The following is a 72089-nucleotide window of genomic DNA, read 5'->3' as shown; positions in this document are numbered from 1 at the left end:
GCTGCTGAACGCCCCGCTTAAAGAGCTCCGCTGTTAAGGCTGGCTCCGTCGCGTGTTGCGTGCGCAGGCATGCAAGGGTGGGGACTCTCGTGGTGGATAAACGGCGAGCTGATTCCAGTGCTGCACGTCGAACGAGGGCTAACGTACAAGTTCACAGTGCACGGTGGTGACGGTCCCATGTTTGGAGCCAAGTACCATCCTTTCTATATCACCGACAGCCCGAAGGGTGGCGGCTCCAAGGTGACAAACCAATCTACGATCGGCAAACCGGTATATACTATTTTCACCTTGAATGAAGCAAAAAAAAAGAGACTTGCATAAAAAGAAATTGCACGCCTGACGCCGTTCGAAAACTTTCGGTCTTTAGGACGGATACATGGATATTGCTATTATTTTATTATTAATTTACTATAAATTGTTATTTTATTGAACACTACACGTGCCAAGGAGTGCAACAAGTGTAATTTTACGCTTCGAGCTCTTATAGAAGATAAGTTGAGAAGCTTTGAAAAATCGACTTGGATGACTGAGAAAAAGGTTGTTATTTTTATTTCAATCATTTAAAACATTTATAACTCGCAATTAGAATAGCTGTTGGAACCCTTTCGCGGTCTTTAAACGCATACAATGTTTTAGCTCAACAAAAAAAAAGAAACAGAGGGTGCCAAGTCTGGGAAAACCTTAACCGATAACTGTAAGGCTATGAGAAAAATAAACGAAACAAAGAAAATGGCAAGAACAAAACCGGATCCTACTGGTTAATTTTGTCAGGCATTCTGACGTCACTTCTCAGTCAAACGAAATGCTTTTGACAAAAACGATGAACCTTCATATCTCCATGTGTGTTGTTAAAGAAAGTACTTAAGGTTCGAGTGGAAGCCAGCCAGCAAGACGGTTTTCACAGGTAAAGGCCAGTCGCGTTTCATTTTTGTGGGCGAGGCTTGCATTTTTTTCCCCATAAATTGTGAATGACTACAGCGTTCATAAGAATTGTGCAGGCTAGGTGTATAAGGATCAATTTCTAGCTTATACAGACATCAATTTATAACTTACAGGTAGCACAGCACACAAAGACGACTTGATGTATTCCAAGCGGAGGTCATCAGCTGCAATAGATGCAGCCCTTCCATTTTTATTTTTTTTCGCCGTCTGTTTGCTTCTCGCCCTCCACGTGCGCAAGATGGCAGGGCGACGCCGAGCAGATGATGCGGCCTTGATGAATATAAGTAGATGGGCTCATCACCCTTCCTATTGGCTTAACAGTGTTCAAGGGAACTGTGATCGAGAATAGTGACCTGAATTACGTAGGCAGGCCCTACTTTTCACTGTAGCACTAGTACCTGGCGGTAAGAATGCAACCGATGTATATCTGTGCTGTTTTTTTTTTTTTGCTAATGCCTAACACACTCTGGCAGGGCCACATGCTGTACGCTGGAGTAAATTTCGACAACACCACGAATCGCATCGACACGAGTAAAGGTGAGTGCCGTGACGTATAGGAGAAAGAACTTTATTACGGGACTCACAAAAAGTGACGGAACACTAAAGACAAATAATAAGTTTGCGTGAACTGTGCAAATGGTGATAGAAGAAGCATTGCAGTCGGTAGATGTGTGTACATAGCCTTAAACGATGCAGCACACTACTATTTTTTCATGTATTCTAAAATATGAACAAGAGTGTTAGGGCCGGCATATGCAGAACCTGGCACTCGAAATTCTGGCGAGAAAGACCTATATTAAGCAAGTAGCAGGTAACTTCGACTCAATTGCTGAATCATTAGAGAGTTTTAGTACTGCGTACGCTGCGTAGCGGCGTTGCGTACGTAAGGAAGCCACGTTCTGCGTAGTGCGCATGCGCAGACCGCAACGCGCACGTATCGCGTTACGTACGCAGCTGCTACGTACGCACGCATGAGATGCGTGCGTGCGTACGTATGAGGTGATCGCGCCGCTCTCGAACAAGTTCGCGACAGCGCGAGACTTCGTTTTGCGAAATGGCGGCATCGAAGGCAAGCACCGACCGGCTCTGTGGCTTAAAATATGGCCATAATCTGGCTATAACACTTGGATTGGCTCACATTGGCTGTCAACAACACGTGGTTCTATTTTGATCTACCAGATGACGCAACACGCTTCACGCTCGTTACGTACGCGGGTACTACGGCGTACTAAAAGCCGATTAGTGGCAAACGACGCGACGTAACGCAAGGCGCTTGCGTGATGCGTACGTAGCACCATTCCGCAGTACTAAAACTCTCTATTATCTCCGACTGTGACCGCAGGCGCAGGAGGTTTCTGCGAGTACAAGGGGACGGCCGCAACTAATACTGCCGAGACGATCGAGGAGTTCAAGAAGAGCGTACGCTTCGTCTGCGACCCTGGTGCTCCGGTAGTGTTCACTTGGACGCCAGACAAGGACACGCCCGACGAGCTTTACTACCAGGTTTGTGCTCGCCTTACCGCTGGTCGATCAGTTGACGAAGATGTGGTTTGTGCACCGGAACACGCGATGCCAGATTGGGATGCGTACTTCGCAAACCTCGTGTGTTTCGTCCGTCTCGGTAGAACAGTGGCCATAGGGTGGCGATCGGCCGCTGACCCAAAGGCCGTGCGTTTGATCCCGGCCGTGGCGGTGAAATGGTAGAAGTGTTTGTACTGTGCTATATGTGCGTGCAAGTTAAAGAACGCCAGATGGTTCGCAGCTCCCCACTACGGAGTCTCTCATAACTTTATCGTCATTTTGAGACCCTCGATATTATTATTATTATTATTATTATTATTATTATTATTATTATTATTATTATTATTACTATTATTATTATTATTATTATTATTATTATTATTATTATTATTATTATTATTATTATTATTATTATAGGCACTGCATTAGGCTGGTGTCACCATCAGAACACAACACACTTGACCGGAGTCCTCGCCAGAAGCCCAGACCCTATCATGGCAGGATGTTCCCACCCGAACACACCAGTATGGTTTGGCGTTTTCATCAAAGTACACCAGAGCTCACCAAACTTACAATCTCTGGTGGGGCTTTAACTGGGAGGGCCGAAGCACATTTCTTTTTACAGCAAACGCTGTATATGGCTGGGAGAAACGAAAATCCGTCTGACAGTGGTTTCACGAGTGGTCTCCATTGGCTAACTTATCAGTTACGTCGTTTGCATCGTCGTACCCAAGCACGCACGCCATTGGCTGTGTTGTGAGTGACGTCGTCCATCCCGTCACAGCCGCTGCGCCGAGCGAGCGCGTATCAGTTTCTCCTGAAACCTTCTGCTTTGGTGTGTCACCGACAACTCAAGAGTGCTGAAAGTGGAAGCTTGAGAGAGCTCGCTTTCGCCAGGTGGATGGTGTAGTGCGCACACACGCACGCACACACGCACACACGCACGCACACACGCACGCACACACACACACACACACACACACACACACTCACTCACTCACACGCGCGTGCGCGCGCACGCAGACAGACAGACAGACAGACAGACAGACAGACAGACGGACAGACGGACAGACAGACAGACAGACAGACAGACAGACGGACAGACGGACAGACAGACAGACAGACAGACGGACAGACAGACGGACAGACAGACGGACAGACGGACAGACAGACGGACAGACGGACAGACAGATAGATAGATAGATAGATAGATAGATAGATAGATAGATAGATAGATAGATAGATAGATAGATAGATAGATAGATAGATAGATAGATAGATAGATAGATAGATAGATAGATAGACACAGACAGACAGACAGACAGACAGACAGACAGACAGACAGACACAGCACTCGGCAGCGACTGCGTACAACCACTCTAAATAACGAATGGCGATGCAGGCGAACGCCGCCGAGTTAGCTCGTGATGTCAAGCGCTTGCAGCGCCGTTGCGGCGTCAGCGTGATGATCGCGGGAGCGTGTTCGCCAGGGCGAACGCCCGCTTTCGGCGGGAGTTTCTCCAGCGGCACATTGGCTTCGGTCGCGACGTCTGTAACCACCTGTGGTTTGAGGACAACGGTTAACATTGCGAAACGCCATTAACCACTCATGGCTCTCCTCTGTGTCCGTGATTATGCGAGGCACAATGTGCGACATGTTAAATAAACACTGTGGTAAACCGAAGCCAAACGTGTGACAAACCTCATTAAGAAGAACTAATACAATCATCATCATCATCATCATCATCATCACCACCACCATCTCCATCATCATCATCGCCGGTGAGATTGAGGCTGCGTCTTTCGCGCAACTGCGAACTTTGATCGTAAGGGCGTTGTCGCGTGCGCTGTATCGGCATACGTCGGTAGACGGTTCGTATACGCACTTCTAAGTAACGTACTCCCGCCGCTTCCCGTTGCGACATCTGATACCACGAAAGCCGCTTCGTTAGAGGCCATATTTTCTGACACCAGTGGTTTGCAGCATCTTTTGTAGAGCTACGCGAGATCAGATCAAATAAATTTAGCGGCGGCTGTAGTCTTTCGTTACAACTTTTTGATATGGCATTCACTTGCGGCGAAATGGTTACCTTTTTTTGTTTGCTTTTCGCCTCGTGGTGCTTCGCTTCTTGCAGTGCTACAGTCATTATTACTTCGGTTGGAAGATAATGGTACACGACCGGGGCAAGGGCCCGGTAGTGCCGCCTTCTCCTTCTCCGCCTGCCCCGACGCCGAAACCGCCACCAACCACGGGGAAACCCAAACCACCGGCGGAGAAAGAGGCCCACTCGGGCGATTCTGGCGGATCTGGCGATGCCGTTCGACCGGCGCTTCCGCCGCTCTGGTTTGCCGGCGCTGCCGTACTCGCCACATTTCTTCTCGGGGGACAAGCAAGGCAGCGACGTGTATGACCGCTTCTCGAAGTAAACCACGGAAGCACTTGCGCATTGCGATGGCTTCTTTTTTTTTTTTTTCGAAAAAGTTTATTGCTGCGCGGCAAAGACCTTACACGGAAACAGCCACATATGGCTGCACTATCAAAGGTTCGCACTGATGCCGAGTGACCGCACGTAAGTGTACGAACACACTGGCGAGAAGCGTGCCAGTGTGTTATGAGATATCCCTATATATCTTAACATACTCGGAGGGGAATGTATGGATGGGTGTGGATAAATTCATATGCGAACAAATTGGTTTATTCGATACATCGATCGCTAATATTTAGCTTATTGTGGTGTAGTGGCGCCAACCATGAAGTGCACGCGCACTACATGTGCGTGCGCCCAAGTGTACTGAATAGTCAACAGATGTCGTTGTACGACAGCACACGTGGTTGAATGTAGCAAATGACGTGCGCACGCGTGTACGTTATGCGTTAGGGCTATCGGCCGTCTGGCCGGCTCAGTTGTTGTTCGGGCTTCCGCGGCCCGCCCATACTGCTCGTGTCACGGGCCCTGCCGGCGCATGCCGTGTTTCGCGTTCGGTTGCCGGACCCTTGCCTTCAGACACGCCCGCCGACACAGCATGCACTCATGTTCTCATTTCGTAATGATTTTTTTTCTTTCCTTTCAAGGTTATGCGGCATTGTTTATGTAGCAGCCCATAATTCATACTAAAAACAATTCTTCCTTTTCTAACTGGCGTCGCCTTGAGTGGGACTTCAAAGAGAATTTAGGCCGTATGACGCGCCCAAGTCTTGGCCTATCCCCGTATTGATGGGGGCCAGTTATCTCAGGAGCATCAATGTCATTATTACAAAACCACCCAATTAATCGCTGTAGACTTCCAACACTAAATTACTACATGCATAGAGCTGGTCTGGCTCCGTCTCCTCTTTGCTCATTCTGTAGCAAGGATGAAACAATCGAGTATCATTTTTTATGGTGTAGTCGCTTCAAGTCACTGGGGCAAAACATTCTTAAAGCAGGCTTTTAATCAAATCAGATTGGATTTCATTATTTCTAATATTCTCTTTATGGGAGCCTCCTCATTATGTCATTGTCACCGAGATATCTGTTCTGCTGTACAAATATTCCTAATCGAATCAAGGCGGTTTTGATTTCAAATCTCTCAATTAGTAAAATTGAATTTCTTCTAACCATTTTAAGATTCATTATTTTTAAAAGTAATATGTGATCCACTATCTAAATAATCGTTTCTTGGCCAATCCCACAGAGCGAGTGTGAGCCATTCGTTTAGGCCATCATCATCATCATCAATATTGGCCTATTCCTCTCAGTGGGTATGCACTACAAGGGCGAGGCGAATGAGGACAGCAAGCTGCCACGTCATTCTTCTTCGCTGGCAAACATGCGTCGACTGCATACACCGCCGCAAGTGCTCCTACTGGCCGCCGTCTGTCTTCCTATTCACCAAGGTATAAGTGCAGTGCAGCGTTTCTGCCCCCACATGTTCGGCCTTTCTGCTGCATTTCACGGGTTACGTATAGCCTCGGGCACTCGTCGCCCTGTCTCATTTAAGCCTCGTAGTTCTCTCACCCCCGTAGCTCCCTTGAAGCACTACGTGCAATCGAGGCGCAACTGGCGCAACTTCCACATATTCAAACGCGATATGTTTTGCAGCTAGCCGTTAAGCTTTTCGTTATTCCGCGTGAATTCGACAATCAAGTATTCTTCATTAGTGGCCGGCAGGCGCACTCTTCGTCCTCCTCTTCATGTTCTATGTCGTCGTGCTTAAGCCAGTCTAGCCAATCTATACTAGGGTTAAGCTAATAAAGACAGTGCTGATTAATACCGTGCTAATTCCTTGCAAGTAGAACTGTGCTAATTAAAGCCTTCTTAATTAATACCGTTCTCGGTCGACCGTGCTAATCAGGGCATTGCAAATTAAACCCGTAATAGTACTTAGGAGCCCGTGAGCACATCGTTAAATTTAGCTTCCAAATAAGAGCACGTTAATTAAAACCTTCCAAATTAAGAAAGTGCTAATTATTACTTTATTATTGAGCTAGGTTGGCCACAAACTCTGCCGTTGTGCCTCCTTGCACCACTGGCGCAAGCTGCCTACATATTTTCACGTTCTTTGAACTAGAGGGTGAGAACACGATGCCGTGTGCATTAAATTAATGTTTCCGTCTGCACGGTCAGTGCGTCTAGAGTTAACCTCAGTACGCTGTGCACGGCCGTAGCCTGTCCCTTTTGGGAAGCCACCACGATGTTCGACGGACTGTACGGCGTGCCGCGTTCTAGGGCCGACGTCAAAAGTGTTATTATTTTTGGGGGGGCTCTGAATGAATACAGCCATAAACGAATTGCGTTTATAGCGTATACGACGTGATTATCCTTCATGTAAAAATAGAGCATGACTGATTGCAGAACAGCTTCGTACTTACTTACATGCTAATTAAGGTTAATCGCTGGAACTCGTCCATAACAACGTATTAGTACATCGTATTTGTTCTTGTAATGTAATACCGACTCACCTGATATTGTGAAAATGCGGGACGTATTTGCAGACAGTCCGTCGCAACTCGCACCTAGAGAGGCATTTGATCGGGCTGATTTAAATTCGACAGTTTGTTCGCGCTGCCATTGGCGTTTTGTATTCCTACCGCAGTCGTAGTTGTAACTAGATTAGAAATTTCTTGACGCTGCGACGCGTATACCCCTTTGTTGCAGGCGTGCTGGCTGAGTACTACGGCAAGTTCGTCGGATATTTCAAGACGCTTGGGCACAATGTCTCGGGTTCGGTGTACGTGGCCAGCTGGGACGCCTTCTACCTGGTCAACTTTTCCTACGATGGACTCGGACCTGGTCTGTTCAAATCGATCAATCAATCAATCAATCAGTGGTGGTGTACTTCTCGTCACCATTGAAGGCTCACGGTCGAAACTCTTTCTCCATCTTGCGGCAAAACACCATGCGAAGGGGAGAGGGAACGTTTTCTAGGGGCTCGTTTCTTGGTTGGGCATGGCCAGATGAATTCAACAGGCAACCTGTGAAAGGAGCACAGAAAGCATTAATTGCTGTCTTTTAATTGCAGTGTAGTTATTGTCACGTTACTTGAAATGAATTAAAGTTGAAAAGGTATAGCCCTTTCATTCAAACCCACAAACCCTGAATATACGATATTCACTGAGCCTCCTAATACTGGCTGCATGCCATCACCTCACATGAGCAATGATTCAAAATACCCGAGACCAGCGTATTTACTTGGTGCACTACGCTTTTTCATCGGCGCAGAAGCCTTCTTCTGGGTCGGCACCAACACCACACCCGACATCCACGGTGAGCCCCTACCGGTCGGGAACGGCGCGTAAGTACACTTTTCTTCCAACCGTGGCATATCGCCACGCGTGAGAGCCGATAGCCAGCTGTTTGGTATTTTACGCGACCAAGTACGTGTCATCACGCGACATATTCTGCCAACAATGCACCTGTAAACCATTGCCATCAAGTAGCAGGTGATTACGTCGAGCAGTTGCATCAAGCACTTCACATCGAGGACCATGGTATTGGGCACATGTGTTCAAAAATTTGCGTTCAAACCCCCGTACACCGAGATCATTCACTAAGATGGAACACCGCACGACTTGGTTTAACTTCATAGGGTCTAGAGCGCGGCAGACACAGACGAAAGGCAAGACAAGGGCAAAGAGATAGGGAAAACATTTATTGAGTAAAGATTGTGAGTGAAGGTAGAAGGGTCCCTTATTCCAGGAACCCTCTGGCCTGGACAGCCCGCCGGGATCGAGCGACGAGTTGACGCTGGTCGACCAGGTCCGGCTGGCTCAAGGCCGTTGGCCGTAACTCCTTGAGACGTGGCCGCCGCAGGGGCTTGACTGATGGTGTCCTGCTGGACGTTGTGTCTCGGCTGCGGAGCAGAGCCTCCAAGGTTTCTAGAGCACGCGAACTGTCGCACCGAGTGGACATTTCTATACCATGTAGACCAACATTGCTTCCTTTTCACAGAATTCGCACTGTGACCTTCGTAGTTCCTCGTGTCATTGCTGAGGAGTATACATCGCTTTTGAAAACCCCCGTCCGTAATCTTCACCGCATAAGCAACTCCTTCTTATATCTTAGGCGACAGGTAAACCTAGGATGACAGGTAAAGAAACGGACACAAAACGACGCAGTGTTGCATCCTTTCGACGGTGTCTGTCACGCTGTAACCAACAAGAAAGGTCGCTGACTCCCTGTATACCCGAACATATATATACGAACTTGAGCAACGAAGGCAAGGAATAGTTTTATGACTTTTGTTGGCTAAATATGGCGTGAAGTGGAGTGTATCAATGCTTACTTCACGCATTTTAAAATGAAGAATGTCGGGAATATATATTGCATCGTTTCGGCTTTGTATTGATTCAAAGTAAATAGAGTGGTACCCGTGACCCCTTTTTCTTTTCTTTTTTTTCTAGAATGCGACCTTTGGGTGCCTACAACCGTGCCAAGATGCTCGTTAGGTTGAGGAATAACAGGAGTGTACGTGACTACCGCTACTTGTCTGTGTTCTCCCCTCGTTCATCGGTGAGTGTCGACGCTGCTCAAGGTTATCTGTCTATGTAGCACTTGGTAAAAGCAGTCGGATGTATATATATCGTGGTGACACACACATGAACACACACACACACACTAGCTAGAGATCAATTAAAGGGACCCTGCAACACTTTTATGATTAACCATAGAATGCATTCACTAAAGGAGCATATTGTCTCACGAATTCACCGCGGTAGAAATTTTCAGGATGCGTCCAGTACAAGCGTACTTACGAAAAATTGCCGCATGCTGCAATTGCATTCTTTTTCTCTCGTTCCGACCAAAGCGCTGGAAGCTAAGCCGGGAGGAATGGCACGGGATAAGAAAATACGTCACGCGCACATTGTGACCTTCAGAAGTATTTCTCTTTTTTTTTCTGTGAACGCACGGCTTTTCAAGGTGATCAAGCGGGCATGCGTGGACAAGTCGCGGCCTCCAGCTGCGGCCCCAGTAACGACGTAGTGCTCCATGCTCAAATCAGCCAGTGGTTGAATCTTGGCTTCAGACACTGTGATTTTTCAGCCCATGGCATTATTGGTCGATAGAAGAGAAAGTGATTTTATGCACAGTTTGAGAATTTATTGTCAAGTCCAGGATACTTACTACGCTGTGAGATTAGGCGTGCGTGTTTTCAGATGCCTTGACTACATTCTTAATCAGGTCCCGCTTATTGTACTGATTATAGCAATGAAACCGGACTTCTGCTGTCTAGCTTTCTGGATATAGCCACCATTTAATGGGGTCTTCTTAAAGGAGCCCTGAAACACTTTTTCAAGTAACCATGGAATGAATTCATTAAAACAGCTTATCGCCTCACGAATGCAACGCCGCAGAAATTTTAAATCAGTCCAGTGCGAGTCGAGTTACAAAGCTTTGTCGCATGCTACAATTGCATTCTTTTTTGTCTTGTCTTGGTTCGAAGCCCTGGAAGCTAAGCAGGGAGGGAAGGCAGGCGCAAAAAAATACGTCAGGGGTGCCTCGTGACCTTGAACACTGCTATCTTTCTTTTTTCTTCGAATGCATGGCTTTTTCAGTGTGATCACGTGTGCACACGTGGACTAGTCGCGGCCTCCCGTGGCGATCTCTGTAAGCACCGAGCGCGCCTTGTTCGAATCAGCCAATGGCTGATTGATGGGCTTTCTACGTGTGAATTTTGAGCGTCTTACGTGATTTGTCGAGAAAAGAAAAAACAATTTTTAGCCGACTCTTTGATCATTTATTGTGAATTTCAGGCCTCGTGAAGCGATCTGCAGTGTTTTCTGACCATGCTCAAAAAAGTGTTGCAGGGCCTTTTTAAGAGTGTACCGATCGGCAGCGTTTTCTGATCATTCTCAAAAAGTGTTGGATGGACCCTTTAGGCGAACTGGAATCTATTAATTCAGTGACTCTAACCGATAGTATAGCGCAGAGTGTAAACAAGTTAGGCACAGACCGAAAAGGAGTAAGACTGCTACTTCAAGTGGCAAAAATATGGATAGTTAAAATCGGAGGCGGCTATCCTGTGCATCGTTGAGCTCCACCGTATATCGACCAATTTAGTGTGTACAGCAAACTGAGGCGGTAAAGGAGTCTGGGTCAGTCATAGCTGATTAGACAGTGAATTCTACCAGATGGCTTTTATGCGCCCCGCCGCGGTGGTCTAGTGGTTAAAGTACCCGGTTGCTGACCGGCAGGGCACGCGATCGTATCCCGGCTGCGGCGGCTACATTTTAGATGGAGGCGAAAATGCTGTATGCCCGTGTGCTCGGATTTCAGTGCTCGTTAAAGAACCCCAGGTGGTCTAAATTTCCGGAGCCCTCCACTACGGAGTCTCTCATAATCATGTGGTGAATTTGGGACGTTAAACCCCACATATCAATCAATCAACGGTTTTATGTGGCAATGTAAGAAATTTATACCCCAGGGCTTCGAACCGAAAGTGAGCTTAGGAATGTAATGACAACCGAAAAGAGGGTTAAGACAGGAGTGTAGTACTTGGACGTATGCATATGGGAGGTATAGTGGCCAGATACTGCACCAGGTGGCCAATCCTTATCTGGTGAGGGAGTGCGTTATAACCGGTGGTGGTGGATAACCGCTGGTCATTAAGGGTAACTAAGTGGATTCCCAGAGAAGGCAAGCGAGTTAGGGGGAGAAAGAAGGTTAGGTGGGCAGATGAGATCAAGAAGTTTGCGGGTGTAAATTGGCAGCAGCAAGCACAGGACCGGGTTAACTGGCGGAACATGGGAGAGGCCTTTGTCCTGCAGTGGACGTAGTCAGGCTGATGATGGTGATCATCATGATGATGGTTATGTAGTACTTGGAAGTAACTGAATGAACCGGAAATGTTGTAACAGTAGTTAAATACAATGTTGAAGTCGCGCATGATGAATTTTTGAGGTGACGTAAAGAAGTGAAAAGTGTGAAGTGACGTAACTTCGAATTTACTGCTACAGCGCCGATGAATTACCTTGTTGCCAAAGCACCTGTTTCTCTATTCTGCTGAATTGCAAGAAACATTTTGTTCGCTCGCACAACGTGACGTGACATTCGCGCCCGGAATCGACAACGGCAGCATTATGAAAGATTTGTTCCCGTCACCGTTGATATGGCCCACAAACTGTCAAGAAACCAGGAGCAATGCATATTCCATGTACAATGGCCAACTTGTTACGCGTGAAAATTAGGAGCGGAAATTCAAAACACCATAGCTGCAGCGGATATTTGCTGAATCTGGACCACCATAGGCATGCTCATAAGAGTGAGAAAAACTACCCCCCCCCCCCACCCTGCCGTCTGCCCCCCTCGCGTTACTTTACTTTGGCCGCTGACACACAAGCAAAAGTGCTTCGTAGCAAACCTCTTTTGTTGCTTCGAAAAAGCCTTTGGAGGAAGGAGTTGCACTCACTATGCGATAAATAGCGAGTTTATTTATTTATTTACTTATTTATTGATACTGCCGGCCAATATGCTGGCCCATGCAGGAGGGGCAAATACAATAATACAATGACAAGACATTTACAGAAAGACTAACAATGCAAGAAGAAAAACGTACAGTACAAGACGCATGGGATTCACGACGTTATTGCAAGAAGTGTTTAAACACTAAATATTAAGAGAAGCGGTTTTCCAATTTTTTTGTAAAGGTTTCCGATTGTATGACGTGAACAGGTAAAGAGATGTTAGGCTGTTGCATGGTTCAGCTTCTCTCGTAGAGGCGCGCAGAAGTGGTCCAGAAGAAGACATCTCTTGTCCAGTGAACTTCCTTCCCAACCACCTCTGCGCTCCCCTGTGCAGGACTGAATGATTGGCCGACAATTACGATGAACTGCGGCGCGCGTTTGACAGGAAAACTTCGGTTGGGCGGCGATTCCGGACAGCTTAGAATCGCCTCGTCCGCAGTATCTGGGCGTCCTGAGCGGCAACGACGCGGTCGTCTCCGACGGCGTCGTTCTGCTAGACTCCAGATCCATCTTTCTGCCGAACTTCAGGTTCCTCGGGTCGCACTCCGGTAAGTCAATCCTGCGAGAATGTACCGAATATACTACTGGTGATGATGAGGGGCATAGCCTGAGGGTGGCACTCTGCCACCCTCAGACTCTGCCACCCTCAGACTAAACGAGAGTGAGGCACACTCTCGTTTAGCCCCCTTCGTGGGCATTTTGTGAAAATGCCCACCCTGGCCCCTCGAAATTTTTTCGCCATGCATGCATAGCGCAAAATGGCCATTTTGCTGCCATGCCCCCCCTTTAGATTAAAAGAAAGGTGCCCCCACCCTTCGAAAAAAAAATCCTACATGCAACTCTGATGATGATGTATCAACGAAAGTGAAACATCTATAAAATGGCTTCTCTTAAGGAAAAGCTCTGCCCCGGTTCCAGGTTACAAAGAAGAACTATGCAGTGGATTCCTCCCTAGCTTCGTCTTACGAATGATTGAATGGTAATATTTTTTGACACTTCACCCCTTTTGTGATCAACAGTGCTGAATTGGGAAATTTCGAGGTCCTGGGTTAACTACGTTTTCTTGGCCCTGATGATGTAGTGCGGCAAGCCATATAGAGCAAACTGCACGCGGTAGGTTTCCTCGTTAATCTTGACTAAGAACAAAACGTCAAAAGAAACAACGTTACTACAGATATATTCAAATTAATCAGTGTTAACGAAAGCAGTTATAATTACGGCGACGATTATGATGAGTGGACTGGCTTCAGGCACCCAAGTTTTCGAAGCTCACACAGTACGCTCACTGGTCAATGATGAAACGCTGATCAGCGAAAAAACAATGGGTGAGGGGTGCATTTTTTATGATAACGTGAGCAGAAAGCACGTCTGGCAATGAATTTTACGTTGTAGGAACTAAAAACCCACGAAACAAGGATAGAGAAGGTGCTTGAGACACACGAGCTCTGCCTATGTGTAACAGTTTTTTTACCATATTTTTTTACCGTATATGCGGTTGATTGTTTCGAAAAAAAATTGTTAATATTGTTACGTCTACGAGAGGGGTTTATTCAGAGCCACCGTAATGGTCGACTGGACAGACAGACAGACAGACAGACAGACAGACAAAGAACTTTATTCAGGTCCTGAGGAACTGCGTTGTAACGGCCCCGTTTAGGGGGAATCCGTAGCAATCGCGGGCCGCTCCCACGTAGGGACCGGAAGACCGTGGCCCTCCGCCCTCTCGCAGGCCCTCTGGACAGCCCGAAGTTCAACCAAGAGGTCGCCGCTGTTAAGGGCTTCCTCCCAGTCCTCTTCTTTGTTGAACTCTGCGTCACGTAACGCAGGACATTGCCAGAGCATATGCGGCAATGAGCAATACGCCTCTCCGCAGTCCGGACAATGCGGCTCGATGTTGGGCGAAAAATGACTGAACCTGCCTCGCGAAGGGAAAGACCCCGTTTGGAGCATCCTGTAGGCCGATGATTGCGGTCGCGTAAGTTTAGGATGAGGAAGTGGAAAAGTCCTCCGAGATAGATGATAATGAGTCATGATCTCGTGGAAAGTGAGTAGCGAGTCCCTGTATCTTCCGGCGTCCCCGCCTGCGAATCCGCCGGGACCGCCGCGGTGAGCGATACCTCGCGCACGGTCATGGGCAAACTCATTGGCGTTGGGGACATCAGGATGTACGTTGGCCCCCATGTGGGCCGGGAACCATGTTATGGTGTGAAACCCGGCAGCCCCCTCACAGCCGAGGATGGCCGCTGCCTCACGCGACATCGAGCCCGAGGCGAAAGCCCTGGCTGCGGACTGGACGGTATATAGCAGTGAACGCGCACCAGAAAGCTCTTGCTACCAACCGAACGTCCTTTTCTTCTGCCACCACCCTGTTCCCCGCTACACAGGTGCACATACCTAAATTACATGTCTGGTAACAATATGTTAATGATGCTGACAGTAGTGCCTTTGTATTTATTGTTAAGGAACAGCTTTGTTTAGAATCTTTGTCTATTTCTGCAATTGCCGTAGTGTTTTTCGTTTATTTATTATTTGTATGCATATTATTGAATATTTCTGTATGTTGGCTCTCTGCACCTGCCCGAAGTGCTTCACAAAGAGTGGGACAAGTCATGAGACACACTCTCGTTTAGCCCCCTTCGTGGGCATTTTGTGAAAATTCCCAAATAAATGAAATGAAAGCAGTCAGCGCTCCCGTGTGCCTCGCGTCTCAGCTCTATTCATCACGTGCGCATTTATAGTTGCTATCATGTGTTAAAAGTATGCCCGAGGACGGCCACCTTGTTGTGAAATTCAGGTGGTCTTTTTCACGTAAAGCGCTTACTTACAACGGACTAGCAACCAAAACGATCGTTTATAGTCCTGTTATTAAGATGAAAGCCATGAAGAGATGTCTCATCAAGCGCCACAAGTTAGCATCGGCGTCAACACGAACGGTGCAAATAAAATATCACGGGATGACGTCATCCTGGTATTACAGTTTGCAAGAATTTGTGACGTCGCCACGACACCGTCATATGACATCGCGCTTGGTCAAAGTTGTGCCGATCTCCGAAGCAATGCAAATTCATGCGGGATAAGGAAAAGCTTCCACTGCCTCCGATGACAGGAGGCAATTCAAAACCATGCTGGGTGCAGCTCGGAGGGCTGGGTCAGTGCAATGAACTGAGAGGAAGGAAAGCTGAGAAAGAAGATTACTTTCGTGCTTTAGTTGCCTCGGGCCGATGCATAAACGGACCATGTGACAGTATGAACCTCGTGTGTTCGACGAGCGGGACCCATAAGAGACATTAGTGTTCGGAGCTGTAGCTACATTTATAACCCTTCTTAGTACGGCAGTGCTGGTCACGGAAATCGCAAGACGTTAGCACTAACGAGTTGGTACTGATTTTCGTTTGTGCGTTTTTGTCCAGGAAAGGTCCATTTCATGGTGGGCAATGGTAGGGTTACCACTGGTAACGGCTACGTGATGCACGAGAGCAACAGGTAAGGGGACCCTTGGTCGCTGGTGTTACCCCGAATCGCGGCATGTGCGGTAACCGCTGGTAGTGTCGCCGGAGCTGATCACAGAGGCCACGTTCGAGGTAGCCGAGCTAACTCTACAGGCTTCTTTATCGGCGCCACTTTACTTCTGCCACGTTTACATTTATGTGGGAGTATTGCGTATTGCATTGCTTATAGCTCATGTTCCACATTTTCGACATAAAGAGCGAAAAACCAGGACTTTTTACGGTTAGCTTTAATCAGAAGGCACAACTGTTTAAAAAAAAATGTTTAGCAATCTCAAGTACTTCGTACTCAACTATGGCACAGCACTGAGTCCTACTAAAACGCCACTGAGAAAATGCTGTAGTTTCATCACAGTCGAAGTAGTAGTGAATGCGATAGCGAGAAATTGGATTGTTATGTGAACTCAGGTTAACGTCTAACTTCTCTAGCATATTCTTTTTTACGTTTAGTTAACAATACTCCGGCGTATGAGCAGACGCGGCCGTTCGAGTGACCGAAGGGACCTTTTAGCTGTCTATGGTTTCAACGCAAACTGAGAAGGTGGAAGCACAGCAAGCAAGTGCAATGTTGATGGACTTGTCACAATATGCAGCAGTGTTCGAGCTGTAAAACATTGACGTCTCTGTCAGGGTCAGCGCTAGGGGGTAGGGGCACGGGTAGGCTCGAGCCCCCCCCAGGATTTTCCTTTGCCCCCCCCCCTCCCAAGAGCAAGCATAGTCAAAACAAAACGCATAAGGTCTGTGCCTCCCTGCCCACGCTGAAAGAAAATTGTTAACGGTGCACTCCCCCACCCCACCAAGAAAAAAATATGGACCATCTCCCCGAAGGAAACCCTGATGAGATGCGAAGCAGTAGTGGTGCGCACGGCGTTGACCCGGTTGAAACAGGCATCGACGCGGGAGCTGGGAGAATGGTTTGAAGCGAAACTCGGTGTAGCGTTTACTCGAGTAAACGTTTGTTTGAAACGCAGACACATGAGGCGGGACGCGTTGAACACGCTTGCGCTCAGCTTTCTAGGCTCTCGTCTCGTCGGTGTTACCCGCGCGGCGTCCGTATTCTCGAACGCGATCGGTGTTCTTGACTCGCACCTCGTTGATGTCGCTGGTCTTTCCACCACCTAGGCTCGAGGCTTAGCTGGCTCGCATCTAGTCGGTGTTGACGTCACCATTCGCGAACGCGATCGGCTTCGCTAATCCCCGTAACGCCGGTGAACCGGGAAAGGTAGGCGCATACTAGCGGGAAGTGTGCCGCGATGGCGTCCCGCCCGTCAGCGCGATCGAGCGGCAAGCAGCGGCGCGCTGTCCGCATTGTCGGCGCCGCAAGCTTCTTGAGGCGTGCGCACCCTCCGGCTCGCAGCTTCTTCTCGCCGACAGATGGAGAGAGGTAGCGTGGGTAAGATGATGCCCACGTGATGAGTGGGCTCGAGCGTTGCGAGTGGTGGACGTCACCACGCACTGCTATAGGAGGGCGTGACCTACTTGGCACCACTCCAACACCTACGGCTAGTGGAGCGGTGTGGACGTAGGGACAGCGTTACACAGGCTAGTCAAAGAGCTGCTTCGCATCGAATAAATCCTGGCACCGCCCCTGCTCTTTGCGAATGACCCCTTTCTCGGGCTGGGCCAGTAACTCCTGCTGAGTGGCTTCGCGGTTCTCGCTTTCTAGCATCGATTGTGGGGTCTTGTGATAAGGCACCATGCTCTCGGAACGAACGGGCACAGCAGATGAGGTTGAACCAAAACAAAACAAAAACATTTGTTGAACTACGTTTACATCTACGATATCGTCAGTCGAATCAAATATGGCGCTAGTGATCAACATGCCGAACGCAACCTTATACAACATTCTAATGCACCGAATCAACATAAGAACAACCACAAGGTTGTGCGAAAACGGTGTCGCCAATGCTCGACTCACCAGGAGTGCCCATCGGGAAACGACCCGCGGTGCCGCCCCCTTGGACCCGACGTGCGAGACGATCGTTCGCGTCAGCCGCCACACACGAAAGAGAGACTCATGTCCCATGCTCAGCCACCCAGCCTCGCCGCCAGGCGTCACTGCTGGCGCTCACGCGCTAACCATAATTTTCACGATGGTGGTGAACCATGCCGCTCGATAGCTGTGAATTTTAAATGCGACTTACTCGCGGAACACGTGTGCGCCACGAGGTGCACACGACTTAACAGGGGGTGATAACACTGCCACACAATATACTGTCAATGCCAGAATCGACAGTGGCGTGCCAACGAACGGTGACGTAGCATGCCAAAGAGTCACATATTGGCTCGAAGGAGAAATACTCGGGGAGAAGTGGGAACTGAGGGTCACGTGAAAACAACGTCTCTGATTAACGAGTGTCGCGGCCCTTCCTTACATGCTAATTGGTGACTTACTTCGAACTTAATTAGCTATTGTAGCCTCTGTACCGTCGTGGTGGTTTGACTCGGCAAAGATGTGCGACCCAGTGGCGGAATGGCCGCCCGCGCCAAGCTAGTTTCTACCTCGTACACTCAAATCGCGTGCCGTTCCTAGAGAATACAGAATCACGCATACGGGCGTGACAGCAGCTGGTCTATACCGTGCCACGGTAACAAACGATTACGCACGCGGAGCGCTTATCTCGTGAAATATCTTCATAGTGACAGTGTGGCCGAAGGCGACAATCTCGGCGATATACGTTCGACTTGGCGAATATGTGCGATTGTGTGCGCAGACGACATGACAAGTAGCACGAGCATGAACTTGAACGAGACGAAGATTGTTTTTGTATTCGGCTGCTTAAGAAACTGCGATGCTACGCATTGTCAGAACGCTTGCACACCTTCGACGTCTGTCCTTGAGTAGTGCGTGCCGTCGCTTTCGCGCAATCGAATCGCACAACACTGCATTAACGGCTTATACACCCGCATTACTGGGGCATCGTCTTCTGCAACAGAATCGGTGGTCGCTCGGGCAAGAACATGACGCTGACGTTGAGTGAAGGCTATAGCTGGGACCAGTTCGAGTGGTTCGCCGTCTGCTGCTTCAACTCTTCTCGGGACTTGACACACGTCTGGCTGCCCTTCTCGGAGAGCCTCACTGTTCCAGTATACGAGGCCATCGCGACACAAGGTAAGCTTTTGATTATGTACCGGAGACGACCAGAAAGAAGGGATTCGTAACAATAATTTATCGGTACACTTGCCAATGCCACTACATGATTTCGAGACATGCCTTGGTGGAGGACTCGGGATAATTTTGACGACCTACGTGCACCTACGTGTAGTCAGACGGTAAGTTGGGCCAGTTGGTTAGGATCCATCGTGAATTTCGGTGTTATTAAGTTATTTAGGCCAAGCTTGTTTATTGCCATGAATGTGATAACGCTACCTCGGTGCACCTCGTATTCTGCGCATGTTGTGATGTAGGCTGCCAGTACCTATGTATATACTTTTCACCCCGTTTTTTCCAATAAACAACAGTTGTGAGTCAGCGCCGTTTTTTCTTTCTCTTTTACTCCTTCCCTGTCCTGTATTTTTTCTGGTGTTGCGCTGTAAGTAAGTTCACGACGGCACCTACGTGTACACGGACCCACAGGAGTGCGCAGGGGCCTGCATTGCATAGGCAAACTTACCCTGCAACCGCGATCCACGTTTATGGTCACTGGTAATAGGGCAGCCTGCTAATTGAAGATTTGCAATGAAATCGCTAAAAGCCGCCACATTGCAGTACCATGTGTGGTTGTAAGCTGGATTCTTGACGTCGCTTGATCTGTTTTGGCAAATAGCGAGTGGGTTCTGACATTATAACAAATCTGATAACGTCCCAGCCACGTTATTACATGGCATGTTTCCTGCAGCACTGAATTGACTTGCTTTGAGGTTATCATAGCCTGTAAGTTTTCGTACGTGTATGAAGTTCTCACTCACACAAATGCGACATCAAAACTTTTACTATGACCAATGGCGTGCGCAATTGCTTGATGTAACCTCGTCATGTTGCTAGGGGTCTGGCTGCTACGGGTAATGCTGGCTCTGTTGAGTCGTGCAGTGGTAATTGCATCGGTATGTCACGAACGGAAGACCGTGAACAGCGCTCGGCGATTGTAACGTGATACTTACTCGGAGCGCGTGGCTGCTGGCTGCAAGAGTGACAATGACGGTGTGAACCTTCGTGACGCGCTTTGACTGCTTCTGGTGAACAATCGTTCAGCCTGTCGCTCTTTAGCAAAGCTTCAATTTGGGCCAGTTGGTACGGCATTGTAATGCGGTTGCGCCGAGCGACACTCAAGAACGGCTGACGCAAAAAAAGGACTGGACAACAGGTGCTCAATCTTAGTACACCACTTGTCCTGGCCTCTTTTTCGTCAGTCATTTGGGTATTTCGCTCAGCGCATACACAGCTGTTTTCCCATACGATATGCTTCCTACTTCTGTAGCTCTTCGTATGTAACGCTACGTACGTGCATTGCTTAAGCCTATACTTTGTCTTGTTTTAATCCGAAAGTACTGTACATTAGGAAACTGACGTCTGTGACGTCATGTTAAAACTGTCAATACACCATCATTCTTCTAATCTTGGCCGCATATTCAATCGGACACGCGTTTGTTTCCGTTTCTAGAATTTGTGACGTCATCTTACTCAAGTTATCCGGAGGCAGTCACTGTGCCTTCGCACCAAAATGGTGGTGACAATGCGTGGAATGAATCGGTCGCTCGGAACGTGGGCCAACCACTGTCCAGGATTGAGTCGGATTCCTTCGGCATGCGAAGAACAGCGCGTGCTGCCCCTGCGGAGAGGCGGGTGCTGTCGGACCTCAGCTACGACAGACGAGCTGGTCTGCCAATCAGCAATGTGCGTTGTTGGCCTAAAGTCGGCACTATATTATAGTGGCACTAGCTATGAGGGCCACTCTCGTTTCTTTTTTTTTATTCCAGGCATTTTCATGCTATACCATCTAGTCGTAGGTTCTGCAACAGGCGTATCGAACTCGCACCAGCTGCCGGACCATAATCGAAGATAGTTTCCATTCTTATGTACGATTCATTTCTGAAGCGAATTCCGCGTCAGCCTTTGTGAAGCATATCGATAGCGATGTGCTCAGTGACAAAAATCTTGACGCCGATCCTGTAGTATAGAGTTTTATACCACGGTTACGTCTCAGCACAAGGTGGTGGCGTGGAGTGCCTCATGACAAAAAAAAAAATGTTAACACTATAGACACGTCTGCACAGCTTACCCACACAAAACGTCATTATTGACCAGAGGCGTGAATCTAGAAATATAACAAGAGGGACACGAATCATACCATGGCGGCCATTTTTGTTTTTTGTATATGAGTCGTATATTTATTGACATAAGAATTAAATCATGCTCTGAAATAAAATTTAAAAGCAAGCATGGGGTCTGAGCTCAAATAATTGCGTTGTTCTATTCAGTCTTCTTTGAATTTGTCGAGCGTCTTTTGCGATTTTCGTAGTATCACACAGCTGAATAATATTGAACACAAGTACAATGCACTACACCTCATATATGGTGTTCTCAAGCTAAATTTCAAGGGTGGGGGGACAATTGTAAGAGGGGTCGCCCCCCCCCAGCCTAACCAATGGATGCTCGGAATCCCCTAACCCCCCCCCCCCCTTGATATTTACGTCAGGGTTGACGATAGGCGAGAAAATTATGCGAGCACCATTCAGCATTGTTACAAAACAGTCACAGAGCACCATTCAGCATTGTTACAAAATAGTCACAAAGTTGTGGAAAAATTATGGCACGAAGACTGTCGTGTAGATGGGCTGTGGGCCACAAGGTGAAAGGTCAGCGAACCACGCGTTCATGACATTTGTCCTAATAACCTTCCTCGGTAAGCGTCATTAGCGCCACGCAATTGAGGCATAATGCGTATTTTATGGCGCCAAGTTCTAGCGTTGCTGGGGGACTTCAGCCTCGCTTCTTGTCAACCACAAGTTGAAATATTATTTTGAGTCTCAAAACGCCGGATAGAATAGAAACTCGCATAAAATGAAGGGAATAGTTAGAATTGTATTTAATACATCTGACATTGCAGCGTAAGGTTACTGCAATCTTTTCACATACTGCTGTTGCTTTTCGGCACTGCTTGAAATTGCGTACGGAAAATAAGGGCCAAATAACTTTCGGAATAATTGTTGAGAATTAATTCGATGCTTTCTCTGAAAGGAGTGACGGTGCCAACGTTTCGACAGAGGGATACTTGTTGAAGAAGCACAGCCTGTTAATCGCACAACAGTGAGTTCGTAAAAAAAAAAATGGCCCCGTATCTACATATCACACTGTAAATGTCGTCGAAAGACGATAGTCTTGCGTCTGGAAACAGTCAACAAAACGTTTATTTGATGTTCTGCGCAAGAAAATAGGTGAATGGTATTCTGGAGGCGCTGCGTTAGAGTGCCTCGATGCGTGTAGCGGAGGCGAACGAGTGCATGGCACGTCACACGTGAGACATGAGTGGTATCTGACAGTTATCTTGGGAAAACGAAGGGCACGGCGTGCGCGCCCGTCTCGGTATCGGAGGTGATAGGGTACTGAACACAAGGCGACGGATAGGTGCCACCACCGTGTCGTCTTGGCGAAGCGTTGGAAACATTTGCCTTTTCATGGAAGTGTTGCATTTTCAGCGCAGTGTAATAACTGCTACGGTCCTTAGAATTACTTATGTATGCCTTTTTCCAGTAAAAAGACACACATACAGAATATGGACGTGTTGTTATGGTGCCTCAGATATGCGCAATAATTGCTTTTTAATTAACAATCACACAAGTATGAATGCTGAAACTTGAACAATATTGATGAGCCGTGCGGATGGAGTCGGCCGTTTGTAGTATCGTCAATGAGTAACATAGTAAACGTTTCTCTACGGCATCGTTTGGTGCCGTTTGGGGTATTGTTACGGCGGACAAACAGACAAAAATACAGATAGGCCGAAAGGCAGACTAAAATTCTTGTGTCGAATCCCAAGAAAGACTATCGCCTTTAATAATAAGACAATATATGCTCTGTCCGCACTGGACAAGGTAATCACTTTGTGAACTTTTCAGTCGAGCCTTCGAGCCAACCATTTCATTTATCATCGTGTTAGTAATCATCGATGCCACCATCCGCTCATTTTTAATTTCCCATTTTAGGTTCGACAGCCAGTGGTCGAGCTGTATCAAGCACCGGTCGACCCGTCGAAGTTCGGCAACTGCGAGACCATCGTCGCGGACACGATACAAGTCGCCTGGGAGCTTAACGCCACCTCCATCACCTTAGCCGTTCGTGCCAAGGCCAGTAAGTGTAAACGCGGGGTCTACCGCAGGGACACTGGTGTAGTCGGTGGTAAGGAGGGGTGAGGGGAAGGGAATTCGAATTTTCAGAATTTTTTTTCTCAATTTTGCTTGTGTACGCGCGCACATACAAACACAACTACGGTCATGCACGATCCTTCTGTCCGCTGCGGTGGACGAGTGTCTAAGGTGCACGGCTGCTGGTTCGAAGGTTGGAGGTTCGATCCCCGTCACGGCGGTCGCATTTCGGTGAAGGCGAAATGGTAAATGTTGATGTACTATATGCGATTGGATAGCATATTAACGAACACCAGATGGTCGAAATTATCAGCACTCGTCCCGAAAATATCTTTGCGCTTGATAGTGCCTTGTCAACGAGTCAATGACCTTGTCCGTCGCAGTGGTGTGGTGACGACTACTGTGTCTCACATAATCATATCGTGGAATCGGGACGTAACACCCTCGGTATTTTGAATATTATACATAATCCTGTCTACATTTCGCTTACTTTTACTACTTCTGTTTACGTTCAAATATGAGAATTACTATTATGTATATAATTCTAAATGAGCCCCGCACTTGCCTTTGGCTATGGGACGTACCATACATTTAGAGCATAGTGCATAATTTGAACAAGATCATGCAATAAATAAATATTCATTTATTCACATGAAGTATGTTTGAACTCCTACCCTCTACAAAAATAAAAAAAACTTCTGGCCGTGCTACTGCACAGCGGTGTGGCCAATATACCTTTTTTTTGCAGAGGGGTGGCTTCATTCAATATCTGTGTGTGTTCTTGCGGCGTGGCTTTGTGTGTGTGTGTGCGTGTGCACGGAAGTGGCGATATATTGTGACGTGTTCGGGATGCTGACAAAAACATCAGTTGCCGCGTCCAAGACTAAACCCGGTATTCTAGAACGTCCCTTCACTCAACGCTCCACCTTCACTTGAGAAGGGCGATGGGAACGCCGTCTCTAGGCACGGCAAGTCACTGCATATAATCGACAATGTGATGTGATTCTTGAGTAGCGCAGTGTCATTTTCAGCCGAGCGGTGGCGCAGTGCTCAACTCTGTCAAGTGAAGGGTGGAAGTCGAGTCGAGGAGTGTTTGTGAATACCGGGGTAAGGCTTTTTCTTAGGGAAAGCTTATGCGCGGGAAATGAAAAACAAACTATAGCATTGGAGCGATTCGCCGTGTAAGCTCACAGTGGCGCGAACATTCGTCAGCCATCTAATGATCTGATCATCGGTGGAGCGCGTGCTCTTTTTATAAAGCATGTCGTCGAGCCTTCTAGCTTTGGCTTGTGCTCGCGTAAGCTCTCGAAAAACGTTGACTATGTGCGTCCTGCACGTATACTGAACGGAACGATCTCAAATAATCGCGAAGCATCTGAAGCATTGTGGTGTTGTCTGCGCCGAGCGCGTTGCTGACAGTTTTTGAGGCTGAAATTCGAATACATCAAAATGCAGTTCCTAAAGGTTCGTGGCAATATTTCACTCTGGTGATGCCATCTGAGAACAGGGCCGTCCATGTCACTTTTTTTTACGATAAGAGATGCTGTCAACACTCGTGCGGATAATATCTTTGCTCTTGATGGTGCCTTGTCAACGTGTCAATGACCTTGTCCGTGACAGTGGTGTGGTGATTACGGGGCTCACTGATTACGGTGCTCGTGCCTGATTTTTGTATGACGACATGAACTTGCGCCTAAGGCATAATATTTTGTGCTCACAGCTCGCGACACAGAAGTCGCAGTTGTCCGCCGCAGTGGTGTAACGGTTACTCTTTATGAAGTAAACAAGGCAGAAGGATATTGACGTTGCTCCTTTAGTGAAGCAGTAACGAACCTGCAACAGTCATTTCTTCATTTTAGGGGTAATGGTGGAGTTACCCCGCGCTCTCGCGGTTACTCCTCGAGGGAGCAACAGTTACATTTCGCAGAAGAAAAATCAGGTTTTGGTAGATTTAACCAGCGTTTATCCGTGTGTGCAGGTGTGTGGTTAGATGTACAATCAATGTGCAAGCATCACATTCAGAAATAAATTTCAGAAAATTTCAGAAATCTCAGTATATGCGTACACTAACCACTACATGACACCACGCTCTGGCACCGTCTGGAAGGAAACATATGTAGGCAATGATGGGTCATTTGCACATGGCGCGAACATTACCGACGTTACTCCAATAACAAAGTGATCCCCCCCCCCCCCCCAAGGAGAAAAGCACTTCTTCTTGCCGTGCCGTGTGAAAACTTCTGCACTCACTTCGTCTTCTGGGGGAGCAAGGCGCCTTTTTCGGGTTACTGCGCAGTTACGCTGGAAAACTTTTACACTGTAGGGCCCTCGGCTGCTGACTCGAAGGTCATGGGTTCGAACCTGGCCGTGGTGGGTGCATTTCGGTGGAGGCGGCATGGTAGAGGTCTGCCCCGCCGCGGTGGACTAGTGGATAAGGTACTCGGCTGCTGACCCGCAGGTCACGGGTTCAAATCCCGGCTGCGGCGGCTGCATTTCCGATGGAGGCGGAAATGTTGCAGGTCAATGTGCTCAGATTTGGGTGCACGTTAAAGAACCCCGGGTGGTCGCAATTTCCGGAGCCCTCCACTACGGCGTCTCTCATAATCGTATGGTGGTTTTGGGACATTAAACCCCACATATCAATCAATCAGCATGGTAGAGGTCTGTGAACTGTGCGATGTCAGTGCACATCAAACACAGGAGGGTCGAAATTTCAGGATTCCTACACTATGGCGTTTCTCATGATCATATCATGATGTAGGGACGTCAAACCCCAGATGCTGTTATTATTATTATTATTATTATTATTATTATTATTATTATTATTATTATTATTATTATTATTATTATTATTATTATTATTATTATTATTATTATTATTATTATTATTATTATTATTAGTCGCGGTTTCCGTCCGGTGGCTCCGGCAGTCACATGTAGTGTGGAGGGAATCTGTTGATGCTGACAATTGTTGGTGTTTGGGTCTCAAAACTACGATATGATTACGAAAGAAGCCTCTTTCATTTCGCCGCCACCTAAAAGAGGTCGCCACTGCCGGGATTTGATCTCCGGCCTTCGGGTCAGCAGTCGAGCAACTTAACTTGTAGTCCACAACAGACGATAGAGTGGCATGCCGAAGATCCATGCGCAGTGTGACGTCAGGCGACACATAAGGCCGAAAATTTCCGAAGCATTCCTCTACGGCGTCCCTTATAACATTCACAGTTGGTTTGGCGCGTAAAATCCGCGAATCGTTTGCGCGAAATTCCGCGAAGCGTTATCGTCAACGACCTTCCAACGCAGTGCCGGGCATGTGGACCGCATTCGGCATCAGTGGTGCGCAAGACAAGAGCCAGATGATTGGTGCGGACGTCGCGGTGATCTTCATCATGGAGCCCAACAACAAGGTCACCGTCACCGACTTCCTCCTTACGGCTAAATCGCAGGTAAGCGCTTCTATGCCGCGCTGTGGCAGCAAAACCAAACCGGTGCAGCCGTCTGCACACTAAGAAGAACGCTCCGCAGACTGGCCTGGGTCAAATAGGGTTATGTCAATCATCCTTGATTTTTGGTACCGTCCCGAGTTTTCATACAATGTACAGAGTACCATGCCGTTTTTGTCGGGACAGCTATATGTCCCGGATTAGGTCCGGACTGTTCAGGTAGAAATTTTTATGTGGTGGAAGGCACGCCGAAGAATATCGCGTCACGTCACAGAACACGAAATCGCATGCACGAAGTATTGTGCAGGGGGCTGCGATGGTCCTTAGCAAGTTTAGGTCAACTTCAGCGTGAAGTGCGACGACCTTTGAAGGTATATTCTTCAGCTAGAAGTGTTACTACGCGGCAGCATTTCTTGAAATAGCACTTAATTCAAGACGCCACAACAATGAAGAAAACGTGTTTATCTTGTGGAGTCTCGAATTGAATTAGCGAGCGTGCGCCACACAACGCTCTTAAAGTGAGTGGACACACCAGACACGGTTGGAACAAACCAAACAACTAACATGTTTGTTTAACTGCCTCTTGGAATGGCGATATCGTCAGCCGAATCATTTAACATAAATCGTGATCAACACGTTAGGACATTCTTACACAATGTTACCATGCACTCCAAAACATGACAAACACAATAACACACCTAAGGCGGCGCCGCCAACGCATGATTTACCACGAGGGCCCCTGACGCGCAACCTGCGGTGCCACGCACCAGGGACACACGCTAGAGACGACCGTTGGCGGCAACCACCACGCGCAGAGGGGACCAGCTTATTTCTCGCTCGCCGCTACCAAGGCTTGTCGCCACCGGCGCGATACAATGATGATGATGATAGTGGTGATAAACGTTCGCGAACACAACGCCACCTACCGCCCGGTAGCTGTAACCCGAAATGTGGCTTTTGGGCGAGACACATGTGCCACGAAGCGCAAACAACTTTACAGGGGGTGTCAGCACCCCCCAACCTATAAGATTACGTGTCGGAACTTCCTCTTCGTCCTCCTAGCAAATGTTTTCTATCATCATCGACATTGCTCCTCACGAGCTCCCGCTCGCTCGAGGCCACAGAGCCACGAGTTCTCCTTCTATCATTGTTTCGTTAAAGAGCGTTCCTTTTGGACGTGCCGTCTCTTATCCCTGCACGACAGCCTGGTAACCGGCGGATTTCGCTGGCTCCCTATCTTACCCCTACCCCTTCTGTCCCGACTCCCCTCATCGAAGAGTTGGTAACCGAAGGACCAAACTGTACCGATTCCAGAGCCGCAAAGTTTATCTCGCCAAGTTTGCGGCGGCATTGTGCGAGTTGCGGGGCATGTGAGCCGAAACTGGGGAAATCAAAATTGTGGGTGGGGTAGAGATAAAACGGCGGGGGAGTTGTCTGAAGAGCACCATAGTAGGAAGCGAGGGGGCATGTACATTAGTGACACATCGGTGATTCTTTATTAGGCAGAGACTGAATATCTTGATAATTTTTGCGAAGTGAAGCTGTGTTTTGACAATGCATTGCACTGTATGCGCGTGTGTATGGGTGTTTTCTCATGTGGTGCTAAGTGACGGCAAATATCAAATTTCGCTGAGGTGAAGCTAACAATTGGTAGGGAGCATATACAGTAACTATGGGTTAAACTAACCTCCCCCCCCCCCCCCAGCCCGACCGTCTGATGCGAAAAACGTGTTCACGCCAATGCTCAGGTAGAAATTGTAATGCCTGACGAGAGGCGATGGTGTCGATGTCCGGCGTCTACACTTGCACTACGCATGGGCGACTCTCCTACTTTCTTCTCTCCAACAGCTATGCGCATAGAGTTTCATACAATAATACCAAGAGTGGAATCTGGCGCTAGTGTCTACGCGGACTTCTTCAGCAGCACTTGTACCCCCACGGGAGTTATGGGAAGTGCAGGCTTCGGATCAGCTTCGGATGGATTACGTTCTTGTGATTCGCGATGCTTCTTTTCCGAGTTGATATGTGATATTGTGGTTTAACGTCCCAAAACGACCATGAGATTTTGAGAGATTATGTTGTGAAGTCGAGTCAGTGGAGCGTGACGGTGCGTCTACTTAGCTTCGTCATCACTTTGCAGGCGATTGAAAACGAGTTTAGGCAAGACACGCTGCTAAAAAACATCAACTCGAGACAATACGCTGCACTGGCTTGAGACCCTACATCTATGCTCAGCGGTGAGTGGACGACGCTTCGTTTAAACTGTCAAACACGACTCCTAAAGCTCCGACGTCGCAGCATATTAGGAGATCTAGTGGTTGTCAGCCTCTTCGAACAACAAAGGCGCCCCGCCGCGGTGGTCTAGTGGCTAAGGTACTCGGCTGCTGACCCGCAGGTCGCGGGTTCAAATCCCGGCTGCGGCGGCTGCATTTCCGATGGAGGCGGAAATGTCAAGGCCCGTGTGCTCAGATTTGGGTGCAAGTTAAAGAACCCCAGGTGGTCAAAATTTCCGGAGCCCTCCACTACGGCGTCTCTCATAATCATATGGTGGTTTTGGGCCGTTAAACCCCACAAATCAATCAAAGGCACTGTTTCAGCCTTATTCACCTGCACCCCACTACCCAAGCTACGTGAAGAACGAAACTGAAACTGTAGAAAAAAGCCCGTAGACAGTTCGCCAGCTAACCCTATCCATTCCGAAGCCTGTACTTCCCATAATTTTCATGGAGGTAGGCACGCGATGGCAGTGCCAGATTCCTCTCTAGGTATATTATTGTAGGAAACTCTAATGCCGTGCGTTACTTCACTTCTCTCCCATCACCTGCTTACGCTTGCTCCTCCATTGCGCATGCACGAGTTCCCTTTCTCCTCTACTACGTTCTCCCTCTCCTGCCTTGCAACGCCGACGCAGGGAGCGTCTGCTTAAGTACGCTCGCTTCCCATCTCCTCTAGGCATTCCTCTCCACGGCGTCTCGCAAAGCCATTGCATGCAGTGTCTGGCTAGCGAGTTTCGTCATAAAAAAAAAAAAAAACAACTGACTGCTCGTGCTCCACAACCATAGAGTCACAACCGCGATGCTCCACATCACCCCACGGTTCCCTTCCGGGAGGTAGTGTAATCTTTTGCAAGTGGCTAGATTTTTTTTTTGTCAGGCATTGGATATCTTCATAGATGGTTATATTGAAAGTGGGTGGAGAAAAAAAAACGTTTGAACAAATTTTGTGCAAATGCTGCTTTTGTTGCAAACGCAGTGCTCCGCGTCCAACGGCGTTTGTCCGGACGACAAGCAGGGCGGCAAGGACGATTTGACGGTCATTTCTGCGAATTACGCCAACGGGATTATCGAAGCCGTCTATTCTCGCAAGCTGAACACGGGTACGAACGCAATCGATAGGTTACCGTTTAACTAACTGTGGAACGAACCTCAATGTAACGCAGTTATTCATAGAACAAACAAATGAATGAGACAGTTAGGTGAAGGAAAGAATGAAGGGGACCTTAATTGCGCTGTAAAATAACTACTTCATAAAACTTGTGTTCCGGCTGGTTGGTTCGTACTGTGCAGAAAGTAATGCCGAAATGCAAGGCCATGAAAACAAGAGGTACAGGAAAGAGCGCAATTCGGAAATGGGTTTGTTTGAAGAGATCTTTTTTTATTATTATACAGTTCAAGCAGACAGGTGGGCTGTTCCATATGCGCGGAATAATCAGATAGAACTGCACGTTCATGAAGTGACACGCCCCAAAAATGGTGCTTCAGCTATACTCGAGGTTACACATGTGTCACTGTTACAGACATCTTTTCTCATTGATAAAATAGGCCTCCAGTAGGTGACATTCCACAGTAGCGCCACTCCTTTCTAGTATGTGAATATTTAGAAACTGTTCACGTGACTGTGCCTGATCATCCTGTGTGAGGACAATAGACGACCAAGCCTTCACGCGTGATCGCAATGATTTGAAAGCTTGAAGCAGGAGAAACTGTGGCGAGTTTAGCGTGAAGCTAGGTGAATTTCATAGGATGGAACAGCCGACGAGAAGAGGAAAAATGCGAAATCACTATTCAGGTGAATGCTCGTGTGATAACCTTAACGGCACTATATTCTGTCTATCGTTCTGCGTTATTACTTTTCGCGATATGACTCCTGCATGGTGGACTTGTCCCCGTCGTTGCGTCTGTCGTATACCTGAATACGGGACTTCTCCCGGATTCAGGCACCAAAATTGATGTGCGTCTAAGGGCTTCGAATGAAGAAGACGCAAAGTCGAGCATTCATGTCAACGAGCGTGCTCTACTCAAGGAGTATTAAAGAAAAATTGCTGGTGTGGAAGCTCCCGCAAGCAGAAGTGAAGCCAGCTTTTGTCACTGCCAAGATGACGGAAACACGCTTTTTTTCTGATAGTGCCCACTTAAAGATCAAGTGGATTTGATATGTTTTGTAAATGCTACGTTAGTTCTATATTAAAACATAGTTCTTCCCGACGAATTAACACACAGAAACTAGTATGGATGACTGAATCTACAAAGAACTTTGCCTCTCATTAGAGGCTCACTAAGGAAAACTAGTAACTGTAAGACGCACTTGGAGCACTATGTGACCCGAAAAAGTTCCCACGTTAAACTCGTTGGCTGTGCGAAGAAAACACTTCGTTTTTAATCGCTGAACGGCGATACATCATCATGCCCTTAGTAAGATGGCCGCCACAGCCGCCATCTTGCCAGAGGAACGGCTCCACTTCTGCGCAATCATTTCCACTCCAGCAATATTTTTTTTAATCTTCCTTGGTTCTACTTCACTCAACGTTCTCTTCTTTGTTACGTTATTGCGCCCTGCTTAAAATACGAACACTTGAGATGAAGGACTAGACAGACGCAAGTGCGATCCTAAGTGTTCCTTCATCCCAACTGTTCGTCTTTTAAGCAGTGCGCAGTGACGTAACAATGAATAACTACCGACTCGCGCAATCATGTATACCCTTACAAGTTCTCTTCTTTATAGTCGTTCTCTAAGTCACTCGATGTGCGTGCCCTTCCCGTGGGAGGTTCAAACAATTTGCAACGCTTGCGTCTGACGGCTTCAACGCAGGTGACGGTACAGACAAGCCGATACCACCCACGGGTTCAGTGTCGGTGGTCGCTGCGCAGGGCCCCACGAACGTCGGACAGCCGGATATCGTACTATACCACACGATGATATACACTAAGCGTGAGTACATATCGTCACACGTGTACTGCAAGCTAGGTCTGAATCACGTCCACCTCTCCCCACAATCGTACTTCTCTTGACAGGGACACTAAAGAGAAAAACAATTTCTCACGTATTGCCACGTTCCTTCAAGTTTTGTTATCGTCTGTTACACTGCAAGTAATTCTCAGCAGTGTCCTAGGAGCTTCGGGACTGTATAAAATAGTAGATCCTTTTGTTAAGATTACAAGCGCAGTGCGAACATTACAGATAATTCTAAAACTTACGTGGCCACTAGCGATAATGCCGGAATATTCGACGGCACATGTATAAATGCCGACGCGCTTCGCCGCTTGTCAGTTAATCAACGGCCGACGCTCTGTTCGCTGATATAAGTGCCAATGTGTATTACTCTAATCTGACTTGCCGTTTACCAGCCACAAGTTTGGCCAAATAGACAGTTTCATTTGGTCAAGTCGTCAATGTTGAAGTTTCATTCTTGAATTTCGCGCCGAAATCTACGCGCGTGACGTCGAAACTTTCAAAATGCACTTTTTGTTATTTTCGCGTCATTGGCTGCATGAAATTGTCTGAAAGTTTTTATGCTTGGCCTATGGCACCAACAGATGACATTGTACTTCATATTTATCGACTATAGAAGCTGCGTAGGGCCCAGTAGATGCCTGCAAAATCTATTACGTCACGATGTTTGGTGCGGGAATCGTAAGGCGGCGTCACGGCCCGTAATTTCTTTTGGCGCGTTTTCTCGCTCACGAATAACGCGGTATGTAGAGGTACTTTACTTTAATTGTACTTTACTTAAATTGTACTTTACTAATACGCAAAAAAAATGTTCGCTCTTCAGTGTCCCTTTAATGCTGTTAGGCTACGCATCGAATCATTCATTCATTATTATTCATTCATTCATTCAGTTTACTTAGGCAAAAAGAAAATGGCTTATGTTGAAGAGGCAAAAGTCAGATTACGTCTGCCCGACTGAAGTACCTCCACTTGTGCATTTGCTCGTCACGCGTTCATTTGCACTTGGTGGACCGCTGAATCATTCCCACCATCAGAACTCACTATGCGTCTCATGGCTGCTACGTAGAGACCGTCATGGTGGAGTTCGGCCGGGCCCCGAAGCGCAACTGTCCGACGCTATCCGGACACCAGGTACCACCCCCCGACAAAGGTAACAGGCTGTTCGGAGGTCGAGACCTTTTCAAGAAGTACCACATCGACACGTTCACCGCCCAGATCGGACCGACCGGGGGAGACCGCGGCTACTCGGCCATAACCGGTGAGGACGTCTTTCGTTACGGGCCCCGGCTTGGCGCCAATCCATGCCATGTGGCATGTACCACAGAGTTTCTTATAAATACGCTAGAGGGAACTCTGGCGCTAGTGACCATTTAAGCAGGAATTCCTTTTAAGCAGGAAATTGCCAAGGAAAGGATCTATGATAATACTCAGAGTAGTTCTCTACTGTTTGAGGCCATTGTGAACCAAGACATATCGGGCCAAATACGAAAGGGTAGACACGGTATGCAGTGTGTGTGGAGAAGGAGAAACTGCCGAGCACTTCATAATGTTCTGTAAAGGGCTTCACCCTATAGTTCAGGATGATGGCGCAGAGTTCTTCAAAGCACTGGGGTTTAGAGACAGGGAGGATAAAATAGACTTTAAGCGGGTAGAATTAATAGGAAGTTATCTTATTGGTGGCTAAAGTCAACGCACGAGTGAAAATTAAACCCTTCACTGCAGAGTACGAATCCTGAACCTCACTCTTTAAAGGGAAACAAATAAATCTAGTTTTTGGTTCATTAAGCATTACGGCTTGGTGGCGCTAGCCACCGCCCGATCTAAAGGGTACAGCCATATCCATCCGTCCATCCATCCATCCAAGGGAGCTGCAGCACACAACGCTTAAGTGAGCGTGGGAATGATGGGTAACACACGGATTTGTCTAATCTTCGTACTTTCGGCTCCGGTTGGCTTCGCGGGGCTTAGAGCTTTGTCACTAAACGACAATGGGCAAATGTTCAGCAGTTGCACTTCGCCACCATAATCCTTTTAGGCTCACATATTCAAATCGGGTCATGAAATTCACAATGGTTCCGTACTTTTCACAAAAGAAAGTAGGAAATGATTAATCTGGTGTAACGAGGTCACGAGGGCCTCCCACAAAGCGGCGAGTGCATTGAAAGTCCGCAAGCGCGAAGGGTGGGCGAATTTGTGTACACTCCCATCATTCACACGGTGGCTAAACGATCGCACCGCCAGAGTCCCATCTAGTTGATTTAACGAAACTCTAAGGCTGAAACTGCAGAAGCACTCCCTCTCGGCGTTCGGTATCTATTGTCGTGGCGCAGCACTTCTTTTTACTGCTCCCAGACTACGACATCACCCTCGACAGCTGAGATCACTGAGAGGAAGAAGGTGTGAGAAATATCAGGCGCGTTTGTGAAGCCTTTCGCGTGCGCGTAGGCAGAGCAATATGGCGAACGCCAAGCACCCGTCGTTTTAAAGCCACAGGTTAGGGCTTCGACTGGCAGGCCATCCTAGTCAAGGAACCTTTGGTCGTTCTCCGTACTTCGACTCAGAGTTGAATGATTCCGGTGCTGCTCTTTTTCTAAGGCCTTGTGCAAAAGGACGAACCGAGTGGGAAATTCGCTGTTGGAAGAAGCATTCGCGGAACCACGCGACAACTGCAAGAGTCTTTGTCCTAGTCGAAGCCGTGTCGAAGTTTAGGTGAAGGTTCCCACTCTGTTAAGCTAAATGGCGGACGCGCGGATGCAACAAGCCATTGAAAAGCGAACGCCCAGCTGGGAAACGGCTGCTTGCGTGCGTAGCTTGTCATCATTGTCATGGCTTTCGCAGCTGGTGTCGGGCCAGTTTGGCAAAGGAGATGGCATCAACTTGGCGCTTGAAACGGGCTTTTTTTTTGCACGTTGACAAAACTGTCAGGATGCCGGACGACGCAATCATTTTATATGACGCCGCCACCACCATCGCGCTGCTCTGAAAACACGTGACCGGAAGCAATCACACTGCTCCGTCTCAAGGGCTTGGAACAGTGAAGCGTGGAAAGTTGGGCAAGTTGGTGTCGGACATAGTTGGACATAAGAAGATCGCAACATGCAAATGCTTGCGAAGATAACACCCACAGCGATGTGTGTGTTGTCTTTGTCAGTCGTTGTCTGTTGCGCTGTTCTACGGCTTGGAGCTGGAGCAATTCAGAGCGCTCGACGAGCGAGGATTGGGATAGAAAAGAAAGAGTTGAACGCAATGCGAGCGGTGCATTTCCAGCAGCCGAACACGCTCTTTCTCGTGGTTTCTCTCCGTCATCTGTTAGACGTCGTTTCCGTGGCGTAAGTGACGGTAGTGAGGTTTTGGTGCACCTCGAGATAAAAACGCTTTCGTGTCAAATCGGAAGCGGTGACGTGCTTTTCAAAATGGCATGAGCGTCCTTTGGCCCCCGACTTTCCGGGCATAATAGGAGTGGGAAGTGAACATTTCTTGCAGTCTCAGAGACCTTCGGCCAACATATTCGTCAAATGACCCTGCTCTTCTATAGCAATGATGGGACAGGTCTGGCCGAGTAAATGTATCGAGCACCATCAGGTTAGCGGTGCGCGCCGCCCCCTGCCTTAATTTTTTCTCAGTGCACACGCCTATAGGTGACCATCATCATCATTATCCTGACTACATCTCCCACGTTTTACCTACAAGCTTCCTAATTTCATCTGCCCACGTGATTTTCTGTCCCAGTCCTCTGCCGCGTTTGCCTTCTCTTAGAATACAATCAGCTGCCTCAAATGACCAGTGATTATTCTGCCTATGCGCTACGTGCCCGGCCAATGTCCACTTATTAATTTCAATTATTATATTCTTAACCCCCGTTTATTCTCTGGCCCACACTACTATTTTTTCTGTCCAGGTTACACCTATCACTTACCTTTCCAACGCTCACTGCTTCGTCCTCAATTAGAGCTGAACCCTCTTTGGAAGCCTCCATGTTTCTGCTCCTACCGTTAAAATGCACAACGACTCCTGGCCTAGAGGTACACATACGGAGAATAATAACAAGAATACCACAGCGCCCTGACAGCAGCAAGTTGTGCTTTGATTATCATCAGTTTCCTTTCATTTCATAATTACTACACCACAGTTAAAGACTACAAACAATGACCCTTATAACTTCATTGGCCTCATTATCTGTTCGTTCTTAAGGTTATGTTTCACAACGACAATAAGCCCTCGGTCAAATACCCTGCTTTAGTTACGTATGTCGCGCAAAACTGGTAAAATAAACAATGTTCACAAAAGAAAGAAAGTGGGAAATTATTGATCTTGTATAACGAGGTCACAAGGGCCATCCACAAGCCAGTCACGCCCCTTCTGGACATCGGTGCGTTGAACTGGTCGAAGCGGTTCAATGCACCAATGTTCAATGCACATTGATAGTTCAGGCGTTGCAATGTACTACATCAGCTGTTCAGGCATTCAGGGCACATTGGCAGCGCAGCCGGTTCGATGCACACAGGCGCGAAGACGTGAACACTCGAAGAACAGAGCGAATGCACGAGTCAGGGCGCATGAACCGCCCGAAGGCGATCACAATAATTTGCTAAGGTTTAACTCCTGTAAACAACATATAGTTATAACGAGGAAAATGACACAATTGGTTTTGTTTTGCTAAGGCTTTGCACGACATGATGCACTGAACGTTTGCTGGGTCACTCGATAGCGTCGCGGCGAGGCTCTGAGCTATAGCTTCGGTTTGACACCTCTCTGCAGCGGATCACGTGGTGTGACGTCAAGTGTGCCATTTCTCCGGCGGTTCAAGGTCGTTGAGACTCGCTGAATGATCTCGGTAGACATGTAGTTGGAGAGCTTACGTTCTAGGAATATGTCGTGTAAAGAAGTGACGTAGTGAAAGGTCCAAGCACGTTACGAGGCGATCAGAAGAGGAGCACATAGGACAAAGGCTGGACTTGCAACTTAAGTTTCACAAAAAGGAGGTATTCACTAAACACTGGCAAGCATGCTAAACAGCTATCGGTAATCTTGCCAGCGAACCCACCCTAACGCGTGTAAATACATGAAGTTATAGCTTTGGTAGATGTTGAAATTAATTAGGTGTTGAATGATTACGTGTCTTTTCCACAGGCATGAGTGGTTGGGGCATTTCGTGGTGGATCAACAACGAGCTGATTCCCGTGCTCCACGTGGAACGCGGCAAGACGTACAAGTTTATCGTCGAAGGCGGCTCGGACACGGCGAATCCGGCCCGCTATCACCCCTTCTACATCACCGACAGCAACAAGGGTGGCGGCTCCCATGAGCTTTCGTCCCTCGGCAAGCAGGTATACGCTCTCGCTGACTCTCGTTCCAGGCGGCGCGCGATGTGGAAAGGCAGGCTCTCTGTGGGCTTCCTCTGTTGTTGAGAGAAGCTTTCATAACTCGCAGAATTACAGCGGCGGTGCTGAAACGAGAACAATTAGGACAGCCAAGTCTGCAATAAAAGCAGTGCTGAAGCCTTCCTTAACATTCTATCCAAGCGTAGTGCAATGGCAAGGGTGGTTTTTCACGTTTGCGCGTGCGTGGTTAACGGAACAAACGATGAGAGATGACGATTGAGTAGGTTTTAAACATCATTTATCACGGCAAAGGACTTGGGGGACTATTTCGAAAACAAGCGCTGATATAAACACACTCTAACTAAATTCCGAGTAGCTGACTGTCTAGTGTGCGTGTATACCCGGCGTCTCGACGGGGCGACGGTCCACGCACAGTGACGGCCCTTGTCGAAGGCGAGCCCAGGCACGCAGGTGGTGCACGTCCCGCGTGTGGTTTCGGTAGGAGACAAGACACCCCTAAGACCTCACATCTGAACACAGCCTTCAGTTGTTCTAGGTAGCAGCGGTGATCGGAAACCGGTCGTCCTAGTATCTCTGCTACCAGGCCTCGATCGCCAGGAACAGACAGGAGGAGCTCTACAACCAGCACCCTGGTTCGGCGTTTCCTAGCTGGAGCCTCCGTTGGATCATCAGAAAAGCACAGGCCCTCGCCAAGCATGGCTTAGAGAACCTCCAAGGACAGCGCCCTGGTCCGGGGTGTCCTTCGGCTACGTTCCGCACGGCCCTTTGCACGTTTCACAGGCACCTCCTCTCTATCTTCTTTTCTTTCATCTTCCCCTTTTTTGTCAGTCTTTTGTTCTATTTTGTTTTGTCTTGCGCCCTCATGTTTCTCCCTCGCTATTTCATCTTTCCTGAGAAAATCTTTTTCTTTCTTTCTTTCTTTCTTTCTTTCTTTCTTTCTTTCTTTCTTTCTTTCTTTCTTTCTTTCTTTGTTTCCTGCATTCTTTCTTGTTTTCTTTATTTATTTATTTTTCTTTCACGCAATGCTTCCTTCTAATTCTTTCCGTCCACGCCTGCAATTCAAGTTTCACCCACGTGCACAGCAGCGCAACACTTTTGTGACTGTCAACAACGACCGTCACGCGTTGAACAATCAAACATGGTGGCGTGAAACGAAAAGTGACCCCTATAAAAGATCAGATCGTCGTGTCAGAAACAAGTAATCGCTGACAAACCCATGATCGATAGAGCGTGCACCGGTTACTTGAAAACACTACATACATACATACATACATACATACATACATACATACATACATACATACATACATACATACATACATACATACATACATACATACATACACACATACACACATACATACATACATACATACATACATACATACATACATACATACATACATACATACATGCATGCATGCATGCATGCATGCGTGCATGCATACATACATACATACATACATACATACATACATACATACATACATGCATCCATACATACATACATGCATGCATACATACATACATACACACATACATACATACATACATACATACATACATACATACATACATACATACATACATACATACATACATACATACATACATACATACATACATACATACATGCATACATACATGTTATGAGGGCACCTTCGAGGGCATTCTATGTGTGCACATGAGAAATCCTTGATCCACCTGATAACCTAATCGTAAATAGTTTTATAGTCGCGGACAACGTTTCTTGGCAATGGAGGGAAAGACCTAGTGGGCGTAGCGACTGCAGGTGTACTCCTCCGTGAAGCAGTCCGGTTCGGCAAGCGCTTCGAATGACGGCCGGGTTCGAATAATAACACTGCATTATATTCGCTTCGTTTTCTTAGACAGTCATTAATGAGTGAAATTTGCCACATGTTCATTTGGCGAAAAAGGGAAGTTCATTGTACACTTAGCTTGTACGTACACAAACGAAACATCGAAAACAATTAAAGACATTGGCGAGTCATCGAAATGGCTGACGGGTGATGAGCGCTCACTTGAAGACGGAAATGCCATTTTGACTGCGACGTACAGGTAAAGTGCGACGGTTTCGCAAGCGCAACAATGCGATATGACACCGCATAGGTTAAAAAAATATGAATAACTCCTTAGTGCGCTCTGCGTCTCTTCACACACAACATACAGTAGAAAATAAAATAATGCTTTTTTTTTAGTTTCATGCGACAAACATAGACGTAAATTAGGACTATATTCTAAAGCGGTGGCAGACGCCCACTTTGGCTCCGTAACGTTCCCTTCATTGTCAAGAAAAGCTGTTCACGAGTATAGCAGGTTCACTTGGTCCCTCCATATTTTTTTACTATATTATTTCATATTTTTCTTTCTTCTGCTCTGAAATATTTTAGTCCCCTACCTCAATCTATGGAGAGTAGCATGCTAGCGATATTAGAGACCGACAACTGACTATTTTCCATCCAGTTTTTTCCTGTTCGACAGAAAGCTTACCCTTCGTAGTTGCAGTAGTTAATCCCAAGAGCTCGCAGTCATTTTATAAGCAGTATTTCTCGATCTGTAAGGCTCTGAACACGGTAGTGCCTTTTCAACCAGCAGCGCTGAGTATTGATAGCGATGGCGGTAGCCTTTCTGGTGGCTTATGCATGCTGTCGTGTTTCTTATTTCGCAGGATTTCTTGGAACTATGCTTAACCATGTTTGTTCTGCGCTTTACAACTATTTTTGAGAATAACAAGCCAATAATGAGACGGTGTGGCTCTAAAGTGCTTCCCTGCATTTCTACCGCGTCGCCAAGCCAAGTAATCGCAAAGGGAACTGCGCATATGTCACGCAAAGGCAGCGCCACTTTAAAGGGTCATTCACCAGGTTTGACAATTTTGAGCTGACAAGCGCAATGCATAGACGAGGCGTTCATGATCATGTCTGCCAAAATTTGCAACGCTACGCGCCGCGGAAATGGGTCAAATTTCAAGATGAACGCTGCTCCCCCTTCCTTCTGCCGGCGCGCGCCCAGAGAATGAGGGCATGACGTGTGCGTATGAATGGCCCTACGTATACGGCAATGCAGCGACGTTGGTGCTCTACGTAGACGACTCTGCTTTGACGTTGCAAACAGTAGCACGGTCAACGATCAACAGCCTAGAATACGCTAGAATACGAAATTATTTAACATGGCATGCGTAGTTTATGTAATTTCTTGCTTAAAGAGATCATTCATCGCCATCATCATCATCACCATCAGCCTGACCACGTCCACTGCAGGACAAAGGCCTCTCCCATGTTCCGCCAGCCAACTCGGTCCTGTGCTTGCTGCTGCCAATTTATAGCCGCAAACTTCTTAATCTCATCTGACCACCTAACCTTCTGCCTCCCCCTAACCCGCTTGCCTTCTCTGGGAATCCAGTTAGTTACCCTTATTGACGAGTAGTTATCCTGTGTAAAAGCTACACGCCCGGCCCATGTCCACTTACTCTTTTTGATTTCAACTATGATATCCTTAACCCCCGTTTGTTCCCTAATCCACTCTGCTGTCTTCTTGTCTCTTAACGTTACACCTACCATTTTTCTTTCCATTGCTCGCTGCGTCGTCCTCAATTTAAGTAGAACCCTATTTGTAAGTCTCCAGGTTTCTGCTCCATAGCTAAGTACGGCAAGATGCAGCTGTGATATACCTTCCTCTTGAGGGATAGTGGCAATCTACCTGTCATGGGATGAGAGTGTTTGCCAAGTGTGCTCCACCCCATTCTTATTCTTCTAGTTACTTCAATCTCGTGGTTCGGCTCTGCGGTTATTACCTGCCCTAAGTAGACATAGTCTTTTACAACTTCAAGTGCACTATTACCTATCTCGAAGCGCTGCTCTTTGCCGAGGTTGTTGTACATTACTTTCGTTTTCTGCAGATTAATTTTAAGACCCACCTTTCTGCTCTCCTTGTCTAACTCCGTAATCATGAGTTGCGATTCGTTCCCTGAGTTACTCAGCAATGCAATGTCATCGGTGAAGCTCAGGTTACTAAGGTACTCTCCATTACCTCTTATCTCTGACTGTTCCTATTCTGGGTCTCTGAAAACCTCCTGTAAGCACGTGTTAAATAGCATTGGGGAGATTGTATCCCCCTGCCTTACACTCTTCTTGATTGGTATTCTGTTGCTTTCTTTATGAAGCAATAATCTGGCAGTTGATCTCCTGTAGATTTCTTCCAGGATGTTTATATATACTTCATCGGCGCCATGATTCCGCAGTGTCTGGTAGACGAAGAAAGTGCTTAACAGCGCAAACGACAAGAGGGGATAGAAGAGACGAGAACGGAGCGCTGATCTAACAACTACCACCAACCAACCCAACCAGCCCAATCAAGCACCTTGTTAAAGTTCATTTCCGCAGTGTCTGCATGACTGCTGATCTTTCTACTGAATCAAACGCCTTCTCGTAAGCTATGAAGGCTATATATTGCTGCGACAGGTTCGCCACATTCAAGTAGCCCGCCACAATCATCGTGGCACCAGCACCAGCAAGACCCGGCTCGGCTGGCATGCGCCACGCGTTCGTACGTTCCAACAACGAGGAAGAGGAAGATAGTCGGATCTGTGCCACTCGGCTACTCGAACTTGACGACCATAGTTTTTAGAATCGTGGGCACAAGTTCGCCCTAATAAAGACGCTTGTTTTTTTAACCTGTCGGCGTCAGCATCGCTACATTTCTGGTGGAAGTGCTGGGTTATGAACCGAAGCCCCGCGAGCTCAAGACAGCGTAGCCCCGATGACCAGCGTATCAACCCCGTGAAAGTGACTCCTGTACACCAGAGGGCAAGTCGTCGTCTTCGAGGTGACTCACCTGAGTTCGGTCCTCTTCACTTCACACCAAGGGGAATTCAAACGATGGATGCCACCACTATGACTAGCCAGGTAACACCGGCACAAGTGTTCATTAGCCAACCGCACCAGCCACCAGTTTTCCACGGCGACTCGTACGAGGATGTTGAAGATTGGTTGGACCTGTTCGAGAGAGTAGCGAGCTTGAATGGATGGGACAAAAGAGAGAAGCTCCGTCGCGTATACTTCGCCCTGGAAGACTTCGCGAAGACATGGTTTGAGAACCATGAAACCTCGTTGTCCACCTGGGAGGTATTTCGACGACAAGCAGTGGCTACGTTCGCGAACATAGACCGGAAAGAAAGAGCGGAGGCAGCTCTTCAATCGAGGAACCAGCTAACGAACGAGAGTGCTGCTATGTACATTGAGGACATGGTCCGCCTGTTCAAGCGTGCGGATTACAACATGGCTGAGGATAAGAAGGTGCGCCATCTAATGCGCGGAGTGAAGCAAGAGCTGTTCGCCGTTCTCGTCCGCAACCCTCCGAGCACGGTTGCTGAGTTTTACTCGGAAGCGACGGCCATCGAAAAAACACTGGAACAGCGGGCTCGGCAGTACAACCGGAATCTTAACTGCGCATCTGCACAGGTATTCCCCGGAGGCGTGCGAAACGACGTTGAAGCCCTGCGAGAGCTAATTAGATCAGTTATCAGAGAAGAACTGAGCAGACTGCATATGCCCCAGACTTCAACTGCACTATCTGTTACGGACGTTGTTCGTGACGAACTGAGGCAGGTGATACAAGAGCCAGAGCGTGAACTGCAGCCGGTTCGACCTATCCGAACATACTCTGAGGTTGTCAGATAACCCACGGTACACAGCTATGCAGCAGTTGCGATGGCGACGACGCCTCTCCCACCTGCGGCACGCAGCGCACCTCGTCCACGGGAACCGACAGCTACCTATCTGCCCCCAGGAGCACGTAGCACACATCACTATGTGGAGCGTAGGCCCAGGAAAAGTGACGTCTGGCGTGATCACGAGCGCAGGCCTCTGTGTTTTCATTGTGGGGAAGCGGGTCATCTGTACAGATTCTGTCCTTACCGACAGGCTGGATTAAGAGGCTTCCCGTCATATGCACCGTGCCCCCGAAACGGCGAACGACAAGCGGAGATTGAGGAGTACTTGTCGACGCGCCAGAACTCGCCAACTCTACGCCAACACCAGTCACGGTCACCATCGCCTATGCGCTACCGGTCATCCAGCCCACGTACACCTTCAAGGCAGCCTGGTCATCGCTCTCCAAGTCCACACCCGGAAAACTGAAGCAAGCGACCTGTGGAGGTGAGGCCGCTGATAACGTCAGTTACGAAGATCCTCCAGTTTGGTTTGAGAGTGATGACGGTGTATTTCCGGTAGATGGGTGCAGCAACGAAAACGTTACTTCAGATTTGCGGTTGAGAATGGAAGGATGGGAGCTGAATGCCTTAGTCGACACCGGTGCTGATTATTCAGTGATAAGTCACAAGATGGTGAAGAAGCTAAACAAAGTTGTGACACAGTGGAGTGGATCGCAGATACGCACGGCAGGTGGTCACATTATTACGCCCCTTGGCAGATGCACCGCAAGACTTGAAATACGGGGCTTTATTTACGTGGCCGATTTCATTGTCCTGCCAGAATGTTCAAGAGAACTCATTATAGGAATGGATTTTTTGCGAGCTAATGGCGCCGTAATTAACCTGCGTAGGTCCAGCGTGTCGTTTTCGACTGAACGAGCTATAACTGTGGAGGAACCTGAGGAACGACGCCTAACTGCTCTACGCGTTGTTCATGATGACGTAACTGTGCCGCCACGCTGCAGTATAATGGTGCTCGTAGAAAATGATGCATTGTACAACCGCGAAGGCATAGCGGATACAAATGTAGGACTGTTTTTGAACAAAGGTGTCTGCGTAGCTAGGGGTCTTGTTCACTTGACGAATGGCCGTGCAGATGTCCTACTGACAAATTTCTCCAATGAGCTTCAACACATCGCTCAAGGCACGGCTATCGCCTATTTACACGACTTCTGTATGGCGACTGAACTATGCAGCTTAACGACATCAACCACTCGACCAGTGGCCTGCAACATCGACACATCCGTGACCGTCAATCAGAGCCTTCCGGACAGTCAGAAAAAACAGATTTACGCCTTGGTAAAAGAATTCTCTGATTGCTTTTCAAGTACCTCGAAGGTCCAGCGCACGTCAGTCACGAAACACAGAATTATAACGCAAGACGACACGAGGCCTATATGCCAGCATCCATATCGGGTCTCACAGAAAGAACGGGAAATTATCAAGAAGCAAGTGGAGGAGATGCTTTCTGATGATGTCATCCAGCCTTCGAATAGTCCATGGGCGTCTCCCGTAGTGCTCGTTAAGAAGAAAGACAACACACTTAGATTCTGCGTCGACTACAGAAAACTGAACAGTGTAACTAAACGAGATGTCTACCCCTTGCCACGTATCGACGATACACTAGATCGGTTACGATCCGCAAAGTTTTTCTCCTCCTTAGATCTGAAAAGCGGATATTGGCAAATAGAGGTCGACGAGCGGGACCGTGAAAAAACGGCATTCGTAACACCAGGTGGCCTCTACGAATTCAAAGCGCTTCCATTCGGCCTCTGTTCCGCACCAGCGACGTTCCAGCGAATGATGGACACTGTCCTCGCCGGATTGAAATGGCAGTCATGCCTAGTGTATTTGGATGACGTAGTGGTATTCTCTGCAACGTTCGACAAACATCTAGAGCGACTACGCACAGTATTGGAAGCCATCCGGTCAGCGAAATTGACAATCAAACCCGAAAAATGCCACTTCGGCTTCGAAGAGCTGCGATTCCTTGGACATGTCATTAGTTCCGATGGTGTTCGTCCCGATCCCGAAAAGAGAGCCGCTGTTCAGAGGTTCCCTACACCCAGAGACAAAAAGTCAGTGCGTCGATTTTTGGGTTTATGTGCCTATTATAGACGATTTGTGGAAAACTTCTCAAAGATTGCGGAACATCTTACAAAACTGACAAAAGACGACGTGCCCTTCACGTGGGAAAGCGAACAACAGAAAGCTTTTGACGAATTAAGGAAACGACTACAGGGTTCACCAGTACTTGCCCATTTTGATGAGACAGCCGACACTGAAGTCCATACCGATGCCAGCAATGTCGGCCTCGGCGCCATCCTTGTCCAGTGGCAAAATGGTCAAAAGAAAGCGTTAGCCTATGCCAGCCGCAAACTATCAAAAGCTGAGGCAAACTACTCTGCAACTGAAAAAGAGTGCCTTGCAGTCATCTGGGCCATAAACAAGTTTTGACCCTACCTTTATGGTAGACCGTTCAGAGCTGTCAGTGACCACCATGCTCTATGCTGGCTGGCAAATCTCAAGGACCCGTCAGGTCGACTAGCAAGATGGAGCCTTAGGCTGCAGGAGTATGATATTACGGTCGTGTACAAATCTGGAAGGAAACACAGCGATGCCGACTGCCTGTCACGCTCTCCCGTCGATCCAAGTGTACCTAAAGAGGAAGACTTCCCGTTTCTAGGCGTTGTCGACACATCCAAAATCGCTCAACTACAACGAGATGACCCGGATTTGCTGGCACTGATACAACACCTGCAGGGTCTCGACGTTCAAGTCCCTCGCATATTCTCCAGAGGGCTCTCTGCGTTCTGCCTTCGAGGAAGTGTCCTTTACAGGAGGAACTTCGAACCTAATGGTGAAACGTTTTTACTAGTCGTGCCCACAGCCATGCGAGAGGAAATTCTGCACGCATGCCACGACGAGCCAACATCTGGACACATGGGTGTGAGCCGAACATTCGCCAGGATTCGCCTGAAATACTATTGGCCTAAGTTGCTCGCATTAGTGCAGCGCTACGTGAAAACTTGTCGTCAATGTCAACGGCGCAAAACTCCACCCGTAAAACCAGCCGGCCTTCTCCAGCCAATAGACCCTCCAGATGCCCCATTCCAACAAGTCGGCATGGACTTCCTAGGACCTTTGCCGACATCGTGTGCAGGCAAGAAATGGATAGTCGTAGCCACAGACTATCTCACCCGTTATGCTGAAACTGACTCTCTATACAATGCGACAGCTGCCGAAGTCGCCAAGTTCTTTGTGAAAAACAGTGCTCAGACATGGTACGCCCATCGTCGTTATTACGGATCGGGGCTCCGCATTTACTGCAGACCTAATGCAATGCCTGATGCGCATGACAAATACCGATCACAGAAGAACAACGGCGTATCACCCTCAGTCAAATGGCTTAACCGAACGCCTCAACAGAACTCTGACCGACATGCTATCAATGTATGTTGATGTTGAACATAAACAGTGGGATGAAATATTACCCTACGTAACATTCACATATAATACAGCCGTTCAAGAAACAACCCACGTTGCCCCTTTCGAACTAGTATTCGGCCGAAGAGTGACCACCCCGCTGGATGCCATGTTGCCACTACAGGACGAAAGCAGCTATCCACCTGACTTAGATGACTTCTTGCAAAGAGCCGAAGAAGCACGGCAAATGGCAAGATACCGAATACGCCACCAACAGCACGTCGATTCTAGTCGCTACAACAAGCGACGCAGTGACACACTTAATCATCCCGGTGACAAAGTGTGGATATGGATACCAGTGCGCCGCCGCGGACTCTCTGAAAAGCTTCTTTGCCGATACTTCGGCCCTTATGAAGTACTCAACCGTATCAGCAACGTCACTTATGAAGTTAGATCTGCTGGACACGTGAGTACAAGACGCCGAAATCCCACGGAAGTGGTCCACGTAGTCCGCATGAAGCCCTATCATGACAGATCGTCGAAAAACGAGTGAGAGTGCGCGTGTATCTTTTCACTGTCTTAAGCATCGGGACGATGCGTCTGAGGAGGGGGGCAATGCTGCGACAGGTTCGCCACATTCAAGTAGCCCGCCACAATCATCGTGGCACCAGCACCAGCAAGACCCGGCTCGGCTGGCATGCGCCACGCGTTCGTACGTTCCAACAACGAGGAAGAGGAAGATAGTCGGATCTGTGCCACTCGGCTACTCGAACTTGACGACCATTGTTTTTAGAATCGTGGGCACAAGTTCGCCCTAATAAAGACGCTTGTTTTTTTAACCTGTCGGCGTCAGCATCGCTACAATATAGTGGTTGACTATATTCTGAGCATTTCTCTGTTACCTGATTGATAGTTTGAATGTGGTCGATTGTTAAGTAGCCTGTTCGAAATCCGGCTTGTTCCTATGGTTGATTGAATTCAAATGTTTTCTTAAACCTGCTAGCAATGACCTTTGTAAATAGCTTGTATATTACGGAGAACAAGCTGTTAAGCCCGTAATTCTTCAAGTCCTTGTCATCTCCTTTCTTATGTCAAAGATGATGTTAGCATTCTTCCAAGACTGTGGTACTCTTCCCGTATGGAGACATCTCGTAAACAGGTTGGCTAGCTTTCCTAACACAATTTGTCCTCCATCTTTCAGCAGATCTGATGTGACCTGATCCTTACCAGCAGCTTTACCTTTTTGGATGCTCTCCAAGGCTTTTCTGACTTCTTCTATCATTACTGGTGGGGTGTCACCTGGGTTACTGCTAGTTTTTCTAGTATTAGGGTAAAGGTTGTCCCGGCTACTGTACAGGTCTCTGTAAAACTCCTCCACTACTTTAACTATCCTATTCATAATGGTAGTTATTTTGCCTTCTTTGTCCCTTAGTGCATACATCCGATTTCTGCCTATCCCAAGTTTCCTGTTCACTGCTTTGACGCTTCCTCCGTTTTTCAGCGCGTGTTCAATTCTCTTCATGTTATACCTTCTTACACCGGATAACTTACGCTTATTAAGCAACTTAGAAAGCTCTGCCAGTTCTATTTTGTCTGTTGTACTTGAGATTTTTATGCTTTGACGCTTTTTAATAAGGTTATTCGTCTCCTGGGACAGCTTGCCAGAGACCCGTCTAAGTATCGTACCTCCAACTTCCACTGCACACGCCGTAATTATACTCGCAGATTATCATTCATTGCGTCAACGCTAAGGCTGGTTTCCTCGAGAAGAGCCGAGTACATCTTCTGAAGTGACACTCTGAATTTCTCTACTTTCCCTTTCAGTGCTAGTTCATTGATTGGTTTCTTGCGTATCAGTTTCTGTCGTTCCTTCTTCAAGTCTAGGCGAATTCGATACCGTACCATTCTATGGTCATTGCATCGTACCTTGCCAAGCACTTCCACATCCTGCACGATGCCTGGGTGTGCACTCATTATAAAGTCTATTTCGTTCTTATTTTCGCCATTAGAGCTCCTCGATGTCCACTTGCGGTTTCCTCTTTTTCGGTGGAAGGTATTCATAATCCGTAAATTATTGCGTTCCTCGAATTCTACTAGTAGTTCTCCTCTGGCATTTCTAGTACCGATGCCATAATCTCCCACTGCATGGTCTCCAGCCTGCTGCTTCCCTACCTTTGCATTAAGGTTTCCCTTTAGTATAGTATACTGTGTTTTTACCTTACTCATTGCCGATTCCACGTATTCATAGAAGCTTTCAACTGAAGCGTCATCATGGCTGGATGTAGGCGCGTAAGCCTGTACCACCTTCATCTTGTATCTATTATTCAGTTTAATTACGATACCTACCACCCTTTCATTAATGCTATAGTGTTCCTTTATATCACCAGCTATGTTTCTGTGAATAAGGAACCCCCCTCCCAGTTCTCTTCTGTCAGCTAATCCCCGATAGCAAAGGACGTGCCCATTCTGTAGTACCGTATAGGCCTCCTCGGTCATCTTAACCTCACTGAGCCCTATTATATCCCACTTAACATCCTCTAGCTCCTCGAATAGTACAGCTAGACTTGCCTCACCAGATAAGGTTCTAGCGTTAAACGTTGCCAAGTTCAGGGTTCCAATGGCGGCCTTTCCGGATTCAGAGATTCTCAGCACCTTCTGCTGAGTTGCAGATCTGAGTGCCGCCGTACTCACTTGCTTCGCAGCTGCTGGGGACTGAGGGCCGTTAGTTAATTGACGTATGCATGTGGGAGGTAGTGGCCAGAAACTGCACCAGTGTGGCCAATCCTTCTCTGGTGAGGGAGCGCGTTACCGGCGGTGGTCACCGGTGAGGCCGCACCCCATGCTTCTCAATGCAGTTTCATCGCCACGCGGATTTTTTTCCCGGTTGCGAACTGCACGGCACCGGGTCTCGAGCCACGGACCTCTTGCATGCGAGGCGGTTGACACTACGCCATCGCCGCTTCTACATACATACATACATACATACATACATACATACATACATACATACATACATACATACATACATACATACATACATACATACATACATACATACATACATACATACATACATACATACATACATGCGTACATACATGCGTACATACATGCGTACATACATACATACGTACATACATACATGCGTACATACATACATGCGTACGTACATACATGCATGCGTACATACATGCATGCGTACATACATACATGCATGCGTACATACATGCATGCGTACATACATGCATGCGTACATGCATACATGCATGCGTACATGCATACATGCATGCGTACATGCATACATGCATGCGTACATGCATACATGCATGCATACATGCATGCATACATGCATACGTACATGCATGCGTACATGCGTACGTACATGCATGCGTACATGCGTACATGCATACATGCATACGTACATGCATACATACATACATGCGTGCATGCGTACATGCGTGCATGCATGCGTACATGCGTGCATGCGTACATACATACATGCGTGCATGCGTACCTACATACATGCGTGCATGCGTACATACATACATGCGTGCATGCGTACATACATACATGCATGCGTGCATGCGTACATACATACATGCATGCGTACATGCGTACATGCATGCGTACATGCGTGCATGCATGCGTACATGCGTGCATGCATGCGTGCATGCGTGCGTACATGCGTGCATGCATGCATACGTACATACATGCATACATGCATACGTACATACATGCATACATGCATACATGCATACATACATACATACGACGGACGGACGCTTTGCAGCACTCATCATCATTCACTCCGGGGATATACGGTGGTTTTTTTTAATTCTCCTTCATAGTGGCCAACGTGCTCTAGCGCTTAGTGCTGAGAACTTCAAATTTTCTGGGCGCTGCATATCTTCAACGAAAGACGTAATAAAAGTCGAGCTTTATTTATAGTGATTATTTAAAAGATCAAAGCTGTGGATGCTTGTTCCCAACGTCGCTGAGTCACTAGCTCTTTTGACTGAAAAGCTTAGAGAAAAATTTGTGTAAGCTTTGTATCGTCCCAGAGCCTGTTTTCTGGTCGGTTACCGTGACATTGGCGAGCTCTCCAACCAACCATTGGCTTCAGCGACAAACCGTTCCCCGTGTGGATATATGCACCCCGCTCTCTTATACACTTCTTTCTTATTTTTAAGGGTGACTGCTCTATGCTCTCTAATAGTACACCACCTAGTACTCTGAATCCTTACCACTCTTTCTAATCACACGGCAGGCCCACGGGACGGCTATATGCTTTCCTATAGTTGAGTACCAAGTACTCGGAATCGATAACCACTTTTAGGAGCGAAGCTCTTTAAAGCGGCACCCACTCATTCCTCATAGTAGTAGTGTGTAACCAGTCTTACGTTTTGACCTGCAAGGTGGTGCCGGTGGGAGATTTCTCCTGTGCGTTTTTGAACAATAACAAATTCGCAGCGGGTGCGTTAACTAAAAGCCAAATTCTCTCATTACCCATTAGCACCCATTGGCATGTACATTGAGCACTATCTGACAAGAAAGGGTTGCTACGTTGTACTCGCTGGGCGTAACCTCCTTGGTTTTAGAAAGGTTTAGCGAGCGTTGGGCCGCAGTGCCATGAATACAGTGAACTAGTATATACCATGAACTCGAGGTGGTTAAAGGTGGGAAGTGGACCCGAAGCGCAAGCCGTAAGAAAGTGTGTGTGCGTGCCTCCTCTCGTTCAGTCCTTGGAATGTCCACTGGATGGCGGTGCTTCTATATGAGGAATATATGATGAAAAGATGCGAGATGGTGGTACTTGGAGTGTTGACTAAATGGACGAACGGGCACACAGGCAGATGCATGGACGGACGCACGGATGGCTGCACGGACGGATGGACGCATGGACGGACGCAGGGGCGGATGTATGGACGAACGCAGGGACGGTCGCACAGATGGACGTGCGGACGCACGAACATACGCATGCAAGGACAGGCGGATGGACGCATGGATGGTCACACAGACGGACGACGGACGGAAGCAAGAACGAATGAACGGACGGATGCTTCGCCCCACTCTCTATTATTCACTTCGTGGATATGCTGCCATTTTTTTTTCTAAAAGCATCCTAGGGATTCATTCCTCCATATGGGGATCTTTAAATGAACATCAAGGTTAAAAGTCACAATATTCATGGAGGCGCGATGATAAGTGAAGCGAAAGATCCATCAGTCCATTCGTTCATTATTGCTTCCGTGCATCTGTCCATCCATGTGGTGAACACTCCAAGTACCGCCATCTCGCATCTTTCATCATATATTCATCACAAGGAGGTTTAAACAAACTTGCTTGAGTGGAAGCACCCGCAATGTCTTGCCAGATGTAGTGAAGCCAGCTTTTGCCCTCAAATGACCTCAGCAACATGCCATTTTGTGATGGCATCAATTGGTTTTGATTGGTCAGTCTAAAGGCTACGTAATTATAAATGAAAAGATTGTTGTTTCCGAAGAAAGAATCCGCAGTGACCAGTATCGATGACTCAATCTCCAACAAATATTGCCTTTAATTCGAGGCCCACCAAGGAAAACTTGTAACACAAGGACGCACTTTGAGCAATAGCCGACACTAAAAAGTTTCCACGTGAAAGTCGTTGGGCGTAAGAGCAAAACGCTCCTTCAAAATCGCTGAACGCCAACAGCTCATCATGCCCCTAGTAAGATGGGTGCCGTAGCCGCCATATATGATTTGCACGGCTTCACTCATGGGCGAGAATTTCTGCTTCAGCCTTTTTTTTTCTAAACCTCCTTGATTCATCATATAGATGTACCGCCATCCAGCGGACATTCCAAGGACTAAACAAGAGGTGGCATGGCTGGACTAGAGGAGTGGCACGTGGGCACTTTCTTATGGCCTGTGCGTCGTGTCTAGTTCCCGCCTTTCACCGCCGCTAGCTCATGGCACTGTGGCCCAACCCTCACTAAACCTTTCTAAAACCAAGGAGGTTACGCCCAGCGAGTTTAACGTGGCAACCCTTTCTGGTCAGATAGTGCTCAAAGTGCGTCTTTCCGTGAACAGTTTCTCTTTAGTAAGCATCAAATTCAAAGCAAATCCCACTGAAGAGATTAATAAAGCTCTAGGTAAATAATAAGACGCAATAAGGTAATATGAGCGTTTTTTTTTTTTCATTTTTCTCCCCTGAATCGCAACGAGATGCGGGGCTAATGTGTCGGCGTTTCGCATGTGTTCGTGTACCCGCGGTCAGTGCAACGAGCAGACGGCCGCCGTGGAACGCTCCTACGCGTTCGCGCACTCATTGTGTTCATCTATTCTACCGTGTTTCCAAACCATCCCGCAGAAACAGGCAGAAGACCACAGGATAACACTGGTCAACAAAGCAACGCCGCTCGCGTGCTCGAGGGTTGGACTTGTTTGGACACGTCATGCGCACGTGACCTCTTGCTCGGATGCCGGAGAGTTTCGCAAAATTAACTAGAGGGCACTCTGGCGCTGCGATCGTTCAGCGACCATGGGAATGATGGGTAGTACACACATTTGTCTAGTCTTCGTACTTGCGGCTTCGTTTATTGCTGGTTACGGTTTTATTTTGAAGAAAAGAACGAACCCTTTTGCGCTTTGACCCGTTTTGAAATGGTAAGCCTAAAAAAATAAAGTGAAGCACAAACGTTGAACATTTGCTAACTTTCTTTTGTCAAAAAAACAGCTCCAAGTCACACGAACACGCACGGAGCCAGAAGCAGGCCAGAAGTACGAAAATTAGACAAATGTGTGTACTAACCACCATTCCCATGCTCGCTGAAGCGCCGTGCGTTGCAGCACCCATAGACCCTAGCGCCAGAGTTCCCTCTAGTAAGTATTGTAGGAAACTCTATAGCCGGAGGCGGTGGGGAATAGATTTGGGTTGCGAAGGCTACGCGGAGGAGTGGCAAGGGTTTTGAGCTCGCCTCCTCTCATCCTCGTTTCGCGCCCGGCTTCAAAAAAACTCGTTTTCTCCGCTCGTTATGAACCGATTCAAATAATTTTTGTGGTAAAACGTCCCTCGTCGGACACCCAACAACTTCCACTGTCTAACTAAAATTTCGTATGTGTCCTGGTGAGTGGCCCTTTAATGCGTACTACTAACGCAAGCTTGTGCGTATACTTTTATAAATTTTATCTTTTTCGCCTAAAGAATCAAACAGTATTTCAGTACTAATGAATAAATTGTTGACCGTGTACTTTAACGCATGGTCACGTGACAGGATATTCATGATAGTTTATGTTTTTGCAACCAGAGACGCAACAGGCCATTTTTCGCGATTTTCAATGAAGAAATGAAAATAAAATGTACTTCTCGCGAGATAGAGGGTTGGTTTCAGTCACTATAAGAGACAATCTTTCCATCCGTGCAGTCATCTCTTTCATGTTCTGGGCAGTTGTCGGTCCCTTTAGGACGGTGGCAAAGATATCGGTGTTTCTAGTAGTCTCCCTCGCTGTGCACCCTTATTTCTGTATGTTTGTATACCTACGGGCACGATTTTTTTCTTTGTGTGTGTGCGTGTGATCACACCTGTGCGCGAAATTTTACAGGCATGGAAGATTTGCTTAACAAAACATACATGAAAATATTTTTTCATGTATGTTTCATGTATACATGAAAAATACAATTTTTAATGTATAGTGATTTTCACTCTCCTTCTGACGTTTTTTTTTTTTCTGTTTTTCGCCCTTTGTTCAGGGAAATCTCCTGTTCGCTGGTGTAGTCCTCAACGCTCAGAATAAGGTTGACGTATCCAAAGGTGAGCATGAAATTTTGACGCTTGATATCTGCTTGTCTTAATGTTTTTTTTTTCTTTCATTTCTAAACTATAAGGTATATATACCCTCCGCTAGAGCTCGGGCCCGTTTAACGAGCACCCGATAGACCTCGGGGACGACGTCGCGAAGGGTGCCTTCTCACACCTATGAATTACGCGTGGGAGAAAAGTAGGCCGCCGTGTCCTTTAAGGTGACGTTAAACGTCGTGGGGATAGCGCCACATCCATGACATGCGCGTGGTAAGCCTTTAGCGACTGACGCGGCTTTTTCAGCGCTCCAGTCATACGTTCACTTTGACCAAGCAACAGTGTCACGTGAAGACGTCATCGTTCGAAGTCACGTGACGTGACTTCATAGTGACGTCACGATGTGATCGCGTCTTAACACTCGTCAACTCATGTCGTGGTTACGTCATAAAGTGCACGTCATCACTTGATGTCGACTTTGGAGCATCACTCGTATTGAACCCCGACGGTCATTCTTCTGGCTTTATGAAGTAACTAATACCCCTATACATTCCTTAGCTTCATTAGGTTGGTTGAATTGGGTTACAAAAGATGAGCGGTTTGCAACTTGGCTTTTTTTTTTCAGACAAGCCGGCTGTCATAGCAGTGAGAACAGTTACGCCAAACGATCCATACTAAAAGATGCGATCTGTATATAGCTTCGAGACTTAGAAGGGACACATCAGGGGTAAATAGCTTTTAGAAGGTCTTGGCGACAAATTTTAACGTTTGAATCGCGCGCGTCCCACAGAAAGTGACCGAAAACTTCAGCACGATGGGTTCGGCAAAGAATACGGTGCTGTAATTTTTATCGTTCTCGAACCGGACGTGGTCGACTTTTGGGACGGAATAGACTGCGTTTTGCGTGGCCAGGGTAAGCAATGTACACGCGATTCTTGGTCGCTTTTCCCCGAACGCCAACTCGCCCTCTAGAGAAAAAGGAAACAAAAAAAATGGCCCCATATCTGCATGTTTCACTGCAAATGGCGTCGAAAGACGATAGTCTTGCGCCTGGATAGAGTGAACAAAACGTTCATTTGGTGTTCTGCGCGAGAAAATCGGTGAATGGTATTCTGGAGGCGCAGCGTGAGTGCCTCGATGCGTGCAGCGGAGGCAAACGAGTGCATCGAGGCACGTCACACGTGAAACGTCAGCGCCATCTGGCAGTTATCTTGGAAGACGAAGCGCGCGGCGTGCGTGCTCGTCTCGGAGGCGATAAGGTGTAGAACGCAAGGTGACGGGTAGGTGCCACCACCGTGTTGTCTTAGCTATAGAGTTACTGTATACGTTACCTTGGTAGCATTTGGAATAACTGTGGTCTTGGCAAAGCGTTGGAAACACTTGCCTTTTCGTGCAAGCGTTGCATTGTCAGCGCAGCGTGATTAACAATACGGTTCTTGAAATCACTTATGAATGCTTTCTCTAGTATAAAGACACACATACAGAATATTGACGTGCTGTTACGGTGTCTCAGATATGCCCAATAATTGCTTTTTGATTGACAGTCTCTTAAATATGAACACTGAAACTTGAGCAATATTGGTGGGCGTGGCAGACGCGGTTTGCCGTTTTAGATCTCGTTTGGGGATCGTTACGGCGGATAGACAGTCGAGTGTACAGACAGACAGACAGACAGACAGACAGACAGACAGACAGACAGACAGACAGACAGACAGACAGACAGACCAAAGTTTTTGCGTCGAAGGTCCCCAAGAAATACTATCGTCTTTAAATAACAAGCATTTGGGGAATATTTCTGGAAGACAAAAGTCTTCCGGAATTTGCTCTCGCTTTTTTAATAAATCGGCTCTCGCCACTTTACCATAAAATTACCATACACGCTAATAGCGCACATGATGTTCGTGACCGGCAAGTGCCAGGCTCATTGTGATAATGCAGTGGAAGGAACGCAAGATGGATCATAGAAATACTTGTGTGGCACAAAAAGACGCCCTTTTTTACTCTATCCCATTTCAGAGTCGCACCTTTCCCTGCATTATAGCCGCCGTGTCCGGCACTCACGAACGGCGGGCGTGCTATCAGCGTGACACGGCATTCTTGATGGGAAAGTGGCCGGAGCCGCGTTTTCAAAAAAAAAAAAATGCCAGTACACTCTGAAAAAAAAAAGCGAGCAAAACGGGTGTCTTTTTGTCCCACAAGAATAATCGTCATCTATATTGCGTTCCATCCTTGCGCTATCGCCCCGCTCCCGGTACATTCCGGTCACGATCGACATGCCCATTATCAGGGTTACATTGCATTCTCCATAGGAAAGTGGCCAGCGCCGAGTTTTCAAAAAAGGAAGCGCACGCAAGCCTGATGACGATTATTGTTGTGGGACAAAAAGACACCCTTTTTACTCGATATTTTTTTTTAGAGTGTAGGACAGATGACGACTATCATTCGTTGTCGCCATGTTCTCTCGAGTGCGGTGACAGGGTCCGCACCGCACGCGGAGAACTCTGGTCTGTGTCAGGTTTTTGTTGTTTTTTTTTTCATTTACTTATGCGGCTCTATCTGTGGCTCATGTTCGGGCTTCGAGATAAGCTCCGAAGCTGTGGCGGTGCAGGCACGGGTCGCCTGTGCGAGCTGGAGGAAGATCCGAACGGCGCGAGCGAGAAGGCCACAACGTTCGCGGAGTACAACAAGACGCTGACGCAAAAGTGCGACCAAGGTCAGCCGGGACATTTCACCTGGACGCCCGACAAGAACACGCCAAACGTCGTCTACTATCAGGTATGCGTGGTACCTGCTATTTTTTTTCACACCTTCTTGAAACCACCACGTTGGTGGACTGCATAAGTAGTTAAGAAAGTTTGCGACGTCGCGTTACTGTTATCGTTGCATCCCCTGCAAGTTCCTTTCTTGGCACACACAGGCCGAGAGCCTTGTGACCTCACCATTCTTACAATGAAGAAAGTTTGGCGCAATCTGATTATGTCTGTATTTACGTCGTAAATGGCGCCGTGTTGGTGAAACAGTACGTCACGAAGATGTGTCTATGACGTCACCCGCAATCTATCTAATATCAGTAAAGTGCGCGAGCACGTCAGTATTGTTATCGCTCAATTTACTCAATGTGAACTGAGATGCTAATTTACTCAATGTGATTTACTCAATGTCATCAGGCAGTTGGCCTACTACGTAGCTGATCACTGAAAACTATGTGGTTGCTCGTCAAGCAAAAGTTTTCAATGACACTCAATTTTTGTGAGGCCAATGACAACGTGTGGTTTAATAGGACGGATGTAGGAAAACCGAGTCACAGGCGCTTGAATGACTGAAGGCGTAAAGAACATGCGAGCGCACATGAAAGATGCAGTGACAAGGAAGAAGGGGGGTGGGGTGTTGCCTGACTTATTGTTACTCTTGTCTCCTCATCTTAAAGTTTTGTGGGCTCCCGCCTGTGTTGAACTACCGTGGGATAAGCACTTCCGGCCTTTATTTTGTTACGTTTGAGTTCACGTCATTGGACGCCCTATTCTTGAGGTGCCTCATGACGAAAGAAATGAGTGGCCGTCGGCTTCAACACGAATGGTCTTGAGAGACGTGTGACATCACACGAGATTTTGAAACGGGTCTTACTATGTGCGAAAGTGTCACTTCATCATTACGTTGCTGGTCATTGAAACTTGCGATACCACGATGACATGTACGACGAAGTAATCACCTTACATCGTCTGTTCTTCAAAAGAGTGCTGGTCCCTAAGCCAGTGAAAAACCCGGGCAAGAAGGTTCGAAGAATTTCCAAGAATTTGAACGATTTTAGGGGTTTCTAAGTCTCCCCCCCCCCCTCTTTACCGTCTATGAATGTCTCCAAGTGAGGAGCTGTAAGCTTTGAAAGGGGGGGGGGGAGGGAAAGGTGCATTTTGCTGAGAATGAAAAGACGGCTTTCGCGTTCGAGTCTGCTAAGGCGAATGCAGTCGGGGCTCGTGATAATTCCTACTCATGAGCCCTGTGGGGCTTTCACCCTAAAGAAACACTAGAGGCAAATATTAAGTCAATGTTGATCGCTGAAATAGCCGTCCAGAAACCTCGTAGGGCTAATTTTGAGCCCAAAAAGTGCTTATTTTGAAATAAAATCACGTTTTAGTGGTCTGCATCGCGCTCCTACTCTTCAAACAACCCGCGCCTCATAGTGGACTGTTAGACGTCACTGCTTACGTGAGTAACGTTGCCCACCGTTAGTACGCGGCCGACAACACCCGCAGCAGCCGAGCGAAAGTAGCGGGAGCCACAGTAGCAACAACGGCAGTTGAAAAACTTTCTGCAATCTCGGAGGCCATGATTTTGCATGCTTGGCTCAACTGGGCAGCACCAGATGGCACCACCTATTGCCCTATCCAGCCAAAAACAGAACTTTTCATTTACTAGTGCCATTCCTCGTAGTAACAACATGCCGTACGTTTTTCTATAAATCAAACAAACAGACAAGCAGCATTCTATTACGTCTCTTGATGCACAGAAAGTTATTTTTATTGATGGTTTGATTACTAGTGGTTAATTATAGGGGGCGCACAAGCCATGGAGATAATTTTGCAAATGTCCCACTCATGGCGCACGTCGTATGATACATTTAGCCTAATTTTTTGGTGAGTGAGACATTATGTTGATAATACTCCTTTTTAGACGTTGTCATACATTGAGCTATCGCTAGTCATAAATCGTCATTTCGCCCCTACTGTCCATTTAAATAAACTCTCGCATGAAATTTCTGACAAGCACGTCTACGATGACTTGCCGCTGCACTGCACGCGCAGTGTTTCACGCACTACTATTTGGGCTGGAAGATATTGGTGACCAATCCCGGTGAAGAGGACAAGCCCCTGGGCACGGGCGGCACGGAGGGAGAGCAACCTGGCGCCGACGGGGGCCGAGCCACCAGGACTATCCTGGTGTCGCCGCCATTACTGCTGCTCTTCATCGGCTGCGTCCTCACGCGCCTTCCCTGACCTTTGTCTGCTTAACGTTCTTGGTTCACTACTTGCGTTTTTTATAACATTATTTTGTCATATGTTTAGCGATTAATAGACTTACGCACGAGTTGCTCTGTGTGATGTTCTAGCCAGTAAGATGCTGTGTCTGTGCCCCGCGGAACAATATAATTGTAGGCAAGTTTGCCGCCGCTTCGAGTTCTTTGCCTGAAGCCTCGATTATAGCGCAGCTTTTAATGAATGGGGGCCGAAGAAGTTCGGAGCCACAACGTTCTTTGAGTGTGCTCGCTTTGGGCCAAACAGTAGGTATACCTATTAGAATAGGATATGACGCTCAGTGCCGGCGTCTTGCACTTGACGGCCAGCAACGTACCTTCGCGATGGACAATAATTATGAGATGCAACAAAAATTATGTTTGGTAGACGTGTTCTTTAGACTTTTAAAGTTGGAAGGCATAGTGGTAATTCACTCTTCGTCGAATCTGTGAGTCCATTTTTTTTGTTCAGCCAAGACAGTCCAACAGCCATCCTATGTGCGTTAAGCCTAAGAGCTCTCAAATCCACAACTCACCTTAAAATACATGTGCTAGTTTTCCAGTATCTCTTCGTCGCGTGTGTGAGGTATGACAAAGCAATAGCAACTGTGCCGCCAATTTTAACCATTGCTCAGAAATCGCGTTAGTTTGGTCTTGGCCGAGAACCGTCACTTCAGTGGGTGTGATCAGGTGCGCTTCACGCGAGGCTTCTTGTGCGGGCTTCTGGGCTCGCACCGAATCCTAGAAATAGTCTTCCTATATGCGATGCAAAACCCAAACGCTGTCAGCGTGTCGCGCATGCGCAATGACCTCGACACTACTTATTGTGGGCCCCAAAACGCTTGAGGCCACTCATCACGCAACAGGCTGTTGTTTTATGTAGAGTGCGTGTTTTGTCTGTCTCATTGCAGCTGCGCAGGGGGGATGAAAGCGTTATTAAACGGTTGTACCCAAGTTCCGAGCTTGAGTGCGAGACGGAAAATACTTGGCATTTAGCACGCAACAACTCTTTTTTTTTTACGTGGATAGATTATAATGAGGCAACCTTTAGTTCGAGGCACGTGAGTTAAAAATATATTATAACGTGTTCTTTATTATTAATTGTTTTTTTTTACTTTCCTCAATACAAAACAATGCACTAGGATTGTCGGAAGAAACTCGCCAAAAACGTCGAAGTGCTGACAGGTAGGCGACTAGCGACGTTACCGTAGTGTTCCCTTTTGCTAGATAACCATAACAGGGCGAATTTAGCCAGCTTCTGCCCATGTATAACATATTTGAACGCCACAAATGAACCAAGTGATGTTATGTCGTAAAGTGTTGTTCCTGTTGACCAGCTATGTGCTTTTTTCGGTTTCTGCTTTTGCCTGATAAATTTTAATGCGAAAGATCAACTGAATTCTCTTGGGAAGGAGCCGTATAGAGAATATGGGGGCAAATAGCGAGGGTTTTTTTTTTTTTTTGCTTGATCGTAAATTGATATTCATTTTGAAACGGCTCAGAATACCAAACATATGGAAGGCTGAACAACACGAACGGTCTTCTTCGGCCTGTTTCGTTTTTTTTTAACTGATTGGTTGTGTATCAGATACAATGTAATCTACAAAGAAACGTTTCGATGAGCTTGAAGAGCTTGTGTTGAGCACAGCTCACAGGGATTCATGTCCTCACGCCACCGCCGGGACTTAACAAGACCCCGACGGTGCTCACAGAGGGACACTTTTTCTACTATCAACAGAAGTTTATTTCCTTGAACACATTTTCTATACAACCGCAGAACACCATATCCCGCACGCTCTAGCAATGAATTTCATAGATGAATAAGTGTTTTGCCAGATAAGGTAACAGACGGCTTCACTGAAGTACAAATGACCTAATCTCGCAAGGTTTTCAGCGTCCATAATTCCTATTGTTAAATTATCATACATAGATGAAATGGCTATGCATGCGCCGAAAACAGGATGGCAGCCACATGTTCTACAATAATCGCAATCCATCCATCCATCCATCCAGGCGGTGGCATTCTGGACCCGTGCCCCGACTCCCAGAATGTTTTTTTTTTTTTGCCATACAAGCAAAATAACCATTTGGCTGCCCGGCCCCCACTTTTTAAATCGATGAGGTTCCGCCCCCCCCCCTCAAACATTTCTGCATGCAACCCTGCATCCACCACGCATATTTTTACATTTCTGCTCTTTCTCTACGCTTGTCAACAACGCACCTTCCATTTTGGCCTGTATATTCTTACCAGAAACTTATAAGAAAACCTGTAAGCAACATTACATTCCCAGTAAGCTTGAGTTACTTTTTGCCCTCTGTGAGTCATAATTTCCACGTTTAGTCGTTGTGCACTCTCCACGCAATTCTACAGTTTTGATTATTTTGAGAGTCTGGCTCGGAAGCGTTGGCTGAAATCGTGGGATGGTACAGAATCGGGGGGGGGGGGACGTCTTGACCCCCCCTTGTGTTGAGGCTGGGGGGGGGGAGGCTTGTATGTATCCTTCCTCTAGGTTTAGCTTCAGAACATCGTATGTTTGAATTGCTTGACAGTTAACTACAGCGCCTTTGACTTTTTTTAAAGGCTGTTTCACTTTTTTTGTTGCGTGTACCTATGCTCAGCACCTGTCAGCTGCGTGAGACTGGAAATCGCAAAAGCCACCCGCCCGATTTTTTAGAAGACTGAATAGGACAATACAATTACTCGACCTGGGACACCGTGCTCTTCCGTTATGCTTTATTTCTAAGCATGATTTCATTCATACGCAAATAAAAACGAAACCCTCATTTAAAAAAGAAAATGGCCGCCATTGTCTGATTTGTGTGCTCCCTTGCGTTTTTTTTTTTTCGCATTTACGTCACTGCTCGGAAATACACTGCCAATCAGCCTGCACCCTTGAGGGTGCTTTTTGTGTTTCTAACTTACACCCTTATCGTAGGGTGTTAGTTATTTAAACGGAAAGCACGCTTTGTGTTTTCCCTTGCGTTTTTTTTTTCCCGATTTACGCCACTGCTCGGAAGTACACTGCAAACCAGCATGCACTCTTAAGGGTGCTTTTTGTGTCTCTTGCTTACACCCTTATCGTAGGGGGGTTACTTATAGACGCGGAAGGCACCCCTAAGGGTGCAAACTGTTGTAACGTTCGGCATCCAGCGAGGAAATATAAACTATAGCCTCTATTTGCTCGCTGGTTGCGAACCGACGTTACCGTTCGCGGTCCTTCAAGATGATCACGACGGTAATGCTCGACCTCGTCCCACTTGTCGGCTCTCACGCGCCCGCACGACGTTCATTCTACGATCATTCACGCTCGAGCAGCAGCATCGCCTCATGTGCACGGTGCCGCCCATTGTTCGCTGCATCGCGGTGACGTCGTTCTGACGCCGTCTCGCCGCGCTGCCGGCCATTGTGGCCGCCGTATTCAACACGAACGTCGAGGAGTCGGGTCGATGATCTTTGTTCCGTGACCTTTCGATGCATCGCCGTACGTACGCCGCCCTTTGCGATGTTTACACTCGAAAACAGGATCGCCCAATAACAGAAATTGTTCTCTTGCCACTTCTCTTTTCAGACTCTGTCTGTCTGTCTGTCTGTCTGTCTGTCTGTCTGTCTGTCTGTCTGTCTGTCTGTCTGTCTGTCTGTCTGTCTGTCTGTGTGTGTGTGTGTGTGTGTGTGTGTGCGTGTGTGCGCGTGTGCGCGTGTGCGTGCGTGTGTGTGTGCGTGTGTGTGTGTGTGCGTGTGTGTGTGTGTGTGTGTGTGCGTGTGTGTGCGTGTCCTAACAAAATTAATTTATTAAACCATTATGCACTTGCGTTTTTTTTTTCACTTTGCGCGACTGACAAACTGAATAAGGTCGTGTGCGAACATCACATTTGTGTCCCACGCGTTTTAGGAAATGCCTGCCGAAAACGCGTATTAAAGCGATGGCATTAAAGCGTCTCGCAGAAATTTCGGCTACGGTGTGGACGTCATTGGTTGTGAGCGAAACATCATCATCTTGTCCGGGCCAAACAATCGAATAAGAGTCAAATAGAATAATAAAAAAACTTCGAGTGAGAATCGAATCGAGGCCGTCTGCTTGGAAAGTTCTGCCACGATATTTTTTTTTTTTCAAAATACTTCGAACTACGAATGTCGTGTAGTGAAAGACGTCTCCTTAACGCATGTTATTACCGCGTGGTAGGAGCCTACAGAATCACCCCATGCGTCAAAACATAAGAATTGAGCAACAAACGAATGTTTCAAATTACACTACACGCCTCTCAGGTATATTTAGACATCGGCTGCAAAACCAACAACATGGGCAGTTCCGTAGGTTTGCGTAATGCTTAGTTGGATCGCGTGACGTGCAGCGGCCCTTCGCTGATTCGCGGAAAGAAGAAATGTGACCAAGTGAGCACTTAACAACTGTGCTTGCAGTAGACGTTCTATGACAACTTGAAACCACCATTGGTATCCGCACAGTCGCTCGCTTCCCTACGGCATGGTTGACGCGAGCACCTAGACTCAAGCCAGGCCAGTAATTGAAAAGGCGATGAGCAACACATTCTACTCGCAAAGGCTATGCGCAAGTATCCACCCAGTTATTAACTGTCAAAAACAACCACTTCGATAGCGACTATTGGCTATAGCCAGTGGACGGTTACTTGGTTCAACCAACTGACGTTGTTCAGCAATGCCACAGAAAGTCGACTGGCGCCGTATCACCGTGCTCGCTTTGCCTTTCACGTTGTCTGGAACTCGATCGGGCGTAATAAACAATTAGCGCAATCTAGTCCAACGCCAGCCAGCGTTTCATTTATGAAATAATATTCGTGAGCTCGTATCTCTTGTACGTACATGCTGCGGTGTGCGAGACGTAGACAAATCTGTTACAAGATCGCAATGGGAACGGCAGTGGGTATAGTCCCACCAGCGCCAGTGTCCGTAACTAAAATGGCACGCCAAATTAGAAAAAAAAAGCAGGAAACAAACGAAAATTTTTAAGAACGTCAGCCAATAGGCCGGCGACGCAGTGGAGACACTTGGTCTTTCTGTTCCGACGTGGGAGCGGCCCGCAACGGGCTCAAACGCGTTCCGAAGGGCCTAATCAGATTCGTGCATCCACCGGCCACTCTTAGTGACTACCATCATCAATCAAGAATGACCGCCTCTTACAGCGGGTATAAGGTGCGGTGTATACCCGCAACTGCGCTTCTCATGCAAGGTCAACAGATGGACTCAACGTGAACGACAGATAATGCCTGTGGTGGCTGTTATTCTTCGCTGCCACCCATGTATCCATTCGTAAGCAGCTGCTGTCTACTGCCAGCCATGATTTAACATAGTCTTCTGCTTACATGAATTTCTTGGTGTGTTATATGGCCAGTGTTTTTTTTCTTTTATTTTGTCCCGAATAGCTAGTATTGCTACATTGGTACGGTGTTATTATTCTGTGCTATTATTATTTATGTTTATTACTTATGCTATAGCCGTATTTTATTGTATGTAGCACTTTTTTATTTATTTTTAGCACTTTTTATGCACATGTATTTATTTTCACTTTTTCTTCCGGCAATCTTTATGCTGGAAATCCATGTAAATCGCTGTATATGTACATACGATATGGTATTCTGTTTTACTTGTTGGTTTTCTCGTCACTGCACCGGACTGCTTGTTGTTACTGCCCTGCATAGTCTGGTCGTTGGGTCTCGTCAAGCTACTTATGTAGCTTTTAACCCAACGCAACCATCCAGTATGTATAAACTGGAAAATAAAATTGAATTGAATTGAATTGTGGTGACAGTGAGGGTGGTTGAGGCCCGTATTACTGTGTAAATGATATTAATATCCATTCGTAAGCAGCTGCTGTCTACTGCCAGCCATGATTGCAGTGACAGTGAGGGGTGTTGAGACCCGTAAATTACTCTGACAACGATAATAATATCGCAACAGGAGCCGATTTGGGCGCGTATAGTTATACGGTGCCGCCGTCGCTGGTATTCGTAACCGCTATACCCTCTCGTGAGAAATAAGAAAAAAATATGCAACTAGAAAATTGCTAGGAATGCACGAGACTCGAATCTGAGCCTGGGTTCTTGCTAGTTGTTGCAACAACATTATGTAAGCAGTAAGCGCAAGAAGACAGTAACGCGAAGAAGAAGAAGATGAGGAGGACGATGCCTTAAATATGGCTTACTGTTTTCATAATGCGATTTGAACCCGCGACATCATTAGGAACATCAGTAGAGTATTCTACCACAGAGCCCCGCTGGTTTACGAAACTCCTTCGCGTAAACACCATATATACAGCTGTCATGTCGGTCTAGGAACCGTGTGATACAGCGTCGTAGAAGGGTAAAAAAAAATGGGCAGCATATCCACGGAGTGAATGAGGGAGAGTGGGGCGAAGCATTCGTCCGTCCATTCGTTCTTGCTTCCTTCCGTCTGTGCGACCGTCCATGCGTCCATGCGTCCATCCGCCCGTCCGTGCGTGCGTGCGTGCGTGCGTCCGTTCCTGCGTTCGTCCATGCATCCGCCCCTGCGTCCGTTCATGCGTCCATTCATGCATCTGTCTGTGTGTCCGTTCGTCAATCTATTCAACACTCCAAGTACCACCATCTCGTATCTTTTCATCATATATTCCCCATATAGAAACACCGCCATCCAGCGGACATTCCAAGGACTAAACGGGAGGTGGCCCACGCACACTTTCTAACAGCTTGCGCTTCGGGTCGGCTTCCCGTCTTTAACCACCTCGAGTTCATGGTATATACTAGTTCACTGTATTCATGGCACTGCGGCCCAACACTCGCTAAACCTTTCTAAAACCAAGGAGGTTACGCCCAGCGAGTATAACGTAGCAACCTTTTCCTGGCAGATTGAGCTCAATGTACATGCCAATGGCTCCATGGGAAATGAGAGACAGGAGAATTCGGCTTTTACTTTCTTACGGCTTGCACTTCGTACCTACTTCCCACCTTTAACTACCACGAGTTCATTCATGGTATATACTAGTTCACTGTATTCATTGCACTGCGGCTCAACGCTCGCTAAAGCTTTCTAAAACTAAGGTGGTTACACCCAGCGGGTATAACGTAGCAACCCTTTCCCTTCAGATAGTGCTCAATGTACATGCAATGGCTGCTAATGGGGATCGCAGCGTGCACGTTAACTAAAAGCCGAATGCTCCTGTCTCGCATACCCTATTATCAGCTATTGGCACGTACATTGAGCACTATATTTCGTTGTTCAACAACGCACAGAAGGAATCTCTCACCGGCACCACCTTGGTGGTCAAAATGTTTGCAAGTCAAAGCGTAAGACTGGTTACATACTACGACGGGACGCGGGACGAACGGGTGCCGCTATAAGGAGCTTCGCCCCTAGAATAAGAAGGCGCCACACAACGCGAATCGCGAAACGAGTGGGTCGTTGAGTGCTTCCAACACATTATGGAAGAACCAGCCACAACTGTTTATAGTCATTAGCCACCGCGCAAACAAAGTGCGCCTATAATATCTTACATCCGTGAAGAGGGTATACCTCACTCATCCGCAAACTAATGAATAGTGTCATTGGGTGCTTCCCTACTTCCTGAAAGTTACGATCGTTTATGGCCTAGTGGGTACCTTGCACGTGTATATTTGTATTGATGGCCCTCGGACGCTGTTCTATAGCTTATGTCTGTGCTGCGTGTTATGCGCAAGCCTGGCAATTTTTTTTTTAAGGCAAACATGGCAGCGCTTCTTCTACCTATGTTCCCGAATGAAAAAGAATTCCCATTATACAGATTACTTCGTACTCTACTATGACAGAGCAGCAAGTCGTTGACTTAAGAAAAGGTGTCTAACGATTACGATTACGATTACGAGCAGAAACCCGGAGACTTACAAAGAGGGTTCAGCTTAAGTTGAGGACGACGCAGCGAGCGATGGAAAGAGTAGGTGTAACCTTAAGAGACAAGAAGAGAGCAGAGTGGATTAGGGAACAAACGGGGTTAAGGATATCATAGTTGAAATAGAGAAGAGGAGATGGAAATGGGCCGGGAATGTAGCGCGTAGACAGGATAACCGCTGGTCATTAAGGGTAACTAACTGGATTCCCAGAGAAGGCAAGCGAGTTAGGGGGAGACAGAAGGTTTGGTGGGCGGATGAGATTAAGAAGTTTGCGGGTATAAATTGGCAGCTGCAAGCACATTACGGGGCCAACTGGTGGAACACGGGAGAGGCCTTTTTTCCTGCAAAGGACGTAGTTAGGATGATGATGATGATGATGATGATAATGATGATGATAATGATGATAATGATGATGATGATGGTGATGATGATGATATATTAAAATAGTCTCTTATTTATCGAACCCACAGCCAGTTTGAGTGAATCAGTGCTTTGAATTAAGCAAGTGATGAGGATCAAGCAATACTTCATACGGCTTTTGCCTGGTTTTCGTGCTTTCGTTTGCGTTGATTCATGACTGCGGTGCTGTATATAGCGAGTTTAAATTCCGGTTGGTCGTGCCATGTAGTCTCCCAGTCTTTTGATTGATTTATTGATTGATTTGTGGGGTTTACCGTCCCAAGACCGCCGTATGATTACGAGAGACGCCGTAGTGGAACGCTCCGGAATTTTTGAGCACCTGGGGTTCTTTACTTTAACGTGCACCCAAATTTCAGCACACGGGCCTACAGCATTTTCGCTTCCATCTAAAATGCAGCCGCCGAAGACGGGATTTGATCCCGCGAGTGTATATATATATATATATTGTGCGGTCGAATTCATCATAATTTCTTCATGCTCTCACGACGTCATCCTAGGATGGGATTTTCTCTCCCGCCACGACGCCGTCATTCATTGCGCACCAGCAGAAATAGAACTCGCGCCATTCTCTTCTTTGACGCCGGCCGACAGTCCATCCGCTGCAAGCAAGTTACTCGTCAGAGACGACACTCAAGTGCCTGTAAACTTGTTCGTGGCGGTGTCGGTCTACTGCGCAAGTCTTTCCGACACCGCTGCACTCCTCTCGCCATCTCATCGTGTTTTCATAAGAAAAAGCTTGCTGGTTCCTTTCGCGACCGTGCAGCTCACTCACGGCAGCACCACTATTTTTGTTGTGAACTCATCTTCGTACAGCGTTACGTTGGTGCAAGGAGAATGTCTCGGCAGCGTGGAACCCATCGAAGACGCGCAAGTTATGGATCAACCCGATGACATGCACTGCCCAAGTTCCTGTACGCTTGGTGCTGTTTCGACTTCTGCTTCATCATCCGATGATATATTCGGTCCCTGCATACCCGACAACCTTACGCAGGGCCAGCGTTCCCAGCTTTTGGGCCTGTTGGAAGAATTCCGCTCTTCTTTCGATGTCGCTCAACCTTCTCTCGGCCGCACATCCACCGTTACGCATCGCATCGACACAGGCGCACAGCCACCGCTGCGGCAACGTCCATATCGCGTATCTCCCACAGAACGCCGTGTAATCAACGAGCAAGTCGACGACATGCTTCGCCGCGATGTTATTCGCCCCTCTAGCAGCCCCTGGGCATCTCCTGTCGTTCTCGTCACGAAGAAGGACGGTTCTGTGCGGTTCTGTGTGGACTACCGACACCTCAACAAGATCACTCGTAAGGACGTGTATCCACTACCGCGGGTAGATGACGCGATTGACAGCCTGCAAGGAGCAGAATTCTTTTCATCCCTCGATTTGCGCTCAGGGTACTGGCAAGTACCTATGGCTGAGGACGCTCGACCAAAGACCGCTTTTGTCACCCCCGACGGCTTGTACGAGTTTAACGTTATGCCGTTTGGGCTGTGCAATGCGTCCGCCACCTTTGAGCGCATGATGGATACAGTTCTGCGTGACCTGAAATGGCACACGTGCCTGTGCTACCTCGATGACGTCGTCGTTTTCGCTCCTGACTTCTCGACGCACCTTCAACGCCTTCGGCATGTTTTAACGCGTCTGAGAAACGCCAGTCTGCAACTGAACCTAAAGAAGTGCCAATTTGCAGCTCGGCAGCTGACAATACTCGGCTACGTCGTGTCCAAGGACGGAATTCTCCCTGATCCAACCAAGCTTCGGGCCGTGACCGAGTTCCCCAAGCCGACATCCGTGAAGGAACTGCGCAGTTTCGTAGGACTGTGTTCCTACTTTCGGCGCTTCATTCGAAACTTCGCGACTATCATATCGCCGCTGACGAAGCTTCTCGGAAGTAACGGGCCTCTCCATTCGTGGTCATCACAGTGCGACGACGCTTTCAGAACACTTCGTCGTTTGTTGACGTCGCCTCCCATACTCCGCCACTACGACCCTACGGCCCCTACAGAGGTACACACGGATGCCAGTGGTGTCGGCCTCGGCGCTGTCCTTGCGCAGCGCAAACCAGGGTTCCCGGAATATGTCGTGGCGTACGCGAGCCGTACGCTTACTAAAGCCGAGACTAATTACACAGTCACCGAGAAAGAATGTTTGGCAATCGTCTGGGCCCTTGCAAAGTTCCGACCTTATTTGTATGGTCGCTCATTTGATGTCGTCACCGACCACCACGCACTATGCTGGTTGTCGTCATTGAAAGATCCCTCAGGCCGTCTCGCCCGGTGGGCACTTCGCCTGCAAGACTATGACATCCGCGTGCTGTACCGCAATGGAAGGCAACATGCTGACGCCGACGCCCTGTCGCGCTCTCCCTTGCCTGACGACAATGCCAACAACTCAGTGTCTCACCTTGCCATTTCTTCGATTAGCATTCATGCTATTGCTACTGAACAGCGCAAGGATCAATGGATTGCCTCACTGATAGACTTGCTGACTGATCCATCCACTCCATCTACTCGCGCGTTACGTCGTCAAGCCCACCATTTCGCCGTTCGCGACGACCTCCTCCATCGACGCAATTACAACGGTGACGGCCGCCAGTGGCTACTAGTCATACCTCGCAGTCTGCGCTCTGACATATGCGAATTATTTCATTCTGATCCGCAGTGTGCGCACTTCGGGGTATCGAAGACTTACCACCGCATTCGCCAACGGTACTTTTGGCGCGGCATGTACCGCTACGTGCAGAAATTCGTTCGCTCCTGCATAGAATGTCAGCGCCGCAAAACTTCAACGCACCTGTCGCCGGTAGGTCTGCAACCTCTACCTTGCCCTGCCAGGCCGTTTGGGCGCGTTGGCATCGATTTGTATGGGCCACTTCCACTAACGTCGGCTGGTAACCGCTGGGCCATTGTTGCTGTGGACCACCTCACGCGATACGCCGAAACGGCCGCTCTTCCCGCGGCTACAGCGAGCGATGTGGCTTCCTTTCTGCTCCAACGATTCATTCTGCGACACGGCCCACCCCAGGAACTGCTCAGTGACCGAGGCCGTGTCTTCCTGTCTGAAGTCGTTCAAGCCATTCTCAAAGAGTGCAACGTTGTTCACCGCAAAACTGCTGCTTACCACCCGCAGACGAATGGCCTCACAGAACGCTTCAACCGTACGCTGGGCGACATGCTCTCCAAATACGTCGCCGCCGATCACACAAATTGGGATTCCATTCTACCCTTCGTCACCTACGCATATAATACCGCCCCTCAGAGCACTACTGGCTTTTCACCTTTCTTTTTATTATATGGAAGGCACCCGTCACACACCATCGACACGATACTTCCGTACAGGCCAGATCCGTCTGAGTGGGCACCTATTTCTGCTACAGCCAAGCTTGCTGAAGAATGTCGAGAGCTTGCAAAGACCTTTACTGCGCATGATCAAGAGCGGCAAAAAAGCATTCGCGCTGACGCCAGTACTACTGCACCCACATTCCTCCCTGGAGCGCTCGTCTGGCTCTCGATCCCTACTACCGCAACTGGCCTATCTTCAAAACTATTGCCTAAATACGAAGGCCCCTACCGTGTCGTCAAATGCACTTCCCCAGTCAACTACTTAATTGAACCCATCGAACAATCTTCGGACATGCGTCGTCGAGGACGCGACATTGTTAACGTGGAGCGCCTCAAGGCCTACCATGACCCGCTCATTGTAACCAGCTCTTAGGTCGCCAGGCGGCTCCCTTTTCGTACCCGGGGTAGTTGTGGTAAAGCCTTTGAACAGTGGGTCATCCTCTTCAGCGCCTTCTAGTGGGTCGCCCTTTTTCTTAAGAAGAAGAGCAGCTCGTGCAGAGAGTCGATCCCCGCATTCGCATTGACTGTCGCTGTCGTGAATCATCGCTGAGTGTCCGTCAATAAACCGCTTAACGATATATATATATATATATATATATATATATATATATATATATATATATATATATATATATATATTGGAGGAGCGTTTGTCGCCGGATCCGGGAATAATAGGAGAATAAAAGGAGTTTGACTCACAAGTGAAAAGATTTTTTACTTGACGTTTCGACCGTGGGCCCGGCCTTCGTCAGAATGAAACAAAACACAGCAATGGTAACCACTTATATGCCAGTTGGTCACATGGATTGTAGATAGGTACAATCAATACACGTGGAAAAAATGCGTTCAAAATGTATCAACATACTGTTCGTCAGTAACATACTCGCGTAACAAGAAGATTCAACAGCAATTGACAGCTCATGTGGTGACGAAAAAAACACCGATAACAGAAGATTAACACGTGAAAAACAGCACCTACACTGTTACGGACAATTTTCAAGGATATAATAATAAAAGGTGATCAATGCGCATGACATATTACTGGCGCAAGAACGTTAAGGTGCCGGGATTTTCGTTGAGACCGAAAGCAATGGTACTGAATTTGTGGATGAGATATGATTCCCGGACTTCTCTGTCACGATGGGAGCTAAAGCCTGACTCTAGAATTGTAGCTTTTATCTTGCTGAAGGAATGACCTGGAAGCGCAACGTGTTTCGATAACGGTAAGTTAGGAAGGGAAATCGCGTGTGCTTTATGATTATTAAAACGTAGACGAAAGCTGGT

The 72089-nt window shown here is 47.5% G+C and overlaps 1 protein-coding gene across 1 annotated transcript; it reads left to right on the top strand.

Annotated features, from left to right (window-relative positions):
• Positions 1 to 18786: 18786 nt before the first annotated feature.
• LOC142765053 (protein Skeletor, isoforms B/C-like) lies at positions 18787 to 59973 on the top strand. The gene is made up of 10 exons (XM_075865621.1): positions 18787 to 19024; positions 23056 to 23200; positions 26518 to 26660; positions 29910 to 30033; positions 31746 to 31865; positions 32953 to 33144; positions 37017 to 37213; positions 54115 to 54175; positions 56769 to 56935; positions 58960 to 59973. Coding segments are annotated over exons 2-10 (1197 nt in total). The 5' UTR covers positions 18787 to 19024; positions 23056 to 23199; the 3' UTR covers positions 59152 to 59973.
• The last annotated feature ends 12116 nt before the right edge of the window (positions 59974 to 72089 follow it).

The sequence above is a fragment of the Rhipicephalus microplus genome, chromosome 6, assembly GCF_043290135.1.
Source record: "Rhipicephalus microplus isolate Deutch F79 chromosome 6, USDA_Rmic, whole genome shotgun sequence".
Taxonomy (NCBI): domain Eukaryota; kingdom Metazoa; phylum Arthropoda; class Arachnida; order Ixodida; family Ixodidae; genus Rhipicephalus; species Rhipicephalus microplus.
Note: the sequence above shows the minus strand (reverse complement) of the source record. Positions and strands in the feature narration are given on the sequence as shown.

What these genes read in the sequence shown, in the direction of transcription:
- LOC142765053 (XM_075865621.1), top strand. An exon ending in TCCTTACGGCTAAATCGCAG is followed by an intron (nt 26,661 to 29,909) that starts GTAAGCGCTTCT and finishes TTGCAAACGCAG; the next exon opens with TGCTCCGCGTCCAACGGCGT. An exon ending in CACGATGATATACACTAAGC is followed by an intron (nt 31,866 to 32,952) that starts GTGAGTACATAT and finishes GCTGCTACGTAG; the next exon opens with AGACCGTCATGGTGGAGTTC.